The sequence below is a fragment of the Oncorhynchus mykiss genome, unplaced genomic scaffold (genome assembly GCF_057628025.1).
Source record: "Oncorhynchus mykiss isolate SJ-2025 unplaced genomic scaffold, ASM5762802v1 scaffold93, whole genome shotgun sequence".
In the NCBI taxonomy this organism is placed as follows: domain Eukaryota; kingdom Metazoa; phylum Chordata; class Actinopteri; order Salmoniformes; family Salmonidae; genus Oncorhynchus; species Oncorhynchus mykiss.
Genome location: NW_028322092.1, coordinates 1,330,128 through 1,392,329, shown reverse-complemented (window position 1 = coordinate 1,392,329; position 62,202 = coordinate 1,330,128). Strand labels below are relative to the sequence as shown.

At 47.5% G+C, this 62,202-nt stretch overlaps 1 protein-coding gene and 1 non-coding gene across 2 annotated transcripts; both read right to left on the bottom strand.

Annotated features, from left to right (window-relative positions):
* Window positions 1-18,108: 18,108 nt before the first annotated feature.
* LOC110515783 (polyadenylate-binding protein 1A) lies at window positions 18,109-27,160 on the bottom strand. Its single transcript, XM_036938245.2, has 11 exons — window positions 26,166-27,160; window positions 25,614-25,807; window positions 25,354-25,469; window positions 24,757-24,896; window positions 24,418-24,512; window positions 24,063-24,296; window positions 21,677-22,040; window positions 21,452-21,565; window positions 19,618-19,842; window positions 18,639-18,862; window positions 18,109-18,519 (listed from the first exon to the last, which is right to left on the bottom strand). The coding sequence occupies exons 1-10, from the start codon at window positions 26,356-26,358 to the stop codon at window positions 18,645-18,647; spliced, it is 1,893 nt and encodes a 630-aa protein (XP_036794140.1). The 5' UTR covers window positions 26,359-27,160; the 3' UTR covers window positions 18,109-18,519; window positions 18,639-18,644.
* On the bottom strand, window positions 18,973-19,056 carry LOC118944179 (small nucleolar RNA SNORD72). Its single transcript, XR_005039490.2, has one exon. It is a non-coding gene; the product is annotated as a small nucleolar RNA SNORD72 (small nucleolar RNA).
* Window positions 27,161-62,202: the final 35,042 nt, after the last annotated feature.

Below are 62,202 nucleotides of genomic sequence, written 5' to 3'. Positions count from 1 at the left end.
CAATAGAGATGGGTTTACCTGAAGGACTCAGTCTGATCAATAGAGATGGGTTTACCTGAAGGACTCAGTCTGATCAATAGAGATGGGTTTACCTGAAGGACTCAGTCTGATCAATAGAGATGGGTTTACCTGAAGGACTCAGTCTGATCAATAGAGATGGGTTTACCTGAAGGACTCAGTCTGATCAATAGAGATGGGTTTACCTGAAGGACTCAGTCTGATCAATAGAGACGGGTTTACCTGAAGGACTCAGTCTGATCAATAGAGACGGGTTTACCTGAAGGACTCAGTCTGATCAATAGAGATGGGTTTACCTGAAGGACTCAGTCTGATCACTAGAGATGGGTTTACCTGAAGGACTCAGTCTGATCAATAGAGACGGGTTTACCTGAAGGACTCAGTCTGATCACTAGAGATGGGTTTGCCTGAAGGACTCAGTCTGATCACTAGAGATGGGTTTGCCTGAAGGACTCAGTCTGATCACTAGAGACGGGTTTACCTGAAGGACTCAGTCTGATCAATAGAGATGGGTTTACCTGAAGGACTCAGTCTGATCACTAGAGACGGGTTTACCTGAAGGACTCAGTCTGATCACTAGAGATGGGTTTACCTGAAGGACTCAGTCTGATCAATAGAGATGGGTTTACCTGAAGGACTCAGTCTGATCACTAGAGACGGGTTTACCTGAAGGACTCAGTCTGATCACTAGAGATGGGTTTACCTGAAGGACTCAGTCTGATCAATAGAGATGGGTTTACCTGAAGGACTCAGTCTGATCACTAGAGACGGGTTTACCTGAAGGACTCAATCTGATCACTAGAGATGGGTTTACCTGAAGGACTCAATCTGATCACTAGAGATGGGTTTACCTGAAGGACTCAGTCTGATCACTAGAGATGGGTTTACCTGAAGGACTCAGTCTGATCAATAGAGACGGGTTTACCTGAAGGACTCAGTCTGATCAATAGAGATGGGTTTACCTGAAGGACTCAGTCTGATCACTAGAGACGGGTTTACCTGAAGGACTCAGTCTGATCAATAGAGATGGGTTTACCTGAAGGACTCAGTCTGATCACTAGAGATGGGTTTACCTGAAGGACTCAGTCTGATCAATAGAGACGGGTTTGCCTGAAGGACTCAGTCTGATCAATAGAGATGGGTTTACCTGAAGGACTCAGTCTGATCAATAGAGATGGGTTTACCTGAAGGACTCAGTCAGATCAATAGAGACGGGTTTACCTGAAGGACTCAGTCTGATTACTAGAGATGGGTTTACCTGAAGGACTCAGTCTGATTACTAGAGATGGGTTTACCTGAAGGACTCAGTCAGATCAATAGAGACGGGTTTACCTGAAGGACTCAGTCAGATCAATAGAGACGGGTTTACCTGAAGGACTCAGTCTGATCAATAGAGATGGGTTTACCTGAAGGACTCAGTCTGATCAATAGAGATGGGTTTACCTGAAGGACTCAGTCAGATCAATAGAGACGGGTTTACCTGAAGGACTCAGTCTGATTACTAGAGATGGGTTTACCTGAAGGACTCAGTCTGATTACTAGAGATGGGTTTACCTGAAGGACTCAGTCAGATCAATAGAGACGGGTTTACCTGAAGGACTCAGTCAGATCAATAGAGACGGGTTTACCTGAAGGACTCAATCTGATCAATAGAGATGGGTTTACCTGAAGGACTCAGTCTGATCAATAGAGACGGGTTTACCTGAAGGACTCAGTCAGATCAATAGAGATGGGTTTTTCTGAAGGACTCAGTCTGATCACTAGAGATGGGTTTACCTGAAGGACTCAGTCTGATCACTAGAGATGGGTTTTTCTGAAGGACTCAGTCTGATCACTAGAGATGGGTTTACCTGAAGGACTCAGTCAGATCACTAGAGATGGGTTTACCTGAAGGACTCAGTCTGATCAATAGAGATGGGTTTACCTGAAGGACTCAGTCTGATCAATAGAGACGGGTTTACCTGAAGGACTCAGTCTGATCAATAGAGATGGGTTTACCTGAAGGACTCAGTCTGATCACTAGAGACGGGTTTACCTGAAGGACTCAGTCTGATCACTAGAGATGGGTTTACCTGAAGGACTCAGTCTGATCAATAGAGACGGGTTTGCCTGAAGGACTCAGTCTGATCAATAGAGATGGGTTTACCTGAAGGACTCAGTCTGATCACTAGAGATGGGTTTACCTGAAGGACTCAGTCTGATCACTAGAGATGGGTTTGCCTGAAGGACTCAGTCTGATCACTAGAGACGGGTTTACCTGAAGGACTCAGTCTGATCACTAGAGATGGGTTTACCTGAAGGACTCAGTCTGATCAATAGAGATGGGTTTACCTGAAGGACTCAGTCTGATCACTAGAGACGGGTTTACCTGAAGGACTCAGTCTGATCACTAGAGATGGGTTTACCTGAAGGACTCAGTCTGATCACTAGAGATGGGTTTACCTGAAGGACTCAGTCTGATCACTAGAGATGGGTTTGCCTGAAGGACTCAGTCTGATCACTAGAGATGGGTTTGCCTGAAGGACTCAGTCTGATCACTAGAGATGGGTTTGCCTGAAGGACTCAGTCTGATCACTAGAGATGGGTTTACCTGAAGGACTCAGTCTGATCACTAGAGATGGGTTTACCTGAAGGACTCAGTCTGATCAATAGAGACGGGTTTACCTGAAGGACTCAGTCTGATCAATAGAGACGGGTTTACCTGAAGGACTCAGTCTGATCAATAGAGACGGGTTTACCTGAAGGACTCAATCTGATCACTAGAGATGGGTTTACCTGAAGGACTCAAAGGGGTCAGCAGGCTGTTGTCACGTTCTGACCTTTATTTTCCTTAGTCTTTATTTAGTATGGTCAGGGTGTGAGTTGGGGTGGGCAGTCTATGTTTAGTCTTTATTTAGTGTTGGTCAGGGTGTGAGTTGGGGTGGGCAGTCTATGTTTAGTCTTTATTTAGTGTTGGTCAGGGTGTGAGTTGGGGTGGGCAGTCTATGTTTAGTCTTTATTTAGTGTTGGTCAGGGCGTGAGTTGGGGTGGGCAGTCTATGTTTAGTCTTTATTTAGTATGGTCAGGGTGTGAGTTGGGGTGGGCAGTCTATGTTTAGTCTTTATTTAGTATGGTCAGGGCGTGAGTTGGGGTGGGCAGTCTATGTTTAGTCTTTATTTAGTGTTGGTCAGGGTGTGAGTTGGGGTGGGCAGTCTATGTTTAGTCTTTATTTAGTGTTGGTCAGGGCGTGAGTTGGGGTGGGCAGTCTATGTTTAGTCTTTATTTAGTGTTGGTCAGGGTGTGAGTTGGGGTGGGCAGTCTATGTTTAGTCTTTATTTAGTATGGTCAGGGTGTGAGTTGGGGTGGGCAGTCTATGTTTAGTCTTTATTTAGTGTTGGTCAGGGCGTGAGTTGGGGTGGGCAGTCTATGTTTAGTCTTTATTTAGTATGGTCAGGGCGTGAGTTGGGGTGGGCAGTCTATGTTATGTCTTTATTTAGTGTTGGTCAGGGCGTGAGTTGGGGTGGGCAGTCTATGTTGTCTTTATTTAGTATGGTCAGGGCGTGAGTTGGGATGGGCAGTCTATGTTTAGTCTTTATTTAGTATGGTCAGGGCGTGAGTTGGGGTGGGCAGTCTATGTTGTCTTTATTTAGTATGGTCAGGGTGTGAGTTGGGGTGGGCAGTCTATGTTTAGTCTTTATTTAGTGTTGGTCAGGGCGTGAGTTGGGGTGGGCAGTCTATGTTTAGTCTTTATTTAGTGTTGGTCAGGGTGTGAGTTGGGGTGGGCAGTCTATGTTTAGTCTTTATTTAGTATGGTCAGGGTGTGAGTTGGGGTGGGCAGTCTATGTTTAGTCTTTATTTAGTGTTGGTCAGGGCGTGAGTTGGGGTGGGCAGTCTATGTTTAGTCTTTATTTAGTGTTGGTCAGGGCGTGAGTTGGGGTGGGCAGTCTATGTTTAGTCTTTATTTAGTGTTGGTCAGGGTGTGAGTTGGGGTGGGCAGTCTATGTTTAGTCTTTATTTAGTATGGTCAGGGTGTGAGTTGGGGTGGGCAGTCTATGTTTAGTCTTTATTTAGTATGGTCAGGGCGTGAGTTGGGGTGGGCAGTCTATGTTATGTCTTTATTTAGTGTTGGTCAGGGCGTGAGTTGGGGTGGGCAGTCTATGTTGTCTTTATTTAGTATGGTCAGGGCGTGAGTTGGGATGGGCAGTCTATGTTGTCTTTATTTAGTATGGTCAGGGCGTGAGTTGGGGTGGGCAGTCTATGTTGTCTTTATTTAGTATGGTCAGGGTGTGAGTTGGGGTGGGCAGTCTATGTTTTGTGTTTCTATGTTTAGGTTTCTGTTTTCGGCCTAGTATGGTTCAGTTTAGACTTCTGCATGTGACTCGGTACCTGTAACCCCACACATTGACTCGGTACCTGTACCCCCACACATTGACTCGGTACCTGTACCCCCACACATTGACTCGGTACCTGTACCCCCACACATTAACTCAGTACCTGTACCCCCACACATTAACTCGGTATCTGTACCCCCACACATTAACTCGGTACCTGTACCCCCACACATTGACTCGGTACCTGTACCCCCACACATTGACTCGGTACCTGTACCCCCACACATTAACTCGGTATCTGTACCCCCACACATTAACTCGGTACCTGTACCCCCACACATTAACTCGGTACCTGTACCCCCACACATTGACTCGGTATCTGTACCCCCTGTATGTTGCCTCATTATTGTGTTACTTTTCTAAACTTTAGTTTATTCAGTAAATATTTGCTTCACTATTTTCTTAACTGCAGGGTTGGTTAAGGGCTGTGAGGAAGCATTTCACTGTAAGGTCTGTATACCACTCAACTGTTCCTTAGCAACTAGCTGATGAAAACAGAGAGGGAGACAGAGACAAAGAGATGGAACTAGACAAGAGGAGGACTTTGGGTGCTTTGTTTATCTACTGTATTTGTGTAATTCAGATGTGCTGTCGGACAGGGACTGGAGGTGACTTGCAGACGGTGTGGTGCATCATGTATTATTCTGACGTTGGTCGTGTGTTTCAGATGTCCCTGGTTGGAATCCTATTACCACGTGGGATCATGTTCTCCCTCAGGATTAATCTGAAGGTCAGACATGTTCTCCTTCAGGATTCCTCTGAAGGTCAGACATGTTGTCCCTCAGGATTCATCTGAAGGTCAGACATGTTCTCCTTCAGGATTCCTCTGAAGGTCAGACATGTTCTCCCTCAGGATTCCTCTGAAGGTCAGACATGTTGTCCCTCAGGATTCATCTGAAGATCAGACATGTTCTCCTTCAGGATTCATCTGAAGGTCAGACATGTTCTCCCTCAGGATTCATCTGAAGGTCAGACATGTTCTCCTTCAGGATTCATCTGAAGGTCAGACATGTTCTCCCTCAGGATTCCTCTGAAGGTCAGACATGTTGTCCCTCAGGATTCATCTGAAGGTCAGACATGTTCTCCTTCAGGATTCATCTGAAGGTCAGACATGTTCTCCCACAGGATTCCTATGAAGGTCAGACATGTTCTCCTTCAGGATTCATCTGAAGGTCAGACATTGATTTGTGGGACACACAATGCAGAGTTGTATACCTGCATCTGATGATGTTGTGAGCTTCATTTTTTTACAGTTTGACAATGTGTCGACACAGCATCACAGCATCACATCAGTGTGTCTACACATCAGCGTGTCTACACAGCATCACAGCATGTATCAGTGTGTCTACACAGCATCACAGCATGTATCAGTGTGGCTACACAGCATCACAGCATGTATCAGTGTGTCTACACATCATGTATCAGTGTGTCTACACATCATGTATCAGTGTGTCTACACAGCATCACAGCATGTATCAATGTGTCTACACAGCATCACAGCATGTATCAATGTGTCTACACAGCATCACGGCATCACAGCATGTATCAGTGTGTCTACACAGCATCACAGCATGTATCAATGTGTCTACACAGCATGTATCAGTGTGGCTACACAGCATCACAGCATGTATCAGTGTGTCTACACAGCATCACAGGATGTATCAGTGTGTCTACACAGCATCACAGCATGTATCAATGTGTCTACACAGCATCACAGCATGTATCAGTGTGTCTACACAGCATCACGGCATCACAGCATGTATCAGTGTGTCTACACAGCATCACAGCATGTATCAGTGTGTCTACACAGCATCACAGCATGTATCAGTGTCTACACAGCATCACAGCATGTATCCGTGTCTACACAGCATCACAGCATGTATCAGTGTGTCTACACAGCATCACAGCATGTATCAGTGTGTCTACACAGCATCACATCAGTGTGTCTACACAGCATCACATCAGTGTGTCTACACAGCATCACATCAGTGTGTCTACACAGCATCACAGCATCACAGCATGTATCAGTGTGTCTACACAGCATCACAGCATCACATCATGTATCAGTGTGCATATGGAAGGTTTTTCTCTATGTCTGCTGCAAGGTAAATCTCCTGCAAGGTAACTCTCCTGCATGGTAACTCTCCTGCAAGGTAACTCTCCTCCATGGTAAATCTCCTGCAAGGTTACTCTCCTGCAGGGTAACTCTCCTGCAGGGTAACTCTCCTGCAAGGTTACTCTCCTGCAGGGTAACTCTCCTGCAGGGTAACTCTCCTGCATGGTAAATCTCCTGCAAGGTTACTCTCCTGCAAGGTAAATCTCCTGCAAGGTAACTCTCCTGCAAGGTAACTCTCCTGCAAGGTAACTCTCCTGCAGGGTAACTCTCCTGCAAGGTAACTCTCCTGCATGGTAAATCTCCTGCAAGGTTACTCTCCTGCAAGGTAAATCTCCTGCATGGTAACTCTCCTGCAAGGTAACTCTCCTGCATGGTAACTCTCCTGAAAGATAAATCTCCTGCAAGGTAACTCTCCTGCATGGTAAATCTCCTGCATGGTAAATCTCCTGCAAGGTAAATCTCCTGTCTAGCTGTCGGCTAGTTGTCTAGTGATATTGGTGTCTAGCTGTTGGCTAGTTGTCTAGTGATATTGGTGTTTGAGTTTGAGTTTGAGTTTATTTTTATTTTTACAGGGACAGTGCACATTAATCAACGTTTCAGTAAAAGTGCCGGTTTTAGCCAGCCGGCTAATTTTCAACCGCAGTCCCTGGGCAGGTTATTAAAAACAATTACAATATAGACAATAGCAGCATAGAACAAGCAAGACATAGCAACATAGAACAAGCAAGACATAGCAACATAGGACAAGCAAGACATAGCAACATAGGACAAGCAAGACGTAGCATACAGACAGAGCAACATAAAACAAAAAGCAGCAAGACAAAATTCATAAAAGCAACAAAGTGTTTCCACACCTCACAAGCTACAGACAACATGGAAAGCGGCAACACACAGCTAGGGACCATGTTCACAAATCTGATTGACCTTTAGCCATGTCTTCAAGCATTTTGTGAAAGTGTGATATGTGGTGCAGTTATGTGTGTCTGATGGCAGTGTATTCCAGACATGGGAAGCTCTCACAGAGAATGCAGATTTACTTAAGGTGCTTTTCCTTAAGGGAACTATACAGTCACCTCTCATGGCAGACCTTGTGGATCTGCTGCCATATGTCTGGGTTTTCTGTTTAACAAAAATGTTGAGTGGAGGGGGAGCCAGGCCATTAAGGATCTTGAATACAAGACATGCGTCGGTGTATTGCACAAGATTTTCCCAACTCAAGAGCTCATGCTTTCTAAGAATGTGACAATGATGATGGCTATTGGGCTTCCTATCAAGCACTTTGAGAGCCTGTTTGTAGACAGACTGAATAGGTTTTAATGTTGTACAGCAAGATTGGGCCCAACTAGTCAAGCAGTATGTTAAGTGGGGGAGTATCATAGTTTCGAAGTACAGTTTTGCTACCTCTGTAGTCAAACAATTTCGTATAAATCGGAAATTAGCTAGGTTGAATTTGGTCATTTGAATTACCTTTTTCACATGCTTTTTAAAAGAGAGGTTGGAATCAAGTATGATGCCAAGGTACTTAAAGTCGGATACCACCTGGAGCTTCTCCCCTGACACATAGACATCTGGCTCAGTAGCATCTGTTGCCCTCTTTGTGAAGAACATGCAAACAGTTTTTTTCACATTGAGATGCAAACACGAGTCACTGAGCCACTTTGTAACCTGGACCGTTACAGTAGTGAGTTCTTGTGCAGCTTGTTGTTTGCTCTTTGCATGCACATATATCACTGTATCATCTGCATACATTTTAACTTCAGACCCAGTACAGACAGAAGGCAGATCATTAATGTACAGGCTGAACAGGAGGGGCCCCAGTATTGACCCTTGGGGCACGCCCACATCATAGCTACGAGTGGGCGACAGCTCATTGCTCACTCTGACACACTGAGTTCTGCCTTCAAGGTATGATTTCATCCATCTCAAGGCATCAGGGGAAAAGTTGAACTTGGACAATTTTGTGATGAGAATCTCATGGTTAACAGTATCAAAAGCCTTCCTTAGGTCCAGAAACACAGCCCCCACAACACCCCCTTTGTCCATCTTGGACTTCACATTTTCCAGAAGAAAGCAGTTGGCCGTTTCTGTGGAGTGTTTCGCTCTGAAGCCAAACTGCATGGAGTGTAATGTGAAGGGGCTGTTGTTGAGGTGGGCAATCAGTTGTTCTGCTACACACTTTTCAACAACCTTTGACACCACAGGTAGTATACTAATGGGCCTGTAGTTACTCACGTCAGCAGGGTCGCCTGATTTAAAGATGGTCGTTATTATGGCCGACTTCCATACCCTTGGAAACACACCGAGACCAATAGATGTGTTGGTGACCTTAGTAATGGGGCCAATGAGTGACTCTTTGTAGTTTTTAAGAAAGGTAGAGTCCAGCCCAAACACATCTTTGGCTTTAGAGTTCTTTAGTGAGCTAATCACCTTGTTCACCTTTGACTCAGAAACCTCCCTTATGATGAAGACAGGTTGAGTGTCATTCACTAGCACTGGGCCCAGGAAACAAGTGGAGGGGTTCTGTGTCAGTGCCCTGACAGAGTCAATAAAGTAGGAATTGAAGGCTATTGCTATTTCGACTGCATCCTGTGTTAGATTGTTATTCACCATGATTTCTAGTCTTTTTGCAGTGTTACTATGGTCTTTCCCTGTTAACTTTTTTAGATTCTCCCAGATCAGTTTAGAATTTCCCTTTGCTTCACCAATTATGTTAATAAAGAAGTTTGCCTTGGCCTGTCTAATTTCTTTCATCACCGTATTTCTCAACATGGTAAACCTACGTCTGTCATGCTCTAATTTAGATTTTAGGGCTATTTTTAGAGCATAATCTCGTTGTTTCATCAATTTCCAGATTTCTCCATTTAGCCAAGGAAGAGTGCTCTCTTGGCCAGGTTTGGATTTGATTTTCTTTAGGAAGCCATTTATTGTAGTCTGGATTGTGGATAGAAAAACCTGACTATCAGCTTCCACGTCTGTATAGGACAAGAGATCATTCCAGTTTATTCCCTTAATTGCTTTTTCAAAATAGTTTAATTCACTCTTAGGTATTCTGAGTTGATCCGGCTTTCTAACAGTAGAGAGGTTAAACCTGCTCTTAGACAGCTTTCTGGCTATAAGTGTCAGATTATGATCAGACAGCCCAGTAACCATATTGAATGATTTAGTCACTCTCTCTGGTTTATTACTGAACACCAAATCAATCTGTGTTTTAGAGCAACAAGTCACCCTGGTTGGCCCTTTAACTAGCTGTGTAAGGTCAAAGGTATTAGTGATTCGTTTGAGGGTTTTCCTACAACACTTGTCTTCATAATTAATGTTAAAATCTCCCATTAAGATGACCTCTTTCCCAAAATCACATTCCCTAAGCATGGTATTAAACTGATCAAAAAACACACTTTTGGTGGAAGGTGGCCTATACATTCCAATGAGGGTAAAAGACATTTGGGGAGACATTCCGATACCTTCTAGTTCATTATCACATGACCACTCAATTTGTTTGCATCGGATATGTTCTTTAATGTAAATCATCACACCCCCTCCTCTTCCTTCAATCCTGTCTCTCCTGAAAACATTGTAGCCAGGCACAATCAAAGCAGCATATGGAGAGTGTTTATGGAGCCGTGTCTCTGAGAGGCAGAGAAAGTCAAGGTTGGAGTCTGTGAGTAGATGTTGAATTTGATCACTTTTTGGAATGACACTACGAATGTTCAAGTGCCCCCCTAATAGTCCCTTGGGCTTAGCTCGTGGGTCCCAGATGACTCGAGAGTGATTGACACATTGAAAAAAGTTAAATTTTCTGTGTTTTCTGGCGGCTGGGTTTAGGCCGTTTTGTTTCGTTTTGATTAGGGGCAGTTCGGTAGCGCAATTAACAATCCCTCCCGCCTGCACTGGATGCGGGGAACTAATTAAAATAGCTTGCGTACCAGAAACAGAGTCAGAGATCGCATTTAACGACTCTGGTATGTTTGAAGAGTCAAAATCTATCCTGGAGTCTAGCTGTTGGCTAGTGATATTGGTGTCTAGCTGTTGGCTAGTTGTCTAGTGATATTGGTGTCTAGCTGTAGGCTAGTTGTCTAGTGATATTGATGTCTAGCTGTAGGCTAGTTGTCTAGTGATATTGGTGTCTAGTGATATTGGTGTCTAGCTGTAGGCTAGTTGTCTAGTGATATTGATGTCCATCTGTTGGCTAGTTGTCTAGTGATATTGGCGTCTAGCTGTTGGCTAGTTGTCTAGTGATATTGGCGTCTAGCTGTTGGCTAGTTGTCTAGTGATATTGGCGTCTAGCTGTAGGCTAGTTGTCTAGTGATATTGGCGTCTAGCTGTAGGCTAGTTGTCTAGTGATATTGGCGTCTAGCTGTAGGCTAGTTGTCTAGTGATATTGGCGTCTAGCTGTAGGCTAGTTGTCTAGTGATATTGATGTCTAGCTGTTGGCTAGTTGTCTAGTGATATTGGTGTCTAGCTGTTGGCTAGTGATATTGGTGTCTAGCTGTAGGCTAGTTGTCTAGTGATATTGGTGTCTAGCTGTTGGCTAGTTGTCTAGTGATATTGATGTCCATCTGTTGGCTAGTTGTCTAGTGATATTGGCGTCTAGCTGTTGGCTAGTTGTCTAGTGATATTGGCGTCTAGCTGTAGGCTAGTTGTCTAGTGATATTGGCGTCTAGCTGTAGGCTAGTTGTCTAGTGATATTGGCGTCTAGCTGTTGGCTAGTTGTCTAGTGATATTGGTGTCTAGCTGTAGGCTAGTTGTCTAGTGATATTGGCGTCTAGCTGTTGGCTAGTTGTCTAGTGATATTGGTGTCTAGCTGTAGGCTAGTTGTCTAGTGATATTGGCGTCTAGCTGTTGGCTAGTTGTCTAGTGATATTGGTGTCTAGCTGTTGGCTAGTGATATTGGTGTCTAGCTGTTGGCTAGTTGGCTAGTGATATTGGCGTCTAGCTGTAGGCTAGTTGTCTAGTGATATTGGCGTCTAGCTGTAGGCTAGTTGTCTAGTGATATTGGCGTCTAGCTGTAGGCTAGTTGTCTAGTGATATTGGCGTCTAGCTGTTGGCTAGTTGTCTAGTGATATTGATGTCCATCTGTTGGCTAGTTGTCTAGTGATATTGGCGTCTAGCTGTAGGCTAGTTGTCTAGTGATATTGGCGTCTAGCTGTAGGCTAGTTGTCTAGTGATATTGGTGTCTAGCTGTTGGCTAGTGATATTGGTGTCTAGCTGTAGGCTAGTTGTCTAGTGATATTGGTGTCTAGCTGTAGGCTAGTTGTCTAGTGATATTGGTGTCTAGTGATATTGGCGTTTAGCTGTAGGCTAGTTGTCTAGTGATATTGGCGTCTAGCTGTAGGCTAGTTGTCTAGTGATATTGGTGTCTAGTGATATTGGCGTCTAGCTGTAGGCTAGTTGTCTAGTGATATTGGTGTCTAGTGATATTGGCGTCTAGCTGTAGGCTAGTTGTCTAGTGATATTGGCGTCTAGCTGTAGGCTAGTTGTCTAGTGATATTGGTGTCCATCTGTTGGCTAGTTGTCTAGTGATATTGATGTCCATCTGTTGGCTAGTTGTCTAGTGATATTGGCGTCTAGCTGTAGGCTAGTTGTCTAGTGATATTGGCGTCTAGCTGTAGGCTAGTTGTCTAGTGATATTGGCGTCTAGCTGTAGGCTAGTTGTCTAGTGATATTGGCGTCTAGCTGTTGGCTAGTTGTCTAGTGATATTGGTGTCTAGCTGTAGGCTAGTTGTCTAGTGATATTGGTGTCTAGTGATATTGATGTCCATCTGTTGGCTAGTTGTCTAGTGATATTGGCGTCTAGCTGTTGGCTAGTTGTCTAGTGATATTGGTGTCTAGCTGTTGGCTAGTGATATTGGTGTCTAGCTGTAGGCTAGTTGTCTAGTGATATTGGTGTCTAGCTGTAGGCTAGTTGTCTAGTGATATTGATGTCCATCTGTTGGCTAGTTGTCTAGTGATATTGGCGTCTAGCTGTAGGCTAGTTGTCTAGTGATATTGGCGTCTAGCTGTAGGCTAGTTGTCTAGTGATATTGGCTTCTAGCTGTTGGCTAGTTGTCTAGTGATATTGGTGTCTAGCTGTAGGCTAGTTGTCTAGTGATATTGGTGTCTAGTGATATTGATGTCCATCTGTTGGCTAGTTGTCTAGTGATATTGGCGTCTAGCTGTTGGCTAGTTGTCTAGTGATATTGGTGTCTAGCTGTTGGCTAGTGATATTGGTGTCTAGCTGTAGGCTAGTTGTCTAGTGATATTGGTGTCTAGCTGTAGGCTAGTTGTCTAGTGATATTGGTGTCTAGTGATATTGGCGTCTAGCTGTAGGCTAGTTGTCTAGTGATATTGATGTCCATCTGTTGGCTAGTTGTCTAGTGATATTGGCGTCTAGCTGTTGGCTAGTTGTCTAGTGATATTGGTGTTTAGCTGTAGGCTAGTTGTCTAGTGATATTGGCGTCTAGCTGTAGGCTAGTTGTCTAGTGATATTGATGTCCATCTGTTGGCTAGTTGTCTAGTGATATTGGCGTCTAGCTGTAGGCTAGTTGTCTAGTGATATTGGTGTTTAGCTGTAGGCTAGTTGTCTAGTGTTATTGGTGTCTAGTGATATTGGCGTCTAGCTGTAGGCTAGTTGTCTAGTGATATTGATGTCCATCTGTTGGCTAGTTTCTAGTGATATTGGTGTCTAGCTGTAGGCTAGTTGTCTAGTGATATTGATGTCCATCTGTTGGCTAGTTGTCTAGTGATATTGGTGTCTAGCTGTTGGCTAGTTGTCTAGTGATATTGGTGTCTAGTGATATTGGCGTCTAGCTGTAGGCTAGTTGTCTAGTGATATTGATGTCCATCTGTTGGCTAGTTGTCTAGTGATATTGGTGTCTAGCTGTTGGCTAGTTGGCTAGTGATATTGGTGTCTAGCTGTAGGCTAGTTGTCTAGTGATATTGGCGTCTAGCTGTAGGCTAGTTGTCTAGTGATATTGGCGTCTAGCTGTAGGCTAGTTGTCTAGTGATATTGGCGTCTAGCTGTAGGCTAGTGATATTGGTGTCTAGCTGTTGGCTAGTTGTCTAGTGATATTGGTGTCCATCTGTTGGCTAGTTGTCTAGTGATATTGGCGTCTAGCTGTAGGCTAGTTGTCTAGTGATATTGGTGTCTAGCTGTAGGCTAGTTGTCTAGTGATATTGATGTCCATCTGTTGGCTAGTTGTCTAGTGATATTGGCGTCTAGCTGTAGGCTAGTTGTCTAGTGATATTGGCGTCTAGCTGTAGGCTAGTTGTCTAGTGATATTGGCGTCTAGCTGTAGGCTAGTTGTCTAGTGATATTGGCGTCTAGCTGTTGGCTAGTTGTCTAGTGATATTGGTGTCTAGCTGTAGGCTAGTTGTCTAGTGATATTGGTGTCTAGTGATATTGATGTCCATCTGTTGGCTAGTTGTCTAGTGATATTGGCGTCTAGCTGTTGGCTAGTTGTCTAGTGATATTGGTGTCTAGCTGTTGGCTAGTGATATTGGTGTCTAGCTGTAGGCTAGTTGTCTAGTGATATTGGTGTCTAGCTGTAGGCTAGTTGTCTAGTGATATTGGTGTTTAGCTGTAGGCTAGTTGTCTAGTGATATTGGTGTCTAGTGATATTGGCGTCTAGCTGTAGGCTAGTTGTCTAGTGATATTGGTGTCCATCTGTTGGCTAGTTGTCTAGTGATATTGATGTCCATCTGTTGGCTAGTTGTCTAGTGATATTGGCGTCTAGCTGTAGGCTAGTTGTCTAGTGATATTGGCGTCTAGCTGTAGGCTAGTTGTCTAGTGATATTGGTGTTTAGCTGTAGGCTAGTTGTCTAGTGATATTGGTGTCTAGTGATATTGGCGTCTAGCTGTAGGCTAGTTGTCTAGTGATATTGGTGTCCATCTGTTGGCTAGTTGTCTAGTGATATTGGCGTCTAGCTGTAGGCTAGTTGTCTAGTGATATTGGCGTCTAGCTGTAGGCTAGTTGTCTAGTGATATTGGTGTCTAGCTGTAGGCTAGTTGTCTAGTGATATTGATGTCCATCTGTTGGCTAGTTGTCTAGTGATATTGGCGTCTAGCTGTAGGCTAGTTGTCTAGTGATATTGGCGTCTAGCTGTAGGCTAGTTGTCTAGTGATATTGGTGTCTAGCTGTAGGCTAGTTGTCTAGTGATATTGATGTCCATCTGTTGGCTAGTTGTCTAGTGATATTGGCGTCTAGCTGTAGGCTAGTTGTCTAGTGATATTGGCGTCTAGCTGTAGGCTAGTTGTCTAGTGATATTGGCGTCTAGCTGTTGGCTAGTTGTCTAGTGATATTGGTGTCTAGCTGTAGGCTAGTTGTCTAGTGATATTGGTGTCTAGCTGTTGGCTAGTGATATTGGTGTCTAGCTGTAGGCTAGTTGTCTAGTGATATTGGTGTCTAGCTGTAGGCTAGTTGTCTAGTGATATTGGTGTCTAGTGATATTGATGTCCATCTGTTGGCTAGTTGTCTAGTGATATTGGCGTCTAGCTGTTGGCTAGTTGTCTAGTGATATTGGTGTCTAGCTGTTGGCTAGTGATATTGGTGTCTAGCTGTAGGCTAGGTGTCTAGTGATATTGGTGTCTAGCTGTAGGCTAGTTGTCTAGTGATATTGGTGTCTAGTGATATTGATGTCCATCTGTTGGCTAGTTGTCTAGTGATATTGGTGTCTAGCTGTAGGCTAGTTGTCTAGTGATATTGGCGTCTAGCTGTAGGCTAGTTGTCTAGTGATATTGGTGTCTAGCTGTTGGCTAGTTGTCTAGTGATATTGATGTCCATCTGTAGGCTAGTTGTCTAGTGATATTGGTGTCTAGCTGTAGGCTAGTTGTCTAGTGATATTGGCGTCTAGCTGTAGGCTAGTTGTCTAGTGATATTGGTGTCTAGCTGTTGGCTAGTTGTCTAGTGATATTGGTGTCTAGTGATATTGGCGTCTAGCTGTAGGCTAGTTGTCTAGTGATATTGGCGTCTAGCTGTAGGCTAGTTGTCTAGTGATATTGGCGTCTAGCTGTAGGCTAGTTGTCTAGTGATATTGGCGTCTAGCTGTTGGCTAGTTGTCTAGTGATATTGGTGTCTAGCTGTAGGCTAGTTGTCTAGTGATATTGGTGTCTAGTGATATTGATGTCCATCTGTTGGCTAGTTGTCTAGTGATATTGGCGTCTAGCTGTTGGCTAGTTGTCTAGTGATATTGGTGTCTAGCTGTTGGCTAGTGATATTGGTGTCTAGCTGTAGGCTAGTTGTCTAGTGATATTGGTGTCTAGCTGTAGGCTAGTTGTCTAGTGATATTGGTGTTTAGCTGTAGGCTAGTTGTCTAGTGATATTGGTGTCTAGTGATATTGGCGTCTAGCTGTAGGCTAGTTGTCTAGTGATATTGGTGTCCATCTGTTGGCTAGTTGTCTAGTGATATTGATGTCCATCTGTTGGCTAGTTGTCTAGTGATATTGGCGTCTAGCTGTAGGCTAGTTGTCTAGTGATATTGGCGTCTAGCTGTAGGCTAGTTGTCTAGTGATATTGGTGTTTAGCTGTAGGCTAGTTGTCTAGTGATATTGGTGTCTAGTGATATTGGCGTCTAGCTGTAGGCTAGTTGTCTAGTGATATTGGTGTCCATCTGTTGGCTAGTTGTCTAGTGATATTGGCGTCTAGCTGTAGGCTAGTTGTCTAGTGATATTGGCGTCTAGCTGTAGGCTAGTTGTCTAGTGATATTGGTGTCTAGCTGTAGGCTAGTTGTCTAGTGATATTGATGTCCATCTGTTGGCTAGTTGTCTAGTGATATTGGCGTCTAGCTGTAGGCTAGTTGTCTAGTGATATTGGCGTCTAGCTGTAGGCTAGTTGTCTAGTGATATTGGTGTCTAGCTGTAGGCTAGTTGTCTAGTGATATTGATGTCCATCTGTTGGCTAGTTGTCTAGTGATATTGGCGTCTAGCTGTAGGCTAGTTGTCTAGTGATATTGGCGTCTAGCTGTAGGCTAGTTGTCTAGTGATATTGGCGTCTAGCTGTTGGCTAGTTGTCTAGTGATATTGGTGTCTAGCTGTAGGCTAGTTGTCTAGTGATATTGGTGTCTAGCTGTTGGCTAGTGATATTGGTGTCTAGCTGTAGGCTAGTTGTCTAGTGATATTGGTGTCTAGCTGTAGGCTAGTTGTCTAGTGATATTGGTGTCTAGTGATATTGATGTCCATCTGTTGGCTAGTTGTCTAGTGATATTGGCGTCTAGCTGTTGGCTAGTTGTCTAGTGATATTGGTGTCTAGCTGTTGGCTAGTGATATTGGTGTCTAGCTGTAGGCTAGGTGTCTAGTGATATTGGTGTCTAGCTGTAGGCTAGTTGTCTAGTGATATTGGTGTCTAGTGATATTGATGTCCATCTGTTGGCTAGTTGTCTAGTGATATTGGTGTCTAGCTGTAGGCTAGTTGTCTAGTGATATTGGCGTCTAGCTGTAGGCTAGTTGTCTAGTGATATTGGTGTCTAGCTGTTGGCTAGTTGTCTAGTGATATTGATGTCCATCTGTAGGCTAGTTGTCTAGTGATATTGGTGTCTAGCTGTAGGCTAGTTGTCTAGTGATATTGGCGTCTAGCTGTAGGCTAGTTGTCTAGTGATATTGGTGTCTAGCTGTTGGCTAGTTGTCTAGTGATATTGGTGTCTAGTGATATTGGCGTCTAGCTGTAGGCTAGTTGTCTAGTGATATTGGCGTCTAGCTGTAGGCTAGTTGTCTAGTGATATTGGCGTCTAGCTGTTGGCTAGTTGTCTAGTGATATTGGCGTCTAGCTGTAGGCTAGTTGTCTAGTGATATTGGTGTCTAGCTGTTGGCTAGTTGTCTAGTGATATTGGTGTCTAGTGATATAGTCACAGATGTCAGATCACTGGTTGACCAGTCATTCAGAGTACTGGAGTGGAGGGTCACAGATGTTAGATCACTGGCTGACCAGTCATTCAGAGTACTGGAGGGTCACAGATGTTAGATCACTGGCTGACCAGTCATTCAGAGTACTGGAGGGTCACAGATGTTAGATCACTGGCTGACCAGTCATTCAGAGTACTGGAGGGTCACAGATGTTAGATCACTGGCTGACCAGTCATTCAGAGTACTGGAGGGTCACAGATGTTAGATCACTGGCTGACCAGTCATTCAGAGTACTGGAGGGTCACAGATGTCAGATCACTGTCTGACCAGTCATTGAGTACTGGAGTGGAGGGTCACAGATGTCAGATCACTGGCTGACCAGTCACACATCTGCCTTTAACATTGCTGGTCACCTCAGAAGAAAACTCTCATTAGTTTACAAAGAGAGACCATATTTGGGAGGCTGTAAAGACAACTAGTGATCAGCTGGAGCTGCACATCACACATTCACGAGCCACCTCCATTATTACTGTAAACTACAGCGCCACCTAGTGGCAGACCACAGCTCCTGCTACTCCACGCTATAGTGCTCTGCAGTAACCATCATCTCAAAAGTACAGGTCAGCGTTTCCATTAGCAACTACAGTGCACTAAAAAGTGTGGGGGGTGGGGGGGGAACTATTGCTCATCATGGTAATAGTTGTGCCTTTTGGACTGACTATAATGTGAACGCCATCTACAAAGAGGTCAGGATGAACCTTCGTGCACCGGCTCAAAGGAACAGACGGCCATTTTAAAGTGTTTGATATCTTTATTTAGCAGTTTTCAATCCAAATGACAAAGCACTCAGCTATCTGATCTCTGAACACAACAGCTGATATTCTGAGGACTGATACTGGAAGAGGAAATAAAACAATGGAATGTCTTTTATTTTATGGTCACATTTTGTCAAACATTTTTCAATAATTAAGATCGTTTTTGCTATTTTTTTGTTGTTGTTTTTGTCCACTTTTGTAACTTTTAATAACAAGGACTAGCTTAAATCTTCTCTAGACCCGGCAGATGATGTTGTATTCATTTTTTGTAAAGAAATAACTTTATTCATTTTTTGCAATGTTTTCAGAGTTTTCAGGGTTTTTTTCCATGTTTAAATTTTTTCTACCATTTTCTTCGGTGAAGCAAAGTTAAAAGGATTACCGTCTCTGAAACAAACAAACAAACAAACAAACGTTAACATTAGTAGCGTGCCAACATCGATGTAACACTTTTAAAAAGAAAACAGATGAAATAATAAAATGTACAGTCTAAATATAGTTCTTACCGGTTCTTAGCTGGGGACTCCGGCGGGGTTGGTGGGCTTCTGGGCGGACTCCTTGGCCTGGTGAGCCTGCAGCACAGCAACAGCCTCGTCCACCTTGGAGCGGAGAGACTCGGGAGACTCCAGCATGTGGAGCAACTCGGAGTTGTCTATCTCCAACAGCATGCCGGTGATCTTTCCAGCCAGGCTGGGGTGCATGTTTTGGATGAGAGGGAACAGACGCTCGCCTGGAGAATGAGGAGGGGGGAGAGAGAGGAGAATTCAGCATCAGTAAAGGACCCAGAAAAAGGCTCAGCAGGGCCAACAGATGCTACTTCTTCAGTGGTTAAGGTTGGGCTCTTTGTCTCAGTTAAAAAAATAAATAAGAATCACTGAAATTCATAAGTTCAGACATTTTTATAGAATACATCATTGACAAAGAGCACATAAAAACGCTGATCGTCGTTTAGAAAAGAAGAAGCAGCAAACGGTGTGTAACTCTTTGGGCGACCAGACCAGATTCACATAGAAACGGGCGTTATAGATCTGGCATTCTCATCGAAAGCAAGTCTAAGAAGAGGTAGATATGATCTCTTATGTCGCTATTTCTATACTTCCTGTTCTTAAGTTGTTGTTTTGTGTGTTTTACTTTAGTATTTTTGTGCACCAGCTTCAAATAACTGAAAAGACAATATTTTATTATTGAAAAGATATTTCACAGCGGTTTTAGACGGAACAATGATTCTCTACACAATGACCGATTATTTTACCACATAAAACCGAAGTTAACCTAAATATTTGAATTTTAGCAACCGGGAACTGGCCGGGAGAAATCAACCGGTGAAAATCAGCCAATCCACAACGCCGCCCGGTTAAGCAACATTATGAAACTCTATCATTCCACTATTACTACAGATATATTACGGACATTTTCCTGACCTTGCAATGCAGAGAAAGCACCTTTAACTGAAGGAGACGGGAAGGTCAGTAAAAAGAGACTCACCCAACATCTGCTTCTGTTCCTGAGGAGGAGCAGCCGCCAGCATGGAGGCCGTCAGAGGCTCCTGTCCCTGGACGTGGACAGCCGGCTGCTGCATGGGCACCTGGGGCTGGCTGGCCATGTGCTGCTGGGGGTTCCTCACGCCCGCTGCATACTTGTACTGAGGCATCCTCACCGGGGCTGCAGCAGCCGCCGTACCGGCAGGACGCTGGCCCAGGGCCTGGGTGGCTGGAGAGGGAGAGGAGGAAGAGGAGGGGAGAGGACAGGAGAGAGAGGGGAGAGAGAGGAGGGGAGAGGAGGAAGAGGACATTGGTCAAAATCCAAGAGACAGTCATATACTTCGAGACATGGTGAGCGTACTAAACATTAAGAACACCGTAATATTGAGTTGTACCCCCCCCCCTTCTGCCCTCAGAACAGCCTCAATTCGCCGGGACATGGACTCTACAAAGCGTTCCACAGGGATGCTGGCCCACGTTGACTCCAACACTTCCCACAGTTGTGTCAAGTTGGCTGGATGTCCTTTGGGTGGTGGACCATTCTTGATACACACAGGGGAAACTGTTGAGCATTAAAAACCCAGCAGCGTTGCAGTTCTTGACAAACACAAACCGGGGCGCCTGGCACCTACTACCATACCCCTGTTCAAACCGGGGCGCCTGGCACCTACTACCATACCCCTGTTCAAACCGGGGCGCCTGGCACCTACTACCATACCCCTGTTCAAACCGGGGCGCCTGGCACCTACTACCATACCCCTGTTCAAACCGGGGCGCCTGGCACCTACTACCATACCCCTGTTCAAACCGGGGCGCCTGGCACCTACTACCATACCCCTGTTCAAAGGCACTTAAATATTTTGTCTTGCCCGTTCACCCTCTGAATGACACACACACACACACACACACCCCATGTCTCAAGGCTTAAATCCTTCAACCGACGGTATAAATCGAGTAAATAGTAGCTGAAAGGTGGTTGTGAAAACCATAACGGTATATACAGGGCTGGGATAACCAGGTAAACTCACCCATTCTCTGGGTTAACCGAGAAAAAACAACCATTCTCTGGGATAACCAGGTAAACTCACCCATTCTCTGGGTTAACCAGGTAAACTCACCCATTCTCTGGGATAACCAGGTAAACTCACCCATTCTCTGGGTTAACCAGGTAAACTCACCCATTCTCTGGGATAACCAGGTAAACTCACCCATTCTCTGGGTTAACCAGGTAAACTCACCCATTCTCTGGGATAACCAGGTAAACTCACCCATTCTCTGGGATAACCAGGTAAACTCACCCCTTCTCTGGGTTAACCAGGTAAACTCACCCCTTCTCTGGGTTAACCAGGTAAACTCACCCCTTCTCTGGGTTAACCAGGTAAACTCACCCCTTCTCTGGGTTAACCAGGTAAACTCACCCCTTCTCTGGGTTAACCAGGTAAACTCACCCCTTCTCTGGGTTAACCAGGTAAACTCACCCATTCTCTGGGTTAACCAGGTAAACTCACCCATTCTCTGGGTTAACCAGGTAAACTCACCCATTCTCTGGGTTAACCAGGTAAACTCACCCATTCTCTGGGTTAACCAGGTAAACTCACCCATTCTCTGGGTTAACCAGGTAAACTCACCCATTCTCTGGGTTAACCAGGTAAACTCACCCATTCTCTGGGATAACCAGGTAAACTCACCCATTCTCTGGGTTAACCAGGTAAACTCACCCATTCTCTGGGTTAACCAGGTAAACTCACCCATTCTCTGGGTTAACCAGGTAAACTCACCCATTCTCTGGGTTAACCAGGTAAACTCACCCATTCTCTGGGTTAACCAGGTAAACTCACCCATTCTCTGGCCGGCCATCATACGTGGCACCTGGGAGGACGAGGGCCTCATGGCACCGAAGGCCTGCGGCCTGGGGGCGGACGGACGCATGGCGTTGGGCATGTTCTGGAAGTCTGGAAGCAGAACGGACAATTAAAACATCAAACCACTTCCTGGATGGAGCTGTTGGGTTCTAGTCTGGAGTGAAACTGTTGACTAAAATAAAAAACAATGTAGATCATTACGTTGTGGTCTGACACCCTGGGTGGCCCAGCGTGGGCCTGGTCTCAGCTGAGCCAGCTGATTGGTGGAGTAGTAGGCAGCGCGGTTCTGAGTCTGGGGGATGGCAGCCATGAAGTACCCGGAGGGAGGGGCAGGCTGGTAGGGGTTGAGGACTGGGTTGGGTACGGGCCGGACGGTGGCCATCCTCTGCATGTACTGGTTGGTGAGGTGAGCCTGGCGCTCCTCTTTCCTCTGGGCCAGCGCCACGTACAGCGGCTTGGTGGCCACGATGCGCCCGTTCATCTCCGTCACGGCCTTGGTGGCCTCCTCCGGGGAGGAGAAGCACACGAAGCCGAAGCCCTTGCTGCGACCACCTTCCATCATCACCTAGAGAGAGGCACATGAAATAAAAGGGGTTTCTGAACCAGAAAGACAGGGGCCTATAGACCACACCGCTATATAGGAGACAGGGGCCTATAGACCACACCGCTATATAGAGACAGGGGCCTATAGACCACACCGCTATATAGGAGACAGGGGCCTATAGACCACACCGCTATATAGAGACAGGGGCCTATAGACCACACCGCTATATAGAGACAGGGGCCTATAGACCACACCGCTATATAGAGACAGGGGCCTATAGACCACACCGCTATATAGAGACAGGGGTCTATAGACCACACCGCTATATAGAGACAGGGGTCTATAGACCACACCGCTATATAGGAGACAGGGGCCTATAGACCACACCGCTATATAGAGACAGGGGTCTATAGACCACACCGCTATATAGGAGACAGGGGCCTATAGACCACACCGCTATATAGAGACAGGGGCCTATAGACCACACCGCTATATAGAGACAGGGGCCTATAGACCACACCGCTATATAGGAGACAGGGGCCTATAGACCACACCGCTATATAGAGACAGGGGCCTATAGACCACACCGCTATATAGGAGACAGGGGCCTATAGACCACAGCGCTATATAGAGACAGGGGCCTATAGACCACACCGCTATATAGAGACAGGGGCCTATAGACCACACCGCTATATAGGAGACAGGGGCCTATAGACCACACCGCTATATAGAGACAGGGGCCTATAGACCACACCGCTATATAGAGACAGGGGCCTATAGACCACACCGCTATATAGGAGACAGGGGCCTATAGACCACACCGCTATATAGAGACAGGGGCCTATAGACCACACCGCTATATAGAGACAGGGGTCTATAGACCACACCGCTATATAGAGACAGGGGCCTATAGACCACACCGCTATATTGGAGACAGGGGTCTATAGACCACACCGCTATATAGAGACAGGGGCCTATAGACCACACCGCTATATAGAGACAGGGGTCTATAGACCACACCGCTATATAGAGACAGGGGCCTATAGACCACACCGCTATATAGGAGACAGGGGCCTATAGACCACACCGCTATATAGAGACAGGGGCCTATAGACCACACCGCTATATAGAGACAGGGGCCTATAGACCACACCGTATTATAGAGACAGGGGCCTATAGACCACACCGCTATATAGAGACAGGGGCCTATAGACCACACCGCTATATAGGAGACAGGGGCCTATAGACCACACCGCTATATAGGAGACAGGGGCCTATAGACCACACCGCTATATAGAGACAGGGGCCTATAGACCACACCGCTATATAGAGACAGGGGTCTATAGACCACACCGCTATATAGAGACAGGGGCCTATAGACCACACCGCTATATAGAGACAGGGGCCTATAGACCACACCGTATTATAGAGACAGGGGCCTATAGACCACACCGCTATATAGAGACAGGGGCCTATAGACCACACCGCTATATAGGAGACAGGGGCCTATAGACCACACCGCTATATAGGAGACAGGGGCCTATAGACCACACCGCTATATAGGAGACAGGGGCCTATAGACCACACCGCTATATAGAGACAGGGGCCTATAGACCACACCGCTATATAGAGACAGGGGCCTATAGACCACACCGCTATATAGGAGACAGGGGCCTATAGACCACACCGCTATATAGAGACAGGCAACAGGCGTACCACCACACTACCGTAATGGCTCAATCAGAGGGTGATGTTGACTTAGGAAGGTTGTGGGAAGGTGTAGGAAGGTGTAGAAGGGTGTAGAAGGTTGTAGGAAGGGGTAGAAGGTTGTGGGAAGGGTGTGGGGAAGGTGTAGAAGGGTGTAGGAAGGGTGTAGAAGGGTGTAGAAGGGTGTGGGAAGGTTGTAGGAAGGTGTAGAAGGGTGTAGGAATGTGTAGAAGGTTGTGGGAAGGTTGTAGGAAGGTGTAGGAAGGTTGTAGGAAGGTTGTGGGAAGGTTGTAGGAAGGTTGTAGGAAGGTTGTAGGATGGTTGTGGGAAGGTTACCTTGGCGCTGGTGATGGTACCGAAAGGAGAGAACTCCTTCCTCAGACGCTCGTCGTCGAGGCCATCGTCCAGATTCTTGACGTACAGGTTGACCCCCTGGTAGCGGGTCATGCGGTCCTGCTTCATCTGTTCGAACTTGCGTTTCAACTCCGTCTGGCGCTCTCCCTTCTTCTGGGCTCGGCCCACGTAGACCTGACGACCGTTAAAATCCTTCCCGTTCATCTCGTCTACAGCCTGAGAATGTAACGGAAACAGGCGGTCCCGTTGGGGTCAAAAATCCCCGTCTTTTACAGGACACGTAGCTCTATTCAACCGCCAGATAAGCGATAATCAAGAAATGTACGGTACAACTCACCCTCTGAGCATCCTCGTGCCTCTCAAAGCTGACGAAGCCGAACCCCCGGGACTTCCCGCTGTCGTCCGTCATCACCCTGATGCTCAGGGCCGGTCCTGGAACAGTAGAGCCCAACACAAAAAAACGGCATCAAATTCTAACTCTACGGAACCGACAATTAACTACACGAGGAACAAATCGACAATCTGGGCTAGATTCCATTATAGTGCCGTGACAAAACATTTAGTTATTGGGACATTAATCAGGTAGGTCCCTCCCTCCTCGCTTGGTGCCGTTTGCTTCCTAATGAACACCCCCCCCCCCCGGGGTGTGGAACAACGACACGTGGAAGACACTTACCATATTTCCCGAACAGCTCCCTCAGCTTCTCGTCGTCCATGTCCTCTCCGAAGTTCTTGATGTACACGTTGGTGAACTCTCTGGCTCTGGCTCCGAGCTCAGCCTCGCGCTCTTTACGGGATTTGAAGCGTCCGACGAACCTATTGTACGTTAATAAAATAATACTGTGAGTTGAATAGTGTGTTGACAGGGCTACCTGTTCTGTAGTGGGGGGGGGGGGGGGGCGTGAGCTTGGTAGTGTTTGTTACCACCATTTTGATTAAACCCCCCAGGGAAGAGGATTTGAGTTTGATAAGGCTGTGAGTAGAGAAGCACAGCGCTACAGAGCAACAGTTCTATATTAGTTGACACTTGAAACAACAACAAAAACCTTGAGTTAGTAAGATTAAAGTTAGAACTCACACGAAAACAAAACCCTGCTTTAAAATCAAACCATTCTTTTGAATCCAGTCGAAATTGAAAACCAGTTTTACAACTAAGTTACATTTCTGTACGGTTTGAGTAATAGTTGCATTTTAACTCTGTGGACAGCTGACTAGCCCCCCCCCATCTATTATTGATTACGTCTCTAAGTTCACGGGGACTGATCACACTTACACTTTTCTGTCATTGAGCAGCATGCCGTTCATTTTCTCAATGGCTCTTTCAGCCGCCTCCTGGGTCTCAAAATGCACAAAGCCATATCCTTTTGAGCCATTCTCATCACAAACCACCTTGGAGAAAGGAGGACATTGGAGAGGCAGTGGTTTTTAAAAACATCATGCCTAGCAAAACAACAGACTCAAAATTCAACACACACACGAACAACACAGCACATGGCAGCCACACACAGCCAGAAAGCGTCTCTCTCATTCTACCTTGCAAGAGAGGATGTTTCCGAACGCCGAGAAGGTGTCATAGAGGGCCTTGTTGTCAATGGACTTGTCCAGGTTCTTGATGAAGATGTTGCCCACCCCACTCTTCCTCAGTGAAGGGTCACGCTGAGACCACATGATACGCAGAGGTCTCCCTTTGATGACGTCGAAGTTCATGGTGTCCAGGGCACGTTCAGCTAGAAACACATATCGGGAGCCGTACCATTAGAATGCGGTTGAAGGAAACCGCTCCATTGTAGACCATCTGCGGCCGATACTCCCAATTTAATTATTGAACCTAACACTACAGCAAATTAGGACAGTGAAAGACTCGTTGGCCTACATAGCTTGCTGAACTGAAACCATGTTAATCAAATGATGCGTGATTATGTACTAGTCCTAATGTTATTCATCATACCGGATTGACATTTTTTGGTGCAACGTGAACGTGTGAGCCACGTCATGTTATATTTTTTTTTACTGGTGATTCTATTACCATGACGATTAAATACGATGTATTATTATTATTTTTTAAATAAAATAATCAATAGTTACCATCGGCTGGTTGTTGGAAGTTAACGTAGGCATATCCGAGGGATCGACGAGTGATCATGTCCCTGCAGACTCGAATGGAGAGGATAGGCCCGGCGGGGCTGAACTTCTCGTACAGCATGGCCTCGGTGATATCCTGGTGCAGGTCGCCCACGTAGAGGGAGGCCATCGGGTAACTGGGGGCGCTTGGATTCATGTCTACCGGATCGGGGTTTTTGGTTTTTTAAATAATACGGGAGGGTAATAAACACGTTACGTTGTCAGGTTAACGTCTGTGAAATGGTGTCTTGTGACACCGAAGATATGTTGCTTGCTAAAAAATAAAATAAAAAAAATGTTTTGGACGTTAACTACTTCGCACTTAGGCCCCAAAAAAAAGCAATGCGGGCCGGCTGGCTAATTCTGCTACCTGGTGTCTAGCGAGCTAACGTTACCTTCTGGAGAAAACAAAAGTTACTAGTAGCTACAATATGTCTTAAACTACGACTAGTTAACGTTACAATAATAACAGATGCGATATCGACAACAAAAAAAACCCTGCTACGTTAGCTTCTAGCTAATAAAAAATAATAATAAAATGTCTCGGTTAACTATTGATATGAAATCACCCCACGCCTTTCCAACAATGTTATCAAATGGAACAAAATGACCTTCTCTTCCGAAATCTCGTCCTATTTTCGACGGGTTACTTGTTAGTCCTGCTTCACCGAGTTTTTCTTTTTCTTACAAAAAAATAATCTTCCCTTGTGTTTATTTATTTTATATATTTTTTTTGTGTTTTTTTTTTGATAATAAAATGTGTGCCGAGGCTCCGGAACACACTCTAGCGTAGCTACGCAGAAGGGAATGAACATGTGGTCATGTGCGGTTGAACCCCCTTAAAACACAGATCTCGCAGATTCTCTCGTTGGTTTGCGTCATCTGATCCTATCAACGCGAGATCTTATTAATCAAGACCTCTTTGATCAATACACGTATTGTTTTTTTTGTTTTGTTTTCTTCTTCAATTCTACCAAAGAATATTCCTTGATTTGACCGCTATTTGCTGCTCTCAAATTTCTGGTATTAGCAAATGCAACACAGCCATTGGTCTTTGAGGTAAAACAAGTTCACGCATTGTTGTATATCTATAACAGGAGGAAGCAGCATTCACTGGTTCCTGTCTTCAGGTTCAAGACACAGACAGTAACTCATGAGCAGGGTGGCTGGTGGATGCCCACATTTTCTTCCCGAAAATAATGACGATAATACATTTTAAAAAGCATGTAATGTTATAACACACAAATACGTTGTTTTGCATGTGGGTTTTGGATTGAACTGAGTGGCAACCCGCCAACGTGGCTGGTGATAATATACATTCTATCAGTCAATGCCAAACTCTACCAGCATTCGGCTGGTGTTAATTTCCTTCCCCGCTGATGAGGGTGTCAGTCTGGTAAATGTGCAGATGCTGTACTTTTGAGTCATAAAGACATTCGCAGTATGCGTGCAGTAGCTGTTTTAGCTAATGTTTTTTTTATAACTAACCCAAGATAGACAAAAGCTTATCGTTCCAAATGGGAGCAAAATTAATCATAGTGGGGCAGAACAAGCAAGGAGGTGGGCAGAGCCAAGCAAGAGCCATTGAGATTCTATTGGTGCGTTCAAGCAGTCATTTGCATGTTTCCGTTAGGGAACGCCTACTTGATGAAGTGCGCATGTGTAACAAGTTGCGCATGTGTAACAAGCATGTGTAACAAGTTCTCTTTTGCATTCCTAAACAACAACATTCAACAACAACAAAAACGTTGGCAAAGGTTAAAGTCTACAAAACGCAGTCCACTCTGTTTGATATTGATTCTAGTTTTGGAAACAGAAAACTGTATGGAGTTCAAATGTTTCATAGATGAGAAAATTAGCAGAATGTTGGCATAAATTCATTTCGTTCCATCTTCTCCCACTGCTGACCACTGGACTTCCTCTCATAACCATATTTGGTAGTGAGTGGAAACGCCAACCAGATGCTTCACATTGAAACTTCTGGCAAAATATATGGCTCATTGTTCTGTGGTTTTAGTTGTATTTTTTTCCCCCCCCACTGTACACCTTCAGCCTGCTCTTTCCTCTTGCAACCACCAGGGGAAGTAGTCAGTAGGAGAACATAATCTAAAACATTAACCACACCTGTCTGAACCCAAAACTGGGCCTGCTTCAGTGTATTTCTGTGGCGGTGAAAACTGTGATTTGAACCTCAAAATGAGTCCGTAGCCTGGTGTATTTAGGACAAAACTCTGTCTAGAATACCTGTTCCCCCCCCCCTAAATCCTCATCCTGAATATATCAGACCACAAACCCAGGTGTGTGTGCTAACCACATGTACGACTCCTGCTGTGGTGCATTGGGGTACCCATTGTTTTCAGTCTCTCCTGATTGACATGTTGACATGACTATTGTTTTACCCCAGTGGGAGGTGTGGCTGGGTTCAGGATCTATACAATATGTTAATTAAACCCCAGAGCTTCTCTCACACGTCTCCAGTCTCACTGATAAGGAGTGGTTATGTCAACAATAGTCTGTTTCACTCTCGGTATGCATGAGCGTAATGTAAGGTTTCTGAGGTCCTGGCTGTCAATATCATGCATTCCACCGAGGACCAATGGGAGGGTTCTAATGAGATACTAAGGAGCCAATGGGAGGGTTCTAATGAGACACCGAGGACCAATGGGAGGGTTCTAATGAGATACTGAGGAGGAAATGGGAGGGTTCTAACGAGACACTGAGGAGCCAATGGGAGGGATTCTAACGAGACACTGAGGAGGAAATGGGAGGGTTCTAATGAGATACTGAGGAGGAAATGGGAGGGGTTCTAATGAGACACTGAGGAGCCAATGGGAGGGGTTCTAATGAGACACTGAAGAGCCAATGGGAGGGGTTCTAATGAGACACTGAGGAGGAAATGGGAGGGTTCTAATGAGACACTGAGGAGGCAATGGGAGGGTTCTAATGAGACACTGAGGAGCCAATGGGAGGGTTCTAACGAGATACTGAGGAGGAAATGGGAGGGTTCTAATGAGACACTGAGGAGCCAATGGGAGGGTTCTAATGAGACACTGAAGAGCCAATGGGAGGGGTTCTAATGAGACACTGAGGAGGAAATGGGAGGGTTCTAATGAGACACTGAGGAGCCAATGGGAGGGTTCTAATGAGATACTGAGGAGGAAATGGGAGGGTTCTAATGAGACACTGAGGAGCCAATGGGAGGGGTTCTAATGAGACACTGAGGAGCCAATGGGAGGGGTTCTAATGAGACACTGAGGAGCCAATGGGAGGGGTTCTAATGAGACACTGAGGAGCCAATGGGAGGGGTTCAAATGAGACACTGAGGAGGCAATGGGAGGGTTCTAATGAGACACTATGGAGCCAATGGGAGGGGTTCTAAAGAGACACTGAGGAGGCAATGGGAGGGTTCTAATGAGACACTATGGAGCCAATGGGAGGGTTCTAATGAGACACTATGGAGCCAATGGGAGGGGTTCTAAAGAGACACTGAGGAGGCAATGGGAGGGGTTCTAATGAGACACTGAGGAGGCAATGGGAGGGTTCTAATGAGACACTATGGAGCCAATGGGAGGGGTTCTAAAGAGACACTGAGGAGGCAATGGGAGGGTTCTAATGAGACACTATGGAGCCAATGGGAGGGGTTCTAATGAGACACTGAGGAGGCAATGGGAGGGTTCTAATGAGACACTATGGAGCCAATGGGCGGGTTCTAATGAGACACTGAGGAGACAATGGGAGGGGTTCTAAAGCTATGGGTTTAATGACCAACACGGAGTAATGGCCCTCAAGCTGTGGGTTTAATGACCAACACTGAGTAATGGCCCTCAAGCTATGGGTTTAATGACCAACACTGAGAAATGGCCCTCAAGCTGTGGGTTTAATAACCAACACTGAGTAATGGCCCTCAAGCTGTGGGTTTAATGACCAACACTGAGTAATGGCCCTCAAGCTCAAATCAAATCACATTTTATTTGTCACATACACATGGTTAGCAGATGTTAATGCGAGTGTAGCGAAATGCTTGTGCTTCTAGTTCCGACAATGCAGTAATAACCAACAAGTAATCTAGCTAACAATTCCAAAACTACTACCTTATAGACACAAGTGTAAGGGGATAAAGAATATGTACATAAAGATATATGAATGAGTGATGGTACAGAGCGGCATAGGCAAGATACAGTAGATGGTATCGAGTACAGTATATACATATGAGATGAGTATGTAAACAAAGTGGCATAGTTAAAGTGGCTAGTGATACATGTGTTACATAAAGATGCAGTAGATGATATAGAGTACAGTATATACGTATACATATGAGATGAATAATGTAGGGTATGTAAACATTATATTAGGTAGCATTGTTTAAAGTGGCTAGTGATATATTTTACATCATTTCCCATCAATTCCCATTATTAAAGTGGCTGGAGTTGAGTCAGTGTGTTGGCAGCAGCCACTCAATGTTAGTGGTGGCTGTTTAACAGTCTGATGGCCTTGAGATAGAAGCTGTTTTTCAGTCTCTCGGTCCCAGCTTTGATGCACCTGTACTGACCTCGCCTTCTGGATGATAGCGGGGTGAACAGGCAGTGGCTCGGGTGGTTGTTGTCCTTGATGATCTTTATGGCCTTCCTGTGACATCGGGTGGTGTAGGTGTCCTGGAGGGCAGGTAGTTTGCCCCCGGTGATGCGTTGTGCAGACCTCACTACCCTCTGGAGAGCCTTACGGTTGTGGGCGGAGCAGTTGCCGTACCAGGCGGTGATACAGCCCGCCAGGATGCTCTCGATTGTGCATCTGTAGAAGTTTGTGAGTGCTTTTGGTGACAAGCCAAATTTCTTCAGCCTCCTGAGGTTGAAGAGGCGCTGCTGCGCCTTCTTCACGATGCTGTCTGTGTGAGTGGACCAATTCAGTTTGTCTGTGATGTGTATGCCGAGGAACTTAAAACTTACTACCCTCTCCACTACTGTTCCATCGATGTGGATAGGGGGGTGTTCCCTCTGCTGTTTCCTGAAGTCCACAATCATCTCCTTAGTTTTGTTGACGTTGAGTGTGAGGTTATTTTCCTGACACCACACTCCGAGGGCCCTCACCTCCTCCCTGTAGGCCGTCTCGTCGTTGTTGGTAATCAAGCCTACCACTGTTGTGTCGTCCGCAAACTTGATGATTGAGTTGGAGGCGTGCGTGGCCACGCAGTCGTGGGTGAACAGGGAGTACAGGAGAGGGCTCAGAACGCACCCTTGTGGGGCCCCAGTGTTGAGGATCAGCGGGGTGGAGATGTTGTTGCCTACCCTCACCACCTGGGGGCGGCCCGTCAGGAAGTCCAGTACCCAGTTGCACAGGGCGGGGTCGAGACCCAGGGTCTCGAGCTTGATGACGAGCTTGGAGGGCACTATGGTGTTCAGGGAAACAGTGGGTTAACTGGTCTTGGAACAGTGGGTTAACTGGTCTAGGAACAGTGGGTTAACTGGTCTAGGAACAGTGGGTTAACTGGTCTAGGAACAGTGGGTTAACTGGTCGAGGAACAGTGGGTTAACTGGTCTAGGAACAGTGGGTTAACTGCCTTGTTCAGGGGAACAGTCGGTTAACTGCCTTGTTCAGGGGAGGAACAACAGATTTTTTACCTTGTCAGCTCGGGGATTCGGTTACTTTCCCAACGGTCTAACCACTAGACTACCTGCCCCCCCCCCAACCTTTAGACTACCTGCCCCCCCCCCCAACCTCTAGACTACCTGCCTCCCACCCTAACCTCTAGACTACCTGCCTCCCTCCTCTAACCACTAGGCTACCTGCCTCCCCCCTCCCGCTCTAACCACTAGCCTACCTGCCTCCCCCCCTCTAACCACTAGGCTACCTGCCTCCCCCCTCCCGCTCTAACCACTAGCTTACCTGCCTCCCCCCCTCTAACCACTAGACTACCTGCCCCCCCCCCCAACCTCTAGACTACCTGCCTCCCCCCTAACCCCTAGACTACCTGCCCCCCCCCCCTAACCTCTAGACTACCTGCCTCCCACCCTAACCTCTAGACTACCTGCCTCCTCCCTCTAACCTCTAGACTACCTGCCTCCCACCCTAACCTCTAGACTACCTGCCTCCTCCCTCTAACCTCTAGACTACCTGCCTCCCCCCTCTAACCACTAGACTACCTGCCTCCTCCCTCTAACCTAGACTACCTGCCTCCCCCTCTAACCACTAGACTACCTGCCTCCCCCCTCTAACCACTAGACTACCTGCCTCCCCCTCTAACCACTAGGCTACCTGCCCCCTCCTCTAACCACTAGACTACCTGCCTCCCCCTCTAACCACTAGGCTACCTGCCTCCCCCCTCTAACCACTAGGCTACCTGCCCCCTCCTCTAACCACTAGACTACCTGCCTCCCCCTCTAACCACTAGGCTACCTGCCTCCCCCCTCTAATCACTAGGCTACCTGCCTCCCCCCTATAATCACTAGGCTACCTGCCTCTCCCCCTCTAACCACTAGACTACCTGCCTCCCCCCTCTAACCACTAGACTACCTGCCTCCCCCTCTAACCACTAGACTACCTGCATCCCCCCTCTAACCACTAGACTACCTGCCTCCCCCTCTAACCACTAGGCTACCTGCCCCCTCCTCTAACCACTAGACTACCTGCCTCCCCCTCTAACCACTAGGCTACCTGCCTCCCCCCCTCTAACCACTAGACTACCTGCCTTCCCCCTCTAACCACTAGCCTACCTGCCTCCCCCCTCCCGCTCTAACCACTAGCCTACCTGCCTCCCCCCTCTAACCACTAGCCTACCTGCCCCTCCCCCTCTAACCACTAGGCTACCTGCCTCCCCCCTCCCGCTCTAACCACTAGCCTACCTGCCTCCCCCCTCCCCCTCTAACCACTAGGCTACCTGCCTCCCCCCTCCCGCTCTAACCACTAGCCTACCTGCCTCCCCCCTCCCCCTCTAACCACTAGGCTACCTGCCTCCCCCCTCCCGCTCTAACCACTAGCCTACCTGCCTCCCCCCTCCCCCTCTAACCACTAGGCTACCTGCCCCCTCCTCTAACCACTAGACTACCTGCCTCCCCCTCTAACCACTAGCCTACCTGCCTCCTCCCCCTCTAACCACTAGACTACCTGCCCCCTCCTTTAACCACTAGACTACCTGCCTCCCCCTCTAACCACTAGGCTACCTGCCTCCCCCCCTCTAACCACTAGCCTACCTGCCCCTCCCCCTCTAACCACTAGGCTACCTGCCTCCCCCCTCCCGCTCTAACCACTAGCCTACCTGCCTCCCCCCTCCCCCTCTAACCACTAGCCTACCTGCCTCCCCCTCCCGCTCTAACCACTAGCCTACCTGCCTCCCCCCTCTAACCACTAGCCTACCTGCCCCTCCCCCTCTAACCACTAGGCTACCTGCCTCCCCCCTCCCGCTCTAACCACTAGCCTACCTGCCTCCCCCCTCCCCCTCTAACCACTAGCCTACCTGCCTCCCCCCTCCCGCTCTAACCACTAGCCTACCTGCCCCTCCCCCTCTAACCACTAGGCTACCTGCCTCCCCCCTCCCGCTCTAACCACTAGCCTACCTGCCTCCCCCCTCCCCCTCTAACCACTAGGCTACCTGCCTCCCCCCTCCCGCTCTAACCACTAGCCTACCTGCCTCCCCCCTCCCCCTCTAACCACTAGGCTACCTGCCCCCTCCTCTAACCACTAGACTACCTGCCTCCCCCTCTAACCACTAGCCTACCTGCCTCCCCCCTCTAACCACTAGCCTACCTGCCTCCTCCCCCTCTAACCACTAGACTACCTGCCCCCTCCTCTAACCACTAGACTACCTGCCTCCCCCTCTAACCACTAGGCTACCTGCCTCCCCCCCTCTAACCACTAGACTACCTGCCTCCCCCTCTAACCTCTAGGCTACCTGCCTCCCCCCTCCCGCTCTAACCACTAGACTACCTGAGTATTTGTTCAGCAGTCTTATGGCTTGGGGGAAAGGCAATTAATCAAATGGCCATCGGACTATTTACATTGACCCCCACCCCCCCACCCCCCCATTTGTTTTTAAACTGCTGCTACTCACATTTGAGTAATTGTTCAGCAGTCTTATGGCTTGGGGGAAGAACAATTAATCAAATGGCCACCGCCCCCCTCCCCCGCCCCTCATGAACATTCCCATGACATTCTGATTCAGAATCTAGTTTTATCAGGGCCGTGTAACCATTGGGCCGGCCAGCATAGTGCTCAGCAACATTCTAATGACAAACAGCATAGTGCTCAGCAACATTCTAATGACAAACAGCATAGTGCTCAGCAACATTCTAATGACAAACAGCATAGTGCTCAGCAACATTCTAATGACAAACAGCATAGTGCTCAGCAACATTCTAATGACAAACAGCATAGTGCTCAGCAACATTCTAATTACAAACACCATAGTGCTCAGCAACATTCTAATGACAAACACCATACGAGAGCTTTTATACCGTGGCCCTACTTTTAGCGTTCTACACCGTCCAATGGGAGCAGCCAGATCATTTTGGATACTTTTATACCGTGGCCCTAGTTTCAGCGTTCTACACCGTCCAATGGAAGCAGCCAGATCATTTTGGATACTTGTGTTGAAACTATGTCTAAAAATGTAACCGTTTCCAGACTGAGATTTACTAAAACAACAACAGATATACCTCATTGGTATTGTATTTATTATGGATCCCCATTAGTTCCTGCCAAGGCAGCAGCTACTTTTCCTGGAGTTTATTATGGATCCCCATTAGTTCCTGCCAAGGCAGCAGCTACTCTTCCTGGGGTTTATTATGGATCCCCATTAGTTCCTGCCAAGGCAGCAGCTACTCTTCCTGGGGTTTATTATGGATCCCCATTAGTTCCTGCCAAGGCAGCAGCTACTCTTCCTGGGGTTTATTATGGACCCCCATTAGTTCCTGCCAAGGCAGCAGCTACTCTTCCTGGGGTTTATTATGGATCCCCATTAGTTCCTGCCAAGGCAGCAGCTAGTCTTCCTGGGGTTTATTATGGTTCCCCATTAGTTCCTGCCAAGGCAGCAGCTACTCTTCCTGGGGTTTATTATGGATCCCCATTAGTTCCTGCCAAGGCAGCAGCTACTCTTCCTGGGGTTTATTATGGATCCCCATTAGTTCCTGCCAAGGCAGCAGCTACTCTTCCTGGGGTTTATTATGGATCCCCATTAGTTCCTGCCAAGGCAGCAGCTACTTTTCCTGGGGTTTATTATGGATCCCCATTAGTTCCTGCCAAGGCAGCAGCTACTCTTCCTGGGGTTTATTATGGATCCCCATTAGTTCCTGCCAAGGCAGCAGCTACTCTTCCTGGGGTTTATTATGGACCCCCATTAGTTCCTGCCAAGGCAGCAGCTACTCTTCCTGGGGTTTATTATGGATCCCCATTAGTTCCTGCCAAGGCAGCAGCTAGTCTTCCTGGGGTTTATTATGGATCCCCATTAGTTCCTGCCAAGGCAGCAGCTAGTCTTCCTGAGGTTTATCATGGATCCCCATTAGTTCCTGCAAAGGCAGCAGCTACTCTTCCTGGGGTTTATTATGGATCCCCATTAGTTTCTGCCAAGGCAGCAGCTACTCTTCCTGGGGTTTATTATGGATCCCCATTAGTTCTTGCCAAGGCAGCAGCTACTCTTCCTAGGGTTTATTATGGATCCACATTAGTTCCTGCCAAGGCAGCAGCTACTCTTCCTGGGGTTTATTATGGATCCCCATTAGTTCCTGCCAAGGCAGCAGCTACTCTTCCTGGAGTTTATTATGGATCCCCATTAGTTCCTGCCAAGGCAGCAGCTACTCTTCCTGGGGTTTATTATGGACCCCCATTAGTTCCTGCCAAGACAGCAGCTACTCTTCCTGTGGTTTATTATGGATCCCCATTATTTCCTGCCAGGGCAGCAGCTACTCTTCCTGGGTTTATTATGGATTCCCATTAGTTCCTGCCAAGGCAGCAGCTACTCTTCCTGGGGTTTATTATGGACCCCCATTAGTTCCTGCCAAGGCAGCAGATACTCTTCCTGAGGTTTATTATGGATCCCCATTGGTTCCTGCCAAGGCAGCAGCTAGTCTGCCTGGGGTTTATTATGGATCCCCATTAGTTCCTGCCAAGGCAGCAGCTAGTCTTCCTGGGGTTTATTATGGATCCCCATTAGTTCCTGCCAAGGCAGCAGCTAGTCTTTCTGGGGTTTATTATGGATCCCCATTAGTTCCTGCCAAGGCAGCAGCTACTCTTCCTGGGGTTTATTATGGATCCCCATTAGTTCCTGCCAAGGCAGCAGCTACTCTTCCTGGGGTTTATTATGGAACCCCATTAGTTCCTGCCAAGGCAGCAGCTACTCTCCTTGGGGTTTATTATGGATCCCCATTAGTTCCTGCCAAGGCAGCAACTCCTCTTCCTGGGGTTTATTATGGAACCCCATTAGTTCCTGCCAATGCAGCAGCTACTCTTCCTGGGGTTTATTATGGATCCCCATTAGTTCCTGATAAGGCAGCAGCTAGTCTTCCTGGGGTTTATTATGGATCCCCATTAGTTTCTGCCATGGCAGCAGCTACTCTTCCTGGGGTTTATTATGGATCCCCATTAGTTCCTGCCAAGGCAGCAGCTAGTCTTCCTGGGGTTTATTATGGATCCCCATTAGTTCCTGCCAAGGCAGCAGCTAGTCTTCCTGGGGTTTATTATGGATCCCCATTAGTTCCTGCCAAGGCAGCAGCTAGTCTTCCTGGGGTTTATTATGGATCCCCATTAGTTCCTGCCAAGGCAGCAGCTAGTCTTCCTGGGGTTTATTATGGATTTCCATTAGTTCCTGCCAAGGCAGCAGCTAGTCTTCCTGTGGTTTATTATGGATCCCCATTAGTTCCTGCCAAGGCAGCAGCTACTCTTCCTAGGGTTTATTATGGATCCACATTAGTTCCTGCCAAGGCAGCAGCTACTCTTCATGGGGTTTATTATGGATCCCCATTAGTTCCTGCCAAGGCAGCAGCTAGTCTTCCTGGGGTTTATTATGGATCCCCATTAGTTCCTGCCAAGGCAGCAGCTACTCTTCCTGAGATTTATTATGGAACCCCATTAGTTCCTGATAAGGCAGCAGCTAGTCTTCCTGGGGTTTATTATGGATCCCCATTAGTTTCTGCCAAGGCAGCAGCTACTCTTCCTGGGGTTTATTATGGATCCCCATTAGTTCCTGCCAAGGCAGCAGCTAGTCTTCCTGGGGTTTATTATGGATCCCCATTAGTTCCTGCCAAGACAGCAGCTACTCTTCCCGTGGTTTATTATGGATCCCCATTAGTTCCTGCCAAGGCAGCAGCTAGTCTTCCTGGGGTTTATTGTGGATCCCCATTAGTTCCTGCCAAGGCAGCAGCTAGTCTTCCTGGGGTTTATTATGGATCCCCATTAGTTCCTGCCAAGACAGCAGCTACTCTTCCTGTGGTTTAGTATGGATCCCCATTAGTTCCTGCCAAGGCAGCAGCTACTCTTCCTGGAGTTTATTATGGATCCCCATTAGTTCCTGCCAAGGCAGCAGCTACTCTTCCTGGGGTTTATTATGGACACCCATTAGTTCCTGCCAAGGCAGCAGCTACTCTTCCTGGGGTTTATTATGGATCCCCATTAGTTCCTGCCAAGGCAGCAGCTAGTCTTCCTGGGGTTTATTATGGATCCCCATTAGTTCCTGCCAAGGCAGCAGCTAGTCTTCCTGGGGGTTATTATGGATCCCCATTAGTTCCTGCCAAGGCAGCAGCTAGTCTTCCTGGGGTTTATTATGGATCCCCATTAGTTCCTGCCAAGGCAGCAGCTAGTCTTCCTGGGGTTTATTATGGATCCCCATTAGTTCCTGCCAAGGCAGCAGCTACTCTTCCTGGGGTTTATTATGGATTCCCATTAGTTCCTGCCAAGGCAGCAGCTACTTTTCCTGGGGTTTATTATGGATCCCCTTTAGTTCATGCCAAGGCAGCAGCTACTCTTCTTGGGGTTTATTATGGATCCCCATTAGTTCCTGCCAAGGCAGCAGCTACTCTTCCTGAGGTTTATTATGGAACCCCATTAGTTCCTGCCAAGGCAGCAGCTAGTCTTCCTGGGGTTTATTATGGATTTCCATTAGGTCCTGCCAAGGCAGCAGCTAGTCTTCCTGGGGTTTATTATGGATCCCCATTAGTTCTTGCCAAGGCAGCAGCTACTCTTCCTAGGGTTTATTATGGATCCACATTAGTTCCTGCCAAGGCAGCAGCTACTCTTCCTGGGGTTTATTATGGATCCCCATTAGTTCCTGCCAAGGCAGCAGCTACTCTTCCTGGAGTTTATTATGGATCCCCATTAGTTCCTGCCAAGGCAGCAGCTACTCTTCCTGGGGTTTATTATGGACCCCCATTAGTTCCTGCCAAGACAGCAGCTACTCTTCCTGTGGTTTATTATGGATCCCCATTATTTCCTGCCAGGGCAGCAGCTACTCTTCCTGGGTTTATTATGGATTCCCATTAGTTCCTGCCAAGGCAGCAGCTACTCTTCCTGGGGTTTATTATGGACCCCCATTAGTTCCTGCCAAGGCAGCAGCTACTCTTCCTGAGGTTTATTATGGATCCCCATTGGTTCCTGCCAAGGCAGCAGCTAGTCTTCCTGGGGTTTATTATGGATCCCCATTAGTTTCTGCCAAGGCAGCAGCTAGTCTTCCTGGGGTTTATTATGGATCCCCATTAGTTCTTGCCAAGGCAGCAGCTAGTCTTTCTGGGGTTTATTATGGATCCCCATTAGTTCCTGCCAAGGCAGCAACTACTCTTCCTGGGGTTTATTATGGATCCCCATTAGTTCCTGCCAAGGCAGCAGCTACTCTTCCTGGGGTTTATTATGGAACCCCATTAGTTCCTGCCAAGGCAGCAGCTACTCTCCTTGGGGTTTATTATGGATCCCCATTAGTTCCTGCCAAGGCAGCAGCTAGTCTTCCTGGGGTTTATTATGGATTTCCATTAGTTCCTGCCAAGACAGCAGCTACTCTTCCTGGGTTTATTATGGATTCCCATTAGTTCCTGCCAAGGCAGCAGCTACTCTTCCTGGGGTTTATTATGGACCCCCATTAGTTCCTGCCAAGGCAGCAGCTACTCTTCCTGAGGTTTATTATGGATCCCCATTGGTTCCTGCCAAGGCAGCAGCTAGTCTTCCTGGGGTTTATTATGGATCCCCATTAGTTCCTGCCAAGGCAGCAGCTAGTCTTCCTGGGGTTTATTATGGATCCCCATTAGTTCCTGCCAAGGCAGCAGCTAGTCTTTCTGGGGTTTATTATGGATCCCCATTAGTTCCTGCCAAGGCAGCAGCTACTCTTCCTGGGGTTTATTATGGATCCCCATTAGTTCCTGCAATGCAGCAGCTACTCTTCCTGGGGTTTATTATGGATCCCCATTAGTTCCTGATAAGGCAGCAGCTAGTCTTCCTGGGGTTTATTATGGATCCCCATTAGTTTCTGCCATGGCAGCAGCTACTCTTCCTGGGGTTTATTATGGATCCCCATTAGTTCCTGCCAAGGCAGCAGCTAGTCTTCCTGGGGTTTATTATGGATCCCCATTAGTTCCTGCCAAGGCAGCAGCTAGTCTTCCTGGGGTTTATTATGGATCCCCATTAGTTCCTGCCAAGGCAGCAGCTAGTCTTCCTGGGGTTTATTATGGATCCCCATTAGTTCCTGCCAAGGCAGCAGCTAGTCTTCCTGGGGTTTATTATGGATCCTCATTAGTTCCTGCCAAGGCAGCAGCTAGTCTTCCTGTGGTTTATTATGGATCCCCATTAGTTCCTGCCAAGGCAGCAGCTAGTCTTCCTGGGGTTTATTGTGGATCCCCATTAGTTCCTGCCAAGACAGCAGCTACTCTTCCTGTGGTTTAGTATGGATCCCCATTAGTTCCTGCCAAGGCAGCAGCTACTCTTCCTGGAGTTTATTATGGAGCCCCATTAGTTCCTGCCAAGGCAGCAGCTACTCTTCCTGGGGTTTATTATGGACCCCCATTAGTTCCTGCCAAGACAGCAGCTACTCTTCCTTTTGGTTTATTATGGATCCCCATTAGTTTCTGCCAAGGCAGCAGCTACTCTTCCTGGGTTTATTATGGATTCCCATTAGTTCCTGCCAAGGCAGCAGCTACTCTTCCTGGGGTTTGTTATGGACCCCCATTAGTTCCTGCCAAGGCAGCAGCTAGTCTTCCTGGGGTTTATTATGGATCCCCATTAGTTCCTGCCAAGGCAGCAGCTACTCTTCCTGAGGTTTATTATGGAACCCCATTAGTTCCTGCCAAGGCAGCAGCTAGTCTTCCTGGGGTTTATTATGGATTTCCATTAGTTCCTGCCAAGGCAGCAGCTAGTCTTCCTGGGGTTTATTATGGATCCCCATTAGTTCCTGCCAAGGCAGCAGCTACTCTTCCTAGGGTTTATTATGGATCCACATTAGTTCCTGCCAAGGCAGCAGCTACTCTTCCTGGGGTTTATTATGGATCCCCATTAGTTCCTGCCAAGGCAGCAGCTACTCTTCCTGGGGTTTATTATGGATCCCCATTAGTTCCTGCCAAGGCAGCAGCTAGTCTTTCTGGGGTTTATTATGGATCCCCATTAGTTCCTGCCAAGGCAGCAGCTACTCTTCCTGGGGTTTATTATGGATCCCCATTAGTTCCTGCCAAGGCAGCAGCTACTCTTCCTGGGGTTTATTATGGAACCCCATTAGTTCCTGCCAAGGCAGCAGCTACTCTCCTTGGGGTTTATTATGGATCCCCATTAGTTCCTGCCAAGGCAGCAACTCCTCTTCCTGGGGTTTATTATGGAACCCCATTAGTTCCTGCCAATGCAGCAGCTACTCTTCCTGGGGTTTATTATGGATCCCCATTAGTTCCTGATAAGGCAGCAGCTAGTCTTCCTGGGGTTTATTATGGATCCCCATTAGTTTCTGCCATGGCAGCAGCTACTCTTCCTGGGGTTTATTATGGATCCCCATTAGTTCCTGCCAAGGCAGCAGCTAGTCTTCCTGGGGTTTATTATGGATCCCCATTAGTTCCTGAAAAGGCAGCAGCTAGTCTTCCGGGGGTTTATTATGGATCCCCATTAGTTCCTGCCAAGGCAGCAGCTAGTCTTCCTGGGGTTTATTATGGATCCCCATTAGTTCCTGCCAAGGCAGCAGCTACTCTTCCTGAGGTTTATTATGGAACCCCATTAGTTCCTGCCAAGGCAGCAGCTAGTCTTCCTGGGGTTTATTATGGATTTCCATTAGTTCCTGCCAAGGCAGCAGCTAGTCTTCCTGGGGTTTATTATGGATCCCCATTAGTTCCTGCCAAGGCAGCAGCTACTCTTCCTAGGGTTTATTATGGATCCACATTAGTTCCTGCCAAGGCAGCAGCTACTCTTCCTGGGGTTTATTATGGATCCCCATTAGTTCCTGCCAAGGCAGCAGCTAGTCTTTCTGGGGTTTATTATGGATCCCCATTAGTTCCTGCCAAGGCAGCAGCTACTCTTCCTGGGGTTTATTATGGATCCCCATTAGTTCCTGCCAAGGCAGCAGCTACTCTTCCTGGGGTTTATTATGGAACCCCATTAGTTCCTGCCAAGGCAGCAGCTACTCTCCTTGGGGTTTATTATGGATCCCCATTAGTTCCTGCCAAGGCAGCAACTCCTCTTCCTGGGGTTTATTATGGAACCCCATTAGTTCCTGCCAATGCAGCAGCTACTCTTCCTGGGGTTTATTATGGATCCCCATTAGTTCCTGCCAAGGCAGCAGCTAGTCTTTCTGGGGTTTATTATGGATCCCCATTAGTTCCTGCCAAGGCAGCAGCTACTCTTCCTGGGGTTTATTATGGATCCCCATTAGTTCCTGCCAAGGCAGCAGCTACTCTTCCTGGGGTTTATTATGGAACCCCATTAGTTCCTGCCAAGGCAGCAGCTACTCTCCTTGGGGTTTATTATGGATCCCCATTAGTTCCTGCCAAGGCAGCAACTCCTCTTCCTGGGGTTTATTATGGAACCCCATTAGTTCCTGCCAATGCAGCAGCTACTCTTCCTGGGGTTTATTATGGATCCCCATTAGTTCCTGATAAGGCAGCAGCTAGTCTTCCTGGGGTTTATTATGGATCCCCATTAGTTTCTGCCATGGCAGCAGCTACTCTTCCTGGGGTTTATTATGGATCCCCATTAGTTCCTGCCAAGGCAGCAGCTAGTCTTCCTGGGGTTTATTATGGATCCCCATTAGTTCCTGAAAAGGCAGCAGCTAGTCTTCCGGGGGTTTATTATGGATCCCCATTAGTTCCTGCCAAGGCAGCAGCTAGTCTTCCTGGGGTTTATTATGGATCCCCATTAGTTCCTGCCAAGGCAGCAGCTACTCTTCCTGAGGTTTATTATGGAACCCCATTAGTTCCTGCCAAGGCAGCAGCTAGTCTTCCTGGGGTTTATTATGGATTTCCATTAGTTCCTGCCAAGGCAGCAGCTAGTCTTCCTGGGGTTTATTATGGATCCCCATTAGTTCCTGCCAAGGCAGCAGCTACTCTTCCTAGGGTTTATTATGGATCCACATTAGTTCCTGCCAAGGCAGCAGCTACTCTTCCTGGGGTTTATTATGGATCCCCATTAGTTCCTGCCAAGGCAGCAGCTAGTCTTCCTGGGGTTTATTATGGATCCCCATTAGTTCCTGCCAAGGCAGCAGCTAGTCTTTCTGGGGTTTATTATGGATCCCCATTAGTTCCTGCCAAGGCAGCAGCTACTCTTCCTGGGGTTTATTATGGATCCCCATTAGTTCCTGCCAAGGCAGCAGCTACTCTTCCTGGGGTTTATTATGGAACCCCATTAGTTCCTGCCAAGGCAGCAGCTACTCTCCTTGGGGTTTATTATGGATCCCCATTAGTTCCTGCCAAGGCAGCAACTCCTCTTCCTGGGGTTTATTATGGAACCCCATTAGTTCCTGCCAATGCAGCAGCTACTCTTCCTGGGGTTTATTATGGATCCCCATTAGTTCCTGATAAGGCAGCAGCTAGTCTTCCTGGGGTTTATTATGGATCCCCATTAGTTTCTGCCATGGCAGCAGCTACTCTTCCTGGGGTTTATTATGGATCCCCATTAGTTCCTGCCAAGGCAGCAGCTAGTCTTCCTGGGGTTTATTATGGATCCCCATTAGTTCCTGCCAAGGCAGCAGCTAGTCTTCCGGGGGTTTATTATGGATCCCCATTAGTTCCTGCCAAGGCAGCAGCTAGTCTTCCTGGGGTTTATTATGGATCCCCATTAGTTCCTGCCAAGGCAGCAGCTAGTCTTCCTGGGGTTTATTATGGATCCCCATTAGTTCCTGCCAAGGCAGCAGCTAGTCTTCCTGTGGTTTATTATGGATCCCCATTAGTTCCTGCCAAGGCAGCAGCTAGTCTTCCTGGGGTTTATTATGGATCCCCATTAGTTCCTGCCAAGGCAGCAGCTACTCTTCCTAGGGTTTATTATGGATCCACATTAGTTCCTGCCAAGGCAGCAGCTACTCTTCATGGGGTTTATTATGGATCCCCATTAGTTCCTGCCAAGGCAGCAGCTAGTCTTCCTGGGGTTTATTATGGATCCCCATTAGTTCCTGCCAAGGCAGCAGCTACTCTTCCTGAGGTTTATTATGGAACCCCATTAGTTCCTGATAAGGCAGCAGCTAGTCTTCCTGGGGTTTATTATGGATCCCCATTAGTTTCTGCCAAGGCAGCAGCTACTCTTCCTGGGGTTTATTATGGATCCCCATTAGTTCCTGCCAAGGCAGCAGCTAGTCTTCATGGGGTTTATTATGGATCCCCATTAGTTCCTGCCAAGACAGCAGCTACTCTTCCCGTGGTTTATTATGGATCCCCATTAGTTCCTGCCAAGGCAGCAGCTAGTCTTCATGGGGTTTATTATGGATCCCCATTAGTTCCTGCCAAGACAGCAGCTACTCTTCCCGTGGTTTATTATGGATCCCCATTAGTTCCTGCCAAGGCAGCAGCTAGTCTTCCTGGGGTTTATTGTGGATCCCCATTAGTTCCTGCCAAGGCAGCAGCTAGTCTTCCTGGGGTTTATTATGGATCCCCATTAGTTCCTGCCAAGGCAGCAGCTAGTCTTCCTGTGGTTTATTATGGATCCCCATTAGTTCCTGCCAAGGCAGCAGCTAGTCTTCCTGGGGTTTATTATGGATCCCCATTAGTTCCTGCCAAGGCAGCAGCTACTCTTCCTAGGGTTTATTATGGATCCACATTAGTTCCTGCCAAGGCAGCAGCTACTCTTCATGGGGTTTATTATGGATCCCCATTAGTTCCTGCCAAGGCAGCAGCTAGTCTTCCTGGGGTTTATTATGGATCCCCATTAGTTCCTGCCAAGGCAGCAGCTACTCTTCCTGAGGTTTATTATGGAACCCCATTAGTTCCTGATAAGGCAGCAGCTAGTCTTCCTGGGGTTTATTATGGATCCCCATTAGTTTCTGCCAAGGCAGCAGCTACTCTTCCTGGGGTTTATTATGGATCCCCATTAGTTCCTGCCAAGGCAGCAGCTAGTCTTCATGGGGTTTATTATGGATCCCCATTAGTTCCTGCCAAGACAGCAGCTACTCTTCCCGTGGTTTATTATGGATCCCCATTAGTTCCTGCCAAGGCAGCAGCTAGTCTTCATGGGGTTTATTATGGATCCCCATTAGTTCCTGCCAAGACAGCAGCTACTCTTCCCGTGGTTTATTATGGATCCCCATTAGTTCCTGCCAAGGCAGCAGCTAGTCTTCCTGGGGTTTATTGTGGATCCCCATTAGTTCCTGCCAAGGCAGCAGCTAGTCTTCCTGGGGTTTATTATGGATCCCCATTAGTTCCTGCCAAGACAGCAGCTACTCTTCCTGTGGTTTAGTATGGATCCCCATTAGTTCCTGCCAAGGTAGCAGCTACTCTTCCTGGAGTTTATTATGGATCCCCATTAGTTCCTGCCAAGGCAGCAGCTACTCTTCCTGGGGTTTATTATGGACACCCATTAGTTCCTGCCAAGGCAGCAGCTACTCTTCCTGGGGTTTATTATGGATCCCCATTAGTTCCTGCCAAGGCAGCAGCTAGTCTTCCTGGGGTTTATTATGGATCCCCATTAGTTCCTGCCAAGGCAGCAGCTAGTCTTCCTGGGGGTTATTATGGATCCCCATTAGTTCCTGCCAAGGCAGCAGCTAGTCTTCCTGGGGTTTATTATGGATCCCCATTAGTTCCTGCCAAGGCAGCAGCTAGTCTTCCTGGGGTTTATTATGGATCCCCATTAGTTCCTGCCAAGGCAGCAGCTAGTCTTTCTGGGGTTTATTATGGATCCCCATTAGTTCCTGCCAAGGCAGCAGCTACTCTTCCTGGGGTTTATTATGGATCCCCATTAGTTCCTGCCAAGGCAGCAGCTACTCTTCCTGGGGTTTATTATGGAACCCCATTAGTTCCTGCCAAGGCAGCAGCTACTCTCCTTGGGGTTTATTATGGATCCCCATTAGTTCCTGCCAAGGCAGCAACTCCTCTTCCTGGGGTTTATTATGGAACCCCATTAGTTCCTGCCAATGCAGCATCTACTCTTCCTGGGGTTTATTATGGATCCCCATTAGTTCCTGATAAGGCAGCAGCTAGTCTTCCTGGGGTTTATTATGGATCCCCATTAGTTTCTGCCATGGCAGCAGCTACTCTTCCTGGGGTTTATTATGGATCCCCATTAGTTCCTGCCAAGGCAGCAGCTAGTCTTCCTGGGGTTTATTATGGATCCCCATTAGTTCCTGCCAAGGCAGCAGCTAGTCTTCCGGGGGTTTATTATGGATCCCCATTAGTTCCTGCCAAGGCAGCAGCTAGTCTTCCTGGGGTTTATTATGGATCCCCATTAGTTCCTGCCAAGGCAGCAGCTAGTCTTCCTGGGGTTTATTATGGATCCCCATTAGTTCCTGCCAAGGCAGCAGCTAGTCTTCCTGTGGTTTATTATGGATCCCCATTAGTTCCTGCCAAGGCAGCAGCTAGTCTTCCTGGGGTTTATTATGGATCCCCATTAGTTCCTGCCAAGGCAGCAGCTAGTCTTCCTGGGGTTTATTATGGATCCCCATTAGTTCCTGCCAAGGCAGCAGCTAGTCTTCCTGTGGTTTATTATGGATCCCCATTAGTTCCTGCCAAGGCAGCAGCTAGTCTTCCTGGGGTTTATTATGGATCCCCATTAGTTCCTGCCAAGGCAGCAGCTACTCTTCCTAGGGTTTATTATGGATCCACATTAGTTCCTGCCAAGGCAGCAGCTACTCTTCATGGGGTTTATTATGGATCCCCATTAGTTCCTGCCAAGGCAGCAGCTAGTCTTCCTGGGGTTTATTATGGATCCCCATTAGTTCCTGCCAAGGCAGCAGCTACTCTTCCTGAGGTTTATTATGGAACCCCATTAGTTCCTGATAAGGCAGCAGCTAGTCTTCCTGGGGTTTATTATGGATCCCCATTAGTTTCTGCCAAGGCAGCAGCTACTCTTCCTGGGGTTTATTATGGATCCCCATTAGTTCCTGCCAAGGCAGCAGCTAGTCTTCCTGGGGTTTATTATGGATCCCCATTAGTTCCTGCCAAGGCAGCAGCTAGTCTTCCTGGGGTTTATTATGGATCCCCATTAGTTCCTGCCAAGGCAGCAGCTAGTCTTCCTGTGGTTTATTATGGATCCCCATTAGTTCCTGCCAAGGCAGCAGCTACTCTTCCTGGGGTTTATTATGGATCCCCATTAGTTCCTGCCAAGGCAGCAGCTAGTCTTCCTGGGGTTTATTATGGATCCCCATTAGTTCCTGCCAAGGCAGCAGCTAGTCTTCCTGTGGTTTATTATGGATCCCCATTAGTTCCTGCCAAGGCAGCAGCTAGTCTTCCTGGGGTTTATTATGGATCCCCATTAGTTCCTGCCAAGGCAGCAGCTACTCTTCCTAGGGTTTATTATGGATCCACATTAGTTCCTGCCAAGGCAGCAGCTACTCTTCATGGGGTTTATTATGGATCCCCATTAGTTCCTGCCAAGGCAGCAGCTAGTCTTCCTGGGGTTTATTATGGATCCCCATTAGTTCCTGCCAAGGCAGCAGCTACTCTTCCTGAGGTTTATTATGGAACCCCATTAGTTCCTGATAAGGCAGCAGCTAGTCTTCCTGGGGTTTATTATGGATCCCCATTAGTTTCTGCCAAGGCAGCAGCTACTCTTCCTGGGGTTTATTATGGATCCCCATTAGTTCCTGCCAAGGCACCAGCTAGTCTTCCTGGGGTTTATTATGGATCCCCCTTAGTTCCTGCCAAGACAGCAGCTACTCTTCCCGTGGTTTATTATGGATCCCCATTAGTTCCTGCCAAGGCAGCAGCTAGTCTTCCTGGGGTTTATTGTGGATCCCCATTAGTTCCTGCCAAGGCAGCAGCTAGTCTTCCTGGGGTTTATTATGGATCCCCATTAGTTCCTGCCAAGACAGCAGCTACTCTTCCTGTGGTTTAGTATGGATCCCCATTAGTTCCTGCCAAGGCAGCAGCTACTCTTCCTGGAGTTTATTATGGATCCCCATTAGTTCCTGCCAAGGCAGCAGCTACTCTTCCTGGGGTTTATTATGGACACCCATTAGTTCCTGCCAAGGCAGCAGCTACTCTTCCTGGGGTTTATTATGGATCCCCATTAGTTCCTGCCAAGGCAGCAGCTAGTCTTCCTGGGGTTTATTATGGATCCCCATTAGTTCCTGCCAAGGCAGCAGCTAGTCTTCCTGGGGGTTATTATGGATCCCCATTAGTTCCTGCCAAGGCAGCAGCTAGTCTTCCTGGGGTTTATTATGGATCCCCATTAGTTCCTGCCAAGGCAGCAGCTAGTCTTCCTGGGGTTTATTATGGATCCCCATTAGTTCCTGCCAAGGCAGCAGCTAGTCTTTCTGGGGTTTATTATGGATCCCCATTAGTTCCTGCCAAGGCAGCAGCTACTCTTCCTGGGGTTTATTATGGATCCCCCTTAGTTCCTGCCAAGGCAGCAGCTACTCTTCCTGGGGTTTATTATGGAACCCCATTAGTTCCTGCCAAGGCAGCAGCTACTCTCCTTGGGGTTTATTATGGATCCCCATTAGTTCCTGCCAAGGCAGCAACTCCTCTTCCTGGGGTTTATTATGGAACCCCATTAGTTCCTGCCAATGCAGCAGCTACTCTTCCTGGGGTTTATTATGGATCCCCATTAGTTCCTGATAAGGCAGCAGCTAGTCTTCCTGGGGTTTATTATGGATCCCCATTAGTTTCTGCCATGGCAGCAGCTACTCTTCCTGGGGTTTATTATGGATCCCCATTAGTTCCTGCCAATGCAGCAGCTAGTCTTCCTGGGGTTTATTATGGATCCCCATTAGTTCCTGCCAAGGCAGCAGCTAGTCTTCCGGGGGTTTATTATGGATCCCCATTAGTTCCTGCCAAGGCAGCAGCTAGTCTTCCTGGGGTTTATTATGGATCCCCATTAGTTCCTGCCAAGGCAGCAGCTAGTCTTCCTGGGGTTTATTATGGATCCCCATTAGTTCCTGCCAAGGCAGCAGCTAGTCTTCCTGTGGTTTATTATGGATCCGCATTAGTTCCTGCCAAGGCAGCAGATAGTCTTCCTGGGGTTTATTATGGATCCCCATTAGTTCCTGCCAAGGCAGCAGCTACTCTTCCTAGGGTTTATTATGGATCCACATTAGTTCCTGCCAAGGCAGCAGCTACTCTTCATGGGGTTTATTATGGATCCCCATTAGTTCCTGCCAAGGCAGCAGCTAGTCTTCCTGGGGTTTATTATGGATCCCCATTAGTTCCTGCCAAGGCAGCAGCTACTCTTCCTGAGGTTTATTATGGAACCCCATTAGTTCCTGATAAGGCAGCAGCTAGTCTTCCTGGGGTTTATTATGGATCCCCATTAGTTTCTGCCAAGGCAGCAGCTACTCTTCCTGGGGTTTATTATGGATCCCCATTAGTTCCTGCCAAGGCAGCAGCTAGTCTTCCTGGGGGTTATTATGGATCCCCATTAGTTCCTGCCAAGACAGCAGCTACTCTTCCCGTGGTTTATTATGGATCCCCATTAGTTCCTGCCAAGGCAGCAGCTAGTCTTCCTGGGGTTTATTGTGGATCCCCATTAGTTCCTGCCAAGGCAGCAGCTACTCTTCCTGGGGTTTATTATGGATCCCCATTAGTTCCTGCCAAGACAGCAGCTACTCTTCCTGTGGTTTAGTATGGATCCCCATTAGTTCCTGCCAAGGCAGCAGCTACTCTTCCTGGAGTTTATTATGGATCCCCATTAGTTCCTGCCAAGGCAGCAGCTACTCTTCCTGGGGTTTATTATGGACACCCATTAGTTCCTGCCAAGGCAGCAGCTACTCTTCCTGGGGTTTATTATGGATCCCCATTAGTTCCTGCCAAGGCAGCAGCTAGTCTTCCTGGGGTTTATTATGGATCCCCATTAGTTCCTGCCAAGGCAGCAGCTAGTCTTCCTGGGGGTTATTATGGATCCCCATTAGTTCCTGCCAAGGCAGCAGCTAGTCTTCCTGGGGTTTATTATGGATCCCCATTAGTTCCTGCCAAGGCAGCAGCTAGTCTTCCTGGGGTTTAGTATGGATCCCCATTAGTTCCTGCCAAGGCAGCAGCTAGTCTTCCTGTGGTTTATTATGGATCCCCATTAGTTCCTGCCAAGGCAGCAGCTACTCTTCCTGGGGTTTATTATGGATCCCCATTAGTTCCTGCCAAGGCAGCAGCTACTTTTCCTGGGGTTTATTATGGATCCCCTTTAGTTCATGCCAAGGCAGCAGCTACTCTTCTTGGGGTTTATTATGGATCCCCATTAGTTCCTGCCAAGGCAGCAGCTACTCTTTCTGAGGTTTATTATGGAACCCCATTAGTTCCTGCCAAGGCAGCAGCTAGTCTTCCTGGGGTTTATTATGGATTTCCATTAGTTCCTGCCAAGGCAGCAGCTAGTCTTCCTGGGGTTTATTATGGATCCCCATTAGTTCTTGCCAAGGCAGCAGCTACTCTTCCTAGGGTTTATTATGGATCCACATTAGTTCCTGCCAAGGCAGCAGCTACTCTTCCTGGGGTTTATTATGGATCCCCATTAGTTCCTGCCAAGGCAGCAGCTACTCTTCCTGAGGTTTATTATGGATCCCCATTGGTTCCTGCCAAGGCAGCAGCTAGTCTTCCTGGGGTTTATTATGGATCCCCATTAGTTCCTGCCAAGGCAGCAGCTAGTCTTTCTGGGGTTTATTATGGATCCCCATTAGTTCCTGCCAAGGCAGCAGCTACTCTTCCTGGGGTTTATTATGGATCCCCATTAGTTCCTGCCAAGGCAGCAGCTACTCTTCCTGGGGTTTATTATGGAACCCCATTAGTTCCTGCCAAGGCAGCAGCTACTCTCCTTGGGGTTTATTATGGATCCCCATTAGTTCCTGCCAAGGCAGCAACTCCTCTTCCTGGGGTTTATTATGGAACCCCATTAGTTCCTGCCAATGCAGCAGCTACTCTTCCTGGGGTTTATTATGGATCCCCATTAGTTCCTGATAAGGCAGCAGCTACTCTTCCTGGAGTTTATTATGGATCCCCATTAGTTCCTGCCATGGCAGCAGCTACTCTTCCTGGGGTTTATTATGGATCCCCATTAGTTCCTGCCAAGGCAGCAGCTAGTCTTCCTGGGGTTTATTATGGATCCCCATTAGTTCCTGCCAAGGCAGCAGCTAGTCTTCCTGGGGTTTATTATGGATCCCCATTAGTTCCTGCCAAGGCAGCAGCTAGTCTTCCTGGGGGTTTATTATGGATCCCCATTAGTTCCTGCCAAGGCAGCAGCTAGTCTTCCTGGGGTTTATTATGGATCCCCATTAGTTCCTGCCAAGGCAGCAGCTAGTCTTCCTGTGGTTTTTTATGGATCCCCATTAGTTCCTGCCAAGGCAGCAGCTAGTCTTCCTGGGGTTTATTATGGATCCCCATTAGTTCCTGCCAAGGCAGCAGCTACTCTTCCTAGGGTTTATTATGGATCCACATTAGTTCCTGCCAAGGCAGCAGCTACTCTTCATGGGGTTTATTATGGATCCCCATTAGTTCCTGCCAAGGCAGCAGCTAGTCTTCCTGGGGTTTATTATGGATCCCCATTAGTTCCTGCCAAGGCAGCAGCTACTCTTCCTGAGGTTTATTATGGAACCCCATTAGTCCCTGATAAGGCAGCAGCTAGTCTTCCTGGGGTTTATTATGGATCCCCATTAGTTTCTGCCAAGGCAGCAGCTACTCTTCCTGGGGTTTATTATGGATCCCCATTAGTTCCTGCCAAGGCAGCAGCTAGTCTTCCTGGGGTTTATTATGAATCCCCATTAGTTCCTGCCAAGACAGCAGCTACTCTTCCCGTGGTTTATTATGGATCCCCATTAGTTCCTGCCAAGGCAGCAGCTAGTCTTCCTGGGGTTTATTGTGGATCCCCATTAGTTCCTGCCAAGACAGCAGCTACTCTTCCTGTGGTTTAGTATGGATCCCCATTAGTTCCTGCCAAGGCAGCAGCTACTCTTCCTGGAGTTTATTATGGATCCCCATTAGTTCCTGCCAAGGCAGCAGCTACTCTTCCTGGGGTTTATTATGGACCCCCATTAGTTCCTGCCAAGACAGCAGCTACTCTTCCTGTGGTTTATTATGGATCCCCATTAGTTCCTGCCAGGGCAGCAGCTACTCTTCCTGGGTTTATTTCGGATTCCCATTAGTTCCTGCCAAGGCAGCAGCTACTCTTCCTGGGGTTTATTATGGACCCCCATTAGTTCCTGCCAAGGCAGCAGCTAGTCTTCCTGGGGTTTATTATGGATCCCCATTAGTTCCTGCCAAGGCAGCAGCTACTCTTACTGAGGTTTATTATGGAACCCCATTAGTTCCTGCCAAGGCAGCAGCTAGTCTTCCTGGGGTTTATTATGGATTTCCATTAGTTCCTGCCAACGCAGCAGCTAGTCTTCCTGGGGTTTATTATGGATCCCCATTAGTTCCTGCCAAGGCAGCAGCTACTCTTCCTAGGGTTTATTATGGATCCACATTAGTTCCTGCCAAGTCAGCAGCTACTCTTCCTGGGGTTTATTATGGATCCCCATTAGTTCCTGCCAAGGCAGCAGCTACTCTTCCTGGGGTTTATTATGGATCCCCATTAGTTCCTGCCAAGGCAGCAGCTACTCTTCCTGGGGTTTATTATGGATCCCCATTAGTTCCTGCCAAGGCAGCAGCTAGTCTTCCTGGGGTTTATTATGGATCCCCATTAGTTCCTGCCAAGGCAGCAGCTACTCTTCATGAGGTTTATTATGGATCCCCATTAGTTCCTGATAAGGCTGCAGCTAGTCTTCCTGGGGTTTATTATGGATCCCCATTAGTTTCTGCCAAGGCAGCAGCTACTCTTCATGAGGTTTATTATGGAACCCCATTAGTTCCTGATAAGGCTGCAGCTAGTCTTCCTGGGGTTTATTATGGATCCCCATTAGTTTCTGCCAAGGCAGCAGCTAGTCTTCCCGGGGTTTATTATGGATCCCCATTAGTTCCTGCCAAGACAGCAGCTACTCTTCCCGTGGTTTATTATGGATCCCCATTAGTTCCTGCCAAGGCAGCAGCTAGTCTTCCTGGGGTTTATTATGCATCCCCATTAGTTTCTGCCATGGCAGCAGCTACTCTTCCTGGGGTTTATTATGGATCCCCATTAGTTCCTGCCAAGGCAGCAGCTAGTCTTCCTGGGGTTTATTATGGATCCCCATTAGTTTCTGCCAAGGCAGCAGCTACTCTTCCTGGGGTTTATTATGGACCCCCATTAGTTTCTGCCAAGGCAGCAGCTACTCTTTCTGGGGTTTATTATGGATCCCCATTAGTTTCTGCCAAGGCAGCAGCTACTCTTCCTGGGGTTTATTATGGACCCCCATTAGTTTCTGCCAAGGCAGCAGCTACTCTTTCTGGGGTTTATTATGGATCCCCATTAGTTCCTGCCAAGGCAGCAGCTAGTCTTCCTGGGGTTTATTATGGATCCCCATTAGTTTCTGCCAAGGCAGCAGCAACTCTTCCTGGGGTTTATTATGGATCCCCATTAGTTCCTGCCAAGGCAGCAGCTACTCTTCCTTGGGTTTATTATGGATCCCCATTAGTTTCTGCCAAGGCAGCAGCTACTCTTCCTGGGGTTTATTATGGATCCCCATTAGTTCCTGCCAAGGCAGCAGCTACTCTTCCTGGGGTTTATTATGGACCCCCATTAGTTCCTGCCAAGACAGCAGCTACTCTTCCTGTGGTTTATTATGGATCCCCATTAGTTCCTGCCAGAGCAGCAGCTACTCTTCCTGGGTTTATTATGGATTCCCATTAGTTCCTGCCAAGGCAGCAGCTACTCTTCCTGGGGTTTATTATGGAACCCCATTAGTTCCTGCCAATGCAGCAGCTACTCTTCCTGGGGTTTATTATGGATCCCCATTAGTTCCTGATAAGGCAGCAGCTAGTCTTCCTGGGGTTTATTATGGATCCCCATTAGTTTCTGCCATGGCAGCAACTACTCTTCCTGGGGTTTAAAATGGATCCCCATTAGTTCCTGCCAAGGCAGCAGCTAGTCTTCCTGGGGTTTATTATGGATCCCCATTAGTTTCTGCCAAGGCAGCAGGTACTCTTCCTGGGGTTTATTATGGACCCCCATTAGTTTCTGCCAAGGCAGCAGCTACTCTTTCTGGGGTTTATTATGGATCCCCATTAGTTCCTGTCAAGGCAGCAGCTACTTTTCCTGGGGTTTATTATGGATCCCCTTTAGTTCATGCCAAGGCAGCAGCTACTCTTCTTGGGGTTTATTATGGATCCCCATTAGTTCCTGCCAAGGCAGCAGCTAGTCTTCCTGGGGTTTATTATGGATCCCCATTAGTTCCTGCCCATGCAGCAGCTACTCTTCCTGAGGTTTATTATGGAACCCCATTAGTTCCTGCCAAGGCAGCAGCTAGTCTTCCTGGGGTTTATTATGGATTTCCATTAGTTCCTGCCAAGGCAGCAGCTAGTCTTCCTGGGGTTTATTATGGATCCCCATTAGTTCCTGCCAAGGCAGCAGCTACTCTTCCTAGGGTTTATTATGGATACACATTAGTTCCTGCCAAGGCAGCAGCTACTCTTCCTGGGGTTTATTATGGAACCCCATTAGTTCCTGATAAGGCAGCAGCTACTCTTCCTGGGGTTTATTATGGATCCCCATTAGTTTCTGCCAAGGCAGCAGCTACTCTTCCTGGGGTTTATTATGGATCCCCATTAGTTCCTGCAAAGGCAGCAGCTAGTCTTCCCGGGGTTTATTATGGATCCCCATTAGTTCCTGCCAAGACAGCAGCTACTCTTCCCGTGGTTTATTATGGATCCCCATTAGTTCCTGCCAAGGCAGCAGCTAGTCTTCCTGGGGTTTATTATGGATTCCCATTAGTTCCTGCCAAGGCAGCAGCTACTCTTCCTGGGGTTTATTATGGACCCCTATTAGTTCCTGCCAAGGCAGCAGCTACTCTTCCTGAGGTTTATTATGGATCCCCATTGGTTCCTGCCAAGGCAGCAGCTAGTCTTCCTGGGGTTTATTATGGATCCCCATTAGTTTCTGCCAAGGCAGCAGCTAGTCTTCCTGGGGTTTATTATGGATCCCCATTAGTTCCTGCCAAGGCAGAAGCTAATCTTTCTGGGGTTTATTATGGATCCCCATTAGTTCCTGCCAAGGCAGCAGCTACTCTTCCTGGGGTTTATTATGGATCCCCATTAGTTCCTGCCAAGGCAGCAACTACTCTTCCTGGGGTTTATTATGGAACCCCATTCGTTCCTGCCAATGCAGCAGCTACTCTTAATGGGGTTTATTATGGATCCCCATTAGTTCCTGATAAGGCAGCAGCTAGTCTTCCTGGGGTTTATTATGGATCCCCATTAGTTTCTGCCATGGCAGCAGCTACTCTTCCTGGGGTTTATTATGGATCCCCATTAGTTCCTGCCAAGGCAGCAGCTAGTCTTCCTGGGGTTTATTATGGATCCCCATTAGTTTCTGCCAAGGCAGCAGCTACTCTTCCTGGGGTTTATTATGGACCACCATTAGTTTCTGCCAAGGCAGCAGCTACTCTTTCTGGGGTTTATTATGGATCCCCATTAGTTCCTGCCAAGGCAGCAGCTAGTCTTCCTGGGGTTTATTATGGATCCCCATTAGTTTCTGCCAAGGCAGCAGCTACTCTTCCTGGGGTTTAATATGGATCCCCATTAGTTCCTGCAAAGGCAGCAGCTACTCTTCCTGGGGTTTATTATGGATCCCCATTAGTTTCTGCCAAGGCAGCAGCTACTCTTCCTGGGGTTTATTATGGATCCCCATTAGTTCCTGCCAAGGCAGCAGCTACTTTTCCTGGGGTTTATTATGGATCCCCTTTAGCTCATGCCAAGGCAGCAGCTACTCTTCTTGGGGTTTATTATGGATCCCCATTAGTTCCTGCCAAGGCAGCAGCTAGTCTTCCTGGGGTTTATTATGGATCCCCATTAGTTCCTGCCAAGGCAGCAGCTACTCTTCCTGAGGTTTATTATGGAACCCCATTAGTTCCTGCCAAGGCAGCAGCTAGTCTTCCTGGGGTTTATTATGGATCCCCATTAGTTCCTGCCAAGGCAGCAGCTACTCTTCCTGGGGTTTATTATGGATCCCCATTAGTTCCTGCAAAGGCAGCAGCTACTCTTCCTGGGGTTTATTATGGATCCCCATTAGTTTCTGCCAAGGCAGCAGCTACTCTTCCTGGGGTTTATTATGGATCCCCATTAGTTCCTGCCAAGGCAGCAGCTACTTTTCCTGGGGTTTATTATGGATCCCCTTTAGTTCATGCCAAGGCAGCAGCTACTCTTCTTGGGGTTTATTATGGATCCCCATTAGTTCCTGCCAAGGCAGCAGCTAGTCTTCCTGGGGTTTATTATGGATCCCCATTAGTTCCTGCCAAGGCAGCAGCTACTCTTCCTGAGGTTTATTATGGAACCCCATTAGTTCCTGCCAAGGCAGCAGCTAGTCTTCCTGGGGTTTATTATGGATCCCCATTAGTTCCTGCCAAGGCAGCAGCTACTCTACCTAGGGTTTATTATGGATCCACATTAGTTCCTGCCAAGGCAGCAGCTACTCTTCCTGGGGTTTATTATGGATCCCCATTAGTTCCTGCCAATGCAGCAGCTACTCTTCCTGGGGTTTATTATGGATCCCCATTAGTTCCTGCCAAGGCAGCAGCTAGTCTTCCTGGGGTTTATTATGGATCCCCATTAGTTCCTGCCAAGGCAGCAGCTACTCTTCCTGAGGTTTATTATGGAACCCCATTAGTTCCTGATAAGGCAGCAGCTAGTCTTCCTGAGGTTTATTATGGATCCCCATTGGTTTCTGCCAAGGCAGCAGCTACTCTTCCTGGGGTTTATTATGGATCCCCATTAGTTCCTGCCAAGGCAGCAGCTAGTCTTCCTGGGGTTTATTATGGATCCCCATTAGTTCCTGCCAAGACAGCAGCTACTCTTCCCGTGGTTTATTATGGATCCCCATTAGTTCCTGCCAAGGCAGCAGCTAGTCTTCCTGGGGTTTATTATGGATTCCCATTAGTTCCTGCCAAGGCAGCAGCTACTCTTCCTGGGGTTTATTATGGACCCCCATTAGTTCCTGCCAAGGCAGCAGCTACTCTTCCTGAGGTTTATTATGGATCCCCATTAGTTCCTGCCAAGGCAGAAGCTAGTCTTTCAAGGGTTTATTATGGATCCCCATTAGTTCCTGCCAAGGCAGCAGCTACTCTTCCTGGGGTTTATTATGGATCCCCATTAGTTCCTGCCAAGGCAGCAACTACTCTTCCTGGGGTTTATTATGGAACCCCATTCGTTCCTGCCAATGCAGCAGCTACTCTTCCTGGGGTTTATTATGGATCCCCATTAGTTCCTGATAAGGCAGCAGCTAGTCTTCCTGGGGTTTATTATGGATCCCCATTAGTTTCTGCCATGGCAGCAGCTACTCTTCCTGGGGTTTATTATGGATCCCCATTAGTTCCTGCCAAGGCAGCAGCTACTCTTCCTGGGGTTTATTATGGATCCCCATTAGTTTCTGCCAAGGCAGCAGCTACTCTTCCTGGGGTTTATTATGGACCACCATTAGTTTCTGCCAAGGCAGCAGCTACTCTTTCTGGGGTTTATTATGGATCCCCATTAGTTCCTGCCAAGGCAGCAGCTAGTCTTCCTGGGGTTTATTATGGATCCCCATTAGTTTCTGCCAAGGCAGCAGCTACTCTTCCTGGGGTTTATTATTGATCCCCATTAGTTCCTGCAAAGGCAGCAGCTAATCTTCCTGGGGTTTATTATGGATCCCCATTAGTTTCTGCCAAGGCAGCAGCTACTCTTCCTGGGGTTTATTATGGATCCCCATTAGTTCCTGCCAAGGCAGCAGCTACTTTTCCTGGGGTTTATTATGGATCCCCTTTAGTTCATGCCATGGCAGCAGCTACTCTTCTTGGGGTTTATTATGGATCCCCATTAGTTCCTGCCAAGGCAGCAGCTAGTCTTCCTGGGGTTTATTATGGATCCCCATTAGTTCCTGCCAAGGCAGCAGCTACTCTTCCTGAGGTTTATTATGGAACCCCATTAGTTCCTGCCAAGGCAGCAGCTAGTCTTCCTGGGGTTTATTATGGATCCCCATTAGTTCCTGCCAAGGCAGCAGCTACTCTACCTAGGGTTTATTATGGATCCACATTAGTTCCTGCCAAGGCAGCAGTTACTCTTCCTGGGGTTTATTATGGATCCCCATTAGTTCCTGCCAATGCAGCAGCTACTCTTCCTGGGGTTTATTATGGATCCCCATTAGTTCCTGCCAAGGCAGCAGCTAGTCTTCCTGGGGTTTATTATGGATCCCCATTAGTTCCTGCCAAGGCAGCAGCTACTCTTCCTGAGGTTTATTATGGAACCCCATTAGTTCCTGATAAGGCAGCAGCTAGTCTTCCTGGGGTTTATTATGGATCCCCATTGGTTTCTGCCAAGGCAGCAGCTACTCTTCCTGGGGTTTATTATGGATCCCCATTAGTTCCTGCCAAGGCAGCAGCTAGTCTTCCTGGGGTTTATTATGGATCCCCATTAGTTCCTGCCAAGACAGCAGCTACTCTTCCCGTGGTTTATTATGGATCCCCATTAGTTCCTGCCAAGGCAGCAGCTAGTCTTCCTGGGGTTTATTATGGATTCCCATTAGTTCCTTCCAAGGCAGCAGCTACTCTTCCTGGGGTTTATTATGGACCCCCATTAGTTCCTGCCAAGGCAGCAGCTACTCTTCCTGAGGTTTATTATGGATCCCCATTGGTTCCTGCCAAGGCAGCAGCTAGTCTTCCTGGGGTTTATTATGGATCCCCATTAGTTCCTGCCAAGGCAGCAGCTAGTCTTCCTGGGGTTTATTATGGATCCCCATTAGTTCCTGCCAAGGCAGCAGCTAGTCTTTCTGGGGTTTATTATGGATCCCCATTAGTTCCTGCCAAGGCAGCAGCTACTCTTCCTGGGGTTTATTATGGACCCCCATTAGTTCCTGCCAAGGCAGCAACTACTCTTCCTGGGGTTTATTATGGAACCCCATTAGTTCCTGCCAATGCAGCAGCTACTCTTCCTGGGGTTTATTATGGATCCCCATTAGTTCCTGATAAGGCAGCAGCTAGTCTTCCTGGGGTTTATTATGGATCCCCATTAGTTTCTGCCATGGCAGCAGCTACTCTTCTTGGGGTTTTCTTATGGATCCCCATTAGTTTCTGCCAAGGCAGCAGCTATTCTTCCTGGGGTTTATTATGGATCCCCATTAGTTTATGCCAAGACAGCAGCTACTCTTCGTGTGGTTTATTATGGATTCCCATTAGTTCCTGCCAAGGCAGCAGCTACTCTTCCTGGGGTTTATTATGGACCCCCATTAGTTCCTGCCAAGGCAGCAGCTACTCTTCCTGAGGTTTATTATGGATCCCCATTAGTTCCTGCCAAGACAGCAGCTACTCTTCCCGTGGTTTATTATGGATCCCCATTAGTTCCTGCCAAGGCAGCAGCTAGTCTTCCTGGGGTTTATTATGGATCCCCATTAGTTCCTGCCAAGACAGCAGCTACTCTTCATGTGGTTTAGTATGGACCCCCATTAGTTCCTGCCAAGGCAGCAGCTACTCTTCCTGGGGTTTATTATGGACCCCCATTAGTTCCTGCCAAGACAGCAGCTACTCTTCCTGTGGTTTATTATGGATCCCCATTAGTTCCTGCCAGGGCAGCAGCTACTCTTCCTGGGTTTATTATGGATTCCCATTAGTTCCTGCCAAGGCAGCAGCTACTCTTCCTGGGGTTTATTATGGAACCCCATTAGTTCCTGCCAATGCAGCAGCTACTCTTCCTGGGGTTTATTATGGATCCCCATTAGTTCCTGATAAGGCAGCAGCTACTCTTCCTGGGGTTTATTATGGATCCCCATTAGTTTCTGCCATGGCAGCAGCTACTCTTCCTGGGGTTTATTATGGATCCCCATTAGTTCCTGCCAAGGCAGCAGCTAGTCTTCCTGGGGTTTATTATGGATCCCCATTAGTTTCTGCCAAGGCAGCAGCTACTCTTCCTGGGGTTTATTATGGACCCCCATTAGTTTCTGCCAAGGCAGCAGCTAGTCTTCCTAGGGTTTATTATGGATCCCCATTAGTTCCTGTCAAGGCAGCAGCTACTTTTCCTGGGGTTTATTATGGATCCCCTTTAGTTCATGCCAAGGCAGCAGCTACTCTTCTTGGGGTTTATTATGGATCCCCATTAGTTCCTGCCAAGGCAGCAGCTAGTCTTCCTGGGGTTTATTATGGATCCCCATTAGTTCCTGCCAAGGCAGCAGCTACTCTTCCTAGGGTTTATTATGGATCCACATTAGTTCCTGCCAAGCTAGCAGCTACTCTTCCTGGGGTTTATTATGGATCCCCATTAGTTCCTGCCAAGACAGCAGCTACTCTTCCTGTGGTTTATTATGGATCCCCATTAGTTCCTGCCAGGGCAGCAGCTACTCTTCCTGGGTGTATTATGGATTCCCATTAGTTCCTGCCAAGGCAGCAGCTACTCTTCCTGGGGTTTATTATGGAACCCCATTAGTTCCTGCCAATGCAGCAGCTACTCTTCCTGGGGTTTATTATGGATCCCCATTAGTTCCTGATAAGGCAGCAGCTACTCTTCCTGGGGTTTATTATGGATCCCCATTAGTTTCTGCCATGGCAGCAGCTACTCTTCCTGGGGTTTATTATGGATCCCCATTAGTTCCTGCCAAGGCAGCAGCTAGTCTTCCTGGGGTTTATTATGGATCCCCATTAGTTTCTGCCAAGGCAGCAGCTACTCTTCCTGGGGTTTATTATGGACCCCCATTAGTTTCTGCCAAGGCAGCAGCTACTCTTTCTGGGGTTTATTATGGATCCCCATTAGTTCCTGTCAAGGCAGCAGCTACTTTTCCTGGGGTTTATTATGGATCCCCTTTAGTTCATGCCAAGGCAGCAGCTACTCTTCTTGGGGTTTATTATGGATCCCCATTAGTTCCTGCCAAGGCAGCAGCTAGTCTTCCTGGGGTTTATTATGGATCCCCATTAGTTCCTGCCAAGGCAGCAGCTACTCTTCCTAGGGTTTATTATGGATCCACATTAGTTCCTGCCAAGCTAGCAGCTACTCTTCCTGGGGTTTATTATGGAACCCCATTAGTTCCTGATAAGGCAGCAGCTACTCTTCCTGGGGTTTATTATGGATCCCCATTAGTTTCTGCCAAGGCAGCAGCTACTCTTCCTGGGGTTTATTATGGATCCCCATTAGTTCCTGCCAAGGCAGCAGCTAGTCTTCCCGGGGTTTATTATGGATCCCCATTAGTTCCTGCCAAGACAGCAGCTACTCTTCCCGTGGTTTATTATGGATCCCCATTAGTTCCTGCCAAGGCAGCAGCTAGTCTTCCTGGGGTTTATTATGGATTCCCATTAGTTCCTGCCAAGGCAGCAGCTACTCTTCCTGGGGTTTATTATGGACCCCCATTAGTTCCTGCCAAGGCAGCAGCTACTCTTCCTGAGGTTTATTATGGATCCCCATTGGTTCCTGCCAAGGCAGCAGCTAGTCTTCCTGGGGTTTATTATGGATCCCCATTAGTTCCTGCCAAGGCAGCAGCTAGTCTTCCTGGGGTTTATTATGGATCCCCATTAGTTCCTGCCAAGGCAGCAGCTAGTCTTTCTGGGGTTTATTATGGATCCCCATTAGTTCCTGCCAAGGCAGCAGCTACTCTTCCTGGGGTTTATTATGGATCCCCATTAGTTCCTGCCAAGGCAGCAACTACTCTTCCTGGGGTTTATTATGGAACCCCATTCGTTCCTGCCAATGCAGCAGCTACTCTTCCTGGGGTTTATTATGGATCCCCATTAGTTCCTGATAAGGCAGCAGCTAGTCTTCCTGGGGTTTATTATGGATCCCCATTAGTTTCTGCCATGGCAGCAGCTACTCTTCCTGGGGTTTATTATGGATCCCCATTAGTTCCTGCCAAGGCAGCAGCTAGTCTTCCTGGGGTTTATTATGGATCCCCATTAGTTTCTGCCAAGGCAGCAGCTACTCTTCCTGGGGTTTATTATGGACCACCATTAGTTTCTGCCAAGGCAGCAACTACTCTTTCTGGGGTTTATTATGGATCCCCATTAGTTCCTGCCAAGGCAGCAGCTAGTCTTCCTGGGGTTTATTATGGATCCCCATTAGTTTCTGCCAAGGCAGCAGCTACTCTTCCTGGGGTTTATTATGGATCCCCATTAGTTCCTGCAAAGGCAGCAGCTACTCTTCCTGGGGTTTATTATGGATCCCCATTAGTTTCTGCCAAGGCAGCAGCTACTCTTCCTGGGGTTTATTATGGATCCCCATTAGTTCCTGCCAAGGCAGCAGCTACTTTTCCTGGGGTTTATTATGGATCCCCTTTAGTTCATGCCAAGGCAGCAGCTACTCTTCTTGGGGTTTATTATGGATCCCCATTAGTTCCTGCCAAGGCAGCAGCTAGTCTTCCTGGGGTTTATTATGGATCCCCATTAGTTCCTGCCAAGGCAGCAGCTACTCTTCCTGAGGTTTATTATGGAACCCCATTAGTT

Coding starts and splice junctions, on each gene's coding strand:
- LOC110515783 (XM_036938245.2), bottom strand. CDS start 26,358: ATGAATCCAAGCGCCCCCAGTTACCCGATGGCCTCCCTCTACGTGGGC. Junction 22,041..24,062: donor GTACCATCACCAGCGCCAAG/GTAACCTTCCCA, acceptor GCCTCTCTCTAG/GTGATGATGGAAGGTGGTCG. Junction 19,843..21,451: donor GATGGCCGGCCAGAGAATGG/GTGAGTTTACCT, acceptor CTCCCTCTCCAG/CCACCCAGGCCCTGGGCCAG.